The sequence below is a fragment of the Tamandua tetradactyla genome, chromosome 2 (genome assembly GCF_023851605.1).
Source record: "Tamandua tetradactyla isolate mTamTet1 chromosome 2, mTamTet1.pri, whole genome shotgun sequence".
NCBI classification, from domain to species: domain Eukaryota; kingdom Metazoa; phylum Chordata; class Mammalia; order Pilosa; family Myrmecophagidae; genus Tamandua; species Tamandua tetradactyla.
The window spans coordinates 84,712,145-84,784,233 of NC_135328.1; the positions used below are offsets into that span (position 1 = coordinate 84,712,145).

Below are 72,089 nucleotides of genomic sequence, written 5' to 3' on the forward strand. Positions count from 1 at the left end.
TGACAATAAAGATTGCCTGCATGTGTTTGAAAAAAGAAGTGAGTTCTCTGGCCCTGGGGATGTTCAAGTAGGTATTGATGAGGGATGTGGGGTAGAAGAGAGGCATCAGGAGACTGTTAAGGCTCATCCAAGACAAGGTAGACTAGCACTGTCTTGCTTCTGCGTTAATTTGTTATGTAAAAATATTACCCATTGACCTTAAAATCCCTCTATAAACATAAATAAGAGAAAGAGAGACTTACCTAGGATATAAATCCTGCCTAGCATGGATTTTCTACTGTACCTGAAGTCATCAGACTCTCCAAGTGGAGTAGGCTGTTCTCAATTCCATGTGCTGCAGGATCTTATTCTCAATATCTAGTATTAATCAAAGTTATAGGTATTTTTATTTCCTTTTGAATTTACACTGATTCTGCTCAATAAATCCATCTCTTCAGAACAGGTAACAGATAAATGCTGTGTTAACAAGGGTTCCAATGATGAACCTAGAACAATTTATTTATTTGCAACATCTTAAATAGTTCTCACAGTAAATGATCCAGGATCAAAACACAATTTAATGCTGGTGAATAAGATTTAGGCAGAGATAACTTAATTAGGCTGTATCTCTGTTAATAATGAAATAGTGAATAGAATAAACCTTCCTAAACATGCTTTTGAAATTTTGCAATGATACATTTTACTGACTTTGTAGTAATCAGCAATATCTCTTTCCTCATTAGACCACCGTTCTTATTTAGCAACTATTCCACTTTACTGAATTTGCCTGTCTATCTTTATTCCTCCTTAGATTATAAACTCCATGTGTGTAAGAACCATGTGTTTCCACCATCAGGGAATACAAATATTTTAGAAATTTTTTGTTGTATTGACTGTGGTTCAGGTGGTACTTAAAACTGGGAGAAAAGGAGGCATTGCTACTGGTTACAAAATGCATTTTTTAAACTGATGACTGTAAGTAGAGTTTTTTTAACAACCATTTTGACAGTAGAGAAGAGGGATTTAAAGTTCAACAGCTCTTCAAACAAGTTGCCATCAAGTAGTAAGCATCTGAAGATGACAGAAAACTCTGACTAAGCCATTAGAATTGCTAAAGACATAAGCAAAAATGCTGGAAACTTCTTACCTTGTGGAAATTAAAATACCCAGTTTCAAATGATGACTGAGCTCCCTCTAATCTAGTGTGCTGGGAGGAGATGACAGACATGCTTGACCAGTCTATGTAATATGGAGCATGTCACTCTGCTAAGGGTGCTGTGTGCTTTTCAGCAAGATACAACTTTCAGGGTTTCCTTCCTGAGTGGAGTCTTCTAGTGGTGTCCCTTTCCTTTTGGGAGCCCCCATGTATTCACGTTATTCATCAAGTTTGTTTATGAAGTTATGAGGGAGGAGTTTGGTTCCATATGAATAGCAGTAGAACATGGTTTGTGAAAACTGTGAGCACTTGGCCTAAATCCTAATGCACTGTTTCTCCTATAATTTATCCACAATTCCTTTTTGTCTGTAAAACTTTCTCTTTTCACAGTAAAAATGCACAGAATCAGAGCAGAGAAAGACTTCAGTAGAGGCAATGTATTAGAAAAGTAACACAAGGTAACATGTGCATGGGTTTCAGGAGTTAGGAGGCAGACATCGTAGGGGACCATTATTCTGCACACCACAATCTGCTCTCTGGTCCCCAAAGATTTTCATCTCACATGACCAATATATTCACCCTATCTCAGCATCTCCAAAAGTCTCCACACATTGCAGCATCAACTCTAAGTCCAAAAATTTCATTGGCTCGAGCCATCTAAATCAGGTCTAGGAGATATCTGGGTACAATGCATTCTGGGGCACCATTCCTTTCCATCTGTGGACCTATGAAACTCAAAGAACAAGTTTTCTGCTTCCAAAATACAATTGTGGGCAGGCATAGGAGAACAGTTAAAGGCATTCTCATTTAAAAGAGGAGAAAAGGAAAAGAAACGCAGCCACTAGTCCCAAACAATTTTGAAATCCAGTAGGAAAAATTCCATTAGGTTTCAAGGCCTGAGAATCATCATCTGTGGTTCCCTGTGAAACTCTCGCTGTCCTCTGGACTCATGATCTGCCCCCCTTGGGCTTGGAGGCTCCATCCTTTTTCAAGCTGAGCAGCTTTATCAGCCTGTTTCCTGCTGGTAGCACTTTGGGAATCTAACAGCTTTCCTTCTGTCCCTTTCAGTGCAATCTGGCAGTGCTTCTGCTAGTATGAAACATTCAAGAACCTTGTGGCTGTCCTGTCTATGTCACAGGGATTCACTCCGCTAGACAAGAAGCTCCTCCATCAGTCTTTCCTAGAGGATCCCATCTCTATTTTTGGCTTCTGCTGAGATGGCTGAGAAGACGTGTGAGGCATGTGCTTAATCTCTTCAAAGAGAGTTTCTGTGGCAGAGTATTCTAACCTGTTGATCCTCCTGAGGCATTAGTAAAAAGGTCATCCAACCACAGCCTTGCTTTCTCTCCAGAGCATGCTTTCCTCATGGTGGATCTCCTGATGTTGGCATCTTTTGCAATCTGAATGGACTGAAAATTTCCCAATTCATCCAGTCCTGGTTACTTTTTGGTTAAGTTCTTCCTTCAATTTCTCTCTTTCCTCTTGCATCATACTACAAACAGCCAGAAGAAGCCAAGCTATATCTTCAACATGTTACTTGGCAATCTCATCTAAATATTCAAGTTAATTGCTTAGACGTCTGCTTTCCACATAACTGTAGGACCCAGCTAAATTTTCTTCCAGTTTACAATCTTTTCTTTCAGAGCTTTCACCAATAATGCATTTAATGTCCTTTCTAACAGCAGTTTATAATGACTTAGACAGTATTAGTTTTCTCTACTATGGGCTTCACTTCCTTCTCAGTTTTCTGTAGTAGAGTCATTGACATCCAGATTTCTAGTAACAGTGTGTTTAAGTTTTTTCTATTAGGTTTCAAAACACTGCTCCAGCCCATTACTCAAATTCAAAGCCACATTCACATTTTTATTTGTTGCAGCAGAACCTCACTTCCAGGAACTAAAATCTGTATAAATGTCTTACTGATGCTCTCCCAGCAGACTTATAGTCGGTTGTACTACAAAATTACTACAATTAGTACAAACTGAGTGGCTCATAATAATATAAATTTATTATCTTACAGATTAGAAATTCAAAATTGGCATTTTGGGCTAAAACGAAGGTGTCAGCAGGGCTGCTTCCTTAAGGAAGTTCTAGGGTAGATCTGTTTCCTTGTTTTTTTCAGCTTCTTAAGGCCACTTGCATTTCATGACTCATGCCCACTTTCATCTCTAAAGCCAGCAATGTAATATCTTTAAATCTCTCCTTCCCTCCTTCTTTCCTCCTCCTCCTCTCTCTCTTATCCTGATACTCCTGTCTCCTTCTTTTTTGTTTTGTTAGAGAAGTTGTAGGTTTATAGAAAGACCATGCAGAAAATACAGGGTTCTCATGTGTCTATCCCCATTTTTTTTTTAACATTTTGCATTAGTATGGTACCTTTGTTTACAACTGATGAGACATCATTATTACAATTGTACTATTAACTATATACTCCATAATTTACATTAGGTTCCACTATCTGTGTTGTGCAGTCCTATGGCATTTTTTTTTCTTTTTTAAATTTTTGTACTAGCAACATTTACATCACCTAAAATTTACCCTTTTAAACACGTTCAGATATATAATTCAGTGTTGATAATTACATTCACAATGTTGTGTTACCATCATCATTAAACATTAGCAAATCTTTTCTCTCACCCCAAACAAAAACTCTGCACCAATTAAGAATTAACTCCCCGTTCCCTGCCCTCGCCCTGTCTCTAGTAACCTGCATTTTAGTTTCTGACTCTGAATTTGCTTGCTCTAATTCTTTCATATCAGCGAGATCCTATAATATTTGTCCTTTTGTGTCTGGCTTATTGCAAGAACCTTTGTGATTACATTGGGCTCATCCAGATGATCCATAATAGTGCTTGCATCTCAAGATCCTTAATCACACCTTCAAAGACCCTTTTACCATTTAAGGTAATATAGTTCCAAGTTCTGGGGATTAACACATAGGCATTATTCTGCCTACCAGAGGTGCCTACTGGACAAGTGAGTTCTTAGAGGGCAGGATTCACACCTTTCTCATCTTTGCATCACCAGAACCTAGCGTGGTTACAGCCTGGCACATGGAAGTCAGTCAGCAATTATTTAAAAATTGCTTTAGTCAAAAACTATTTATTGTCAAAAATATTTATTATGACAGACGCTGATCTAGGTGCTAGAGTTGTAGGGCGATGAACAAAACAAATATCTTGTTCTCATAGACCTAGCATTCCAGTGTAGGGAGCCTGGGAAGTACATGCACAAAAATGTGCATTAGATGGTGATCAGGGCTCTGAAGAAAAATAAGCCATGGTGGAAAGGACAGAGAGTGTCAGGGCAACTCGGAAAGAAGGTCTCTCAGAAAAGGTGACATCTGATTGGAGACCAAGAAGAACTGGGAAATCAAGACTTATGTACATCTGAGAGATGCACATTCCAGGAAGAGGAAATGTTAAGGGCAGAAACTCTGAAATATGAACATGCTTAGATTTTGAGACTTTTGAGGTATGACAAGGATGTAAGGCTGTACAATAAGAGAGTGACAGAATAGTACAGGATGAAGTCAGGCTAACAGAAAGGTGACAGATTACATTGGATTTTGTAGTTGATGGTAAGGATATGAGTTATTTTCTGAAGGAGATGGTTATCCATTACAGGGTTTAAACAGAGGCTGACAAAATCGGACTAGTATATTGAAAGACTACTCTGACTGTTATGCTGAGTACTCACTGTGGGAAAGTAAGGGTGGAAACAAGGAGACAAGATAGGATCATAGCAATAGCCCCAGAGAGAAGTGATGGTGACCTGGATTAGAGTGGTAGCCGTGGTGAGAATCTGTAGCACTGTGAACTATTTCTAAAGTGGAGGGGCAGGCCGCAGTGACTCAGCAGGCAGAATTCTTGCCTGCTATGCCAGAGACTCGGGTTTGAGTTCTGGTACCTTCCCATGCAGAAAATGAATAAATAAATAAAGTGAAACTCTCAGGAATTGTAGAATAGATTGGGTATGCAGTGCATAATCAAGAAAAACATCAAGAATTGGCCTGAGAATTGAAGAGTATAGGCACCATCTATTGAAATGGAGAAGACTGCAAAAGAAAAGCAAGAATTCAGTTTTGGATATGTTTCAATTGAGATGCCTATCTGACATCAAGTGGAGATGCTATGGGGGCAGATGATATGAGAAACGGGAGCCCATGGGATTGACCTAGGATGGAGATAAATATTTAGGAATCAATAACATATAGATAGGGCAGGCAACAGTGACTCAGTGGCAGAGTTCTCGCCTGCCATGTTGGAGACCCAGTTCAATTCTTGGTTCCTGCCCACGAAAAAATAGCACATAGATGACATTTAAACTAGTGAAACTGGATAAAATCCCCAAGGGGAGCCATTTTAGATGTGAAGTTGTGCCAAAATTCAGTCCAGGGGCACTCTTGCATTTGGATGTCAGGAATATGAGAAGAAACCAGCAGCGGAATCTGAGAATGAGAAGGCAGTGTGGAATGAGGGGACCCGAAAGGGGGTGGTGTCCTAGAAACCAAGTGAAGGCAGTACTTCAAGAAGGAAGGAGTGATCAAATGTGTCAACTGTTGCTGCTATGTCGAGTAACATGAGGACCACACAATTATCATTTATTTTGGCATCACAGAGATGATTATGTTTTTAAATTGGAGATACAAATATCTGATTAAAGTTATCTGGGTGGGGGGGCACTCCAAGTGCCTTTATAATTCACCAGTGACAAGGAATCTCTGTTGCATTACTAAATGCTGACAAATGCTTAAAACTTTATGTTATACAATTTGGGGTTGACTACTAGAACAAATCTTAGAGTTTCATTGAAGTTTAGTAAAGGCTTCTCAATTGGTCATCAAGATTTCCTCTATTTACAAACACTAAAAATGTTTGCACTGGCTATAATTTGTCTAAATTTCTTACTTCAAATTGTTTTCCTCCCATTAAAAAATAGACAAGTCCATAAAAATGGATTAATGTAATTGAGGAAAATTCCATTTTCTCTGGAAAACTACAACTTAGCTCAGTCAAAATAGTTTGAAGGGCATTTTTTCTTTAACTTTTACCCCAGTTCTTTGGTGCTGACAGAGATCAAATATCAATCAAATGCTCCAGGTCAAAGAACAGTTATGGGAATTCTTTAGCTGGAAGTGAGACACTGATGTGTTCCTTCTCTTGAGACCAAGGATATGCTAGAAATGAATGTTGTTTAACTGTATTTTGCACTGCTCTTAGGAAAGTCAACTATTGAAACACTATTGGCTTATGTGTGACTCTACATATTTAAATCATAGAACCTGTATTTACTATCTTTTGCAAAGAAAAATGGAATATGGAACATACAACAAACAGAAATTCTTAAAGCTAATAAACATTTTCAAGTATTCTGCCAATATTCATTAGTTTCCTTAAAATATACTGTATAGGTGACATCTATCCCCCAACCTCTCCCAACATATGGATTTTCTTTCCCTTTTTACATGTAAAATCCAGATTTGAAATTTGTAGAGGACATGGAATAGACAAAAGGTAGGGGAGGCTGTTTAGAAAAGAAGGGTATAAAAGATGGTACCAGTTTGAATTCACAGTGTAAGTTCACTACCTGAATCTTTGATCTGAGAAATCATTTTTCATATGCAAGCCCCATACTAGGCAAATTTGGGGTTTGGAGAATTTAGAATTTCCCTATACTCTTGCCATCTGCCCATGCCTCTCTTGTTGGGATGTTCTCCTTACAATGACAACAGTGATATTTGCTAACATATTTCATTAGCCTCTGTTTGAAATTCATCAGTCCTGGTTCTAAGATGTTTTCTCTTCTAGATCATAATGCAGGCTCTTGGATTTTAATCTGGTAAACAATCTGTGGCAACTCCAGCCAAAAAACAAACAAAATAACCAATAAACCATTCTTTACTAATTAAGTTGAAAGTAAAAGTAAGCAGAAAGTGGAAAACATGTTAGGAACATTGTGTGGCCAACTCCTTACTTCACCTAGAGGCATAAAACTGCCTCCAGACATATGATCCCAAGAAGGGACTCAAACGCAAAAGCTGGCTTACTATTTTCTTTTGTCATGGTCTTAAATTTGCTTTCTCATCGACATTTAATTATTCAGTTCCAAATAGGTACTAAAGGGGCTTTTGATTTTGCTACTGTTATGAATCAGATAGACATAAATTGAAATCCCAGCCTCAGCACTTATTTGGGAGATTTGACCCAGTTACCTACTTTTTAAGGGCCTTTGTTCTCTCAACCATAAAAAGGTGATCACATCATGAGACTGTTCTGATGAAGATTAAATCAAACAATTTTTGGAAAGGACTAATGCAAAATATAGGCCTTGGTATGTTTTAATTGGCAATTAATATGTGTCCTGGAAACAATTAATTTGGAAAATGTGTAAGAAGTTAGTCATAAGAAAGGAAATATTGGGCTCACTCCTTGAATATATGGACATTTGTGAGTTACCAATAGGAAACCTTTTTGATTCATATTTTAAATTGTTTAGTGCACAAGCTAATATCATGGCAAAGAAAGTTTGAAATCTTAATTAAAAATTCCATCATTAGGAATAATTAAATAAAAAGAAACATAGAGGATTAATACCATGTCAAAACTAATGTTAATTCAGTACATGAATTATAATAATTTTGAATGTCATTTCAGAAAATTAAGAAATTATTAATTTATCTTGGGGTAAAAGAATATCATATTGTACTTCAAAAATGAATGAGACTGGTCCTTTACTATTTAGACATCTGTCCATCCATCCATCCATCCATCCATCCATATGTATGTATGTGTACATACATCTTATCAGAATTACAAGACAAGTAAATATCAGCAAAATCTTAACATACAATTAAATTTATGACATCTTCACTTTTAACCACTTTTGTATCTAATCTCAATTATTCTTTGAAATTTTGGAAAGTCATATGTATTTTCACACAAACTGCAGACAAAATGCTAATTTACAGAGTGAGCTCAGGGCTGAGATGAACATATTTTTTACAGTATAATTGGAAACCTCCAAATGACTTTTATGCTAGAAATGGTTGACTAACAGTAGTGTTTATTATACCCAAGGAACTTGTGTCCTAGAAATGATCCCTAAATTTCTTCCAAGTGTTTGTTCAACCTAATATGCAGGCAGTAATATACCTCAATATCTCCTAGAGGAGTAAACTTAATTATTTAAGAACACAAGCTACAAAATGAATTATCAGACTTTGGTTTATTGTAAAAGTTAGCAAAGTTTTTCTTGTAATCCCTGACCCCTTGCTCTGAAAACAAAAGCAAAAAATGAATTATTGCTTATTCTTTCCCCCTACTTTACTTGTGCCACTGTAAAAGAAGGGAGAAAAATCATTTTAATAAATAAAAATAGGGATGTAAGAGAGAAAAAGAAAACAGTTCAGATGAGAATTACTAGGACCAACAGAAATACCATTAAGCAATTTCAAAATAAGCTTCTTTAAAAAAAATCACACCAAAAATATAGCAGCAGAGAAGAAGGATAAATACAAGTAAATTGCACACCAGTCCCTGCAAAAAACTGGTAATTAGCCAAAGCAGTAGTACTCAGAATCCAGTTTAGGATGCTTGTGCAGTTCCTGTGAATCTTCTATTATGGAGCTGTCACTGAACTGGTCCAAGTCAGAAGGGGTTTGATGGCCTGGGACATCATCTGCCAGGGTGTCCAGATAGCTGCCCACGGAAATGCCATCCAGCCCATCACTGCCATTGTGTAGACTATTGTAGCTGCCACGTAAGGAGGTGCTCTGACTCTCCAGTAAACTGCACAGGCTGCCACTGAGACTGCTGCCTCGGCTGGTAATGGTGGCCTTTTCTTCAATCATCCACTTGATGGACTCAATGTTCTCATTGATGACAAGCAACTGGCGCATGAGCTTGACATCTGTGGCTCTGAGGTTAACCTGTAGAGGAAAGACATGGCAGTCAGTCAACATACTTGAAAGACCCACAATTCATCTGGATCCTGCCTGCTGAAGTCCACTATTTAAAATTCATAGAATAAAATATAAGTGCACTTGATCTCTGAATCTTTTTGAAAGTCTCTGACTGATGGAACCAACCATAATCAAAGAGCTCACTTCCTGTCAGATGCATTAGGCTTTAAAAGGGGTGATAAATCTCCCACTGCATCCCTGGCCCTAGCCAAGCTGCCTGGAAATACATTAAATGTCAAGTTTTCTACTAAAAAATTATTCTTTCCCTGACCTGATTAATAGTTTATGCACCTTCACTTGGAAATACCTATGTGGATGCTGAGAGGTGGGGAGAAGTGGAAGATGTAGAAATTAAGGAATCAAAATCATTAGCATTAGCATCATAGAAGCTACTATTTATTGACTGTTTATGTGTCAGGTATCATTATAAAAGCTCAACAGTTGTTAAAATCTAAAACAGTTCTATACTATAGACATAATATTTTTAGCCCCATTTTACATATGAGCAAACTGAAATCTGCAGAAAATAATTAAGTCTACAGCCACTGTGCTTTTTATGACTATGGGAACCTAACGATGAATTATGCTTTTAGTTTAAAAAAAAAATAACCAAATTGATCTATTATTCTTTTTTTGATCTAACATTCCTTGAGTTCAAAAGGGTGCTGATACACTAGGCTGATTTAATTTACAGCCTAGTAAACATGTACAGATATTTCTGTAAATATGATTATTTGCTTTAGTTATGTCAGGGGCTTCCAATCAAAATTGGATATGAGACTGTGGGGAGATCTCAGAACTTCTCTGTAAGTGTCCTGTAGTCATGCGGTCCTTCTGATAACTCTAAGTTACCTCCAAGAAATCTGCCTCCACAGACACAATATAGAATCTCTTTGTAGATCCTGCAGTTCAATGAGAACATTTGCTGACATCCAGGTGGTGGTTACGGAGTGGGCAAGAACTCTCATGATTGCCCCAGTTATTTATAATTGAATAGATATGAACCTTATAAATACTTTAGTCCCTGGACTGGCAGTGATGTTTGACCACTAGAGTTCCTAGATACACTTATTATGGTTTGAAAACGGATTCCTCTCCCTTCCATTGGAGTCTTAACCCAAGAGACAGGGCCACACTAATTCTCTCTTTAAAATCCAAGGTCACTTCAGATTTGTGGGTTTTTAGAATTATCAAAGGCACTCAGTTTTCAATGACTAGAACTAAAGACTCAAAGGGGCCTATTGTCTTCAAAAGTATGTATCATATTGTAAAAATATTTCCTGGTTGGGAGTTAATCCATAACTGAATGGGAACTTTATGATGAACAAACATTTGGCAAGATGGAATTTCTACTAATGACTCCAGTAGATGTAAGATTGGAGGTTTCAAAATTATAAAAATGTAAAGATAAAAAGCATAAAGTTTAACTTTAAAGCCCTTAGATTTATTAGGATATTAAAACAACTTGGATGGCTTCCTTATTGTCTCTGGAAAAAAACACCAAAAATAAATTGCAAAGAGGGTGACTGAAAATCATTTCTCTCTGAGGAGGAATACTTGAATAGAAGGATGTAAATTCAGTAAGTCTTCTTAAATAAGATGCTTCTCTCGTGTGGCCTCATCTCAGTGACCTTGCAATGACTTTGTGTGAGGTAGGAGACTTTCTGGCCCTCATTAAGTCCGAACTCTCCCACACACCCCACAAACCATCAAGATACTCAGACTCTTCAAGTTACAAGTAACTGAACAAATAGATATAAATCATGAACAATTTGCCTAGGCCCACTGAGAAGAAGCCTAGAACATCATTATGAGCCAAATTCTTGCAAAATTTTTTGGTTGGGTTATCTGTAGCTGATAAAATCCACTATGCCCTTTGAAAGCATTGTGCAATTATCAATGTGACCATTTGCCAGCAGCTCCCCAAATGAACCACAGCTGAATTTGCTCACATTCCCACCCAGTCCCATGAAGATACTTCTGCCCCTACCCAGAAAGCGTGTTCCCTTCTAATTCTTCTCACGTGAAATCCTTTACTCTTTTCCTCTCCAAATCCTCCACATTCTTCAAGTCCTACATCACCCATCAAGCACTACTTACTGACCCCAGTCTCCCCTGGTCCACTTAACTCTGGCCCACTTAACTCCTAAGTTACTTTCAGCTTGTATATTGTGATATATCTTAGGTCTGTATTGTCTTGTATTGCTACCTATTGTGGAGCCTTTAACTTTTTCTTCTTCTGAGCTGTAAGTTCCTTAAAGAAGCCACATTATACATTTCTTCCGTACCTTATTAGAAATAGTCATAGTTTTGGGATCAGTGAAAAATTCAACTCTCAAGATAGTAATAATACAAGTTCTCTGCAACTGCAAAATTTGAGGGTTAAAACACCCATAGAATAAATTTTTTGTGTGCAACTTTTGTCTGCATTACCCAGTGGCTGCGTCAATGAAATTTATTCAACTGTATTGAGCAATAAGAATAAAAGGGGAGTAGATGTATGAAGTAAACAAAGCTTCCTTTGACCATGAAATGATTCATTTAAATTGAAAGAAAAAATTCTTTTTTTTCTGAAAGCAAAACATTCACAGGCCATTGAACCACTGTTGGGGGTAAAAAAAATGATGAAATCAAGTCAGTTCGTGCCTGCTGATCTGGCTGATAATGATTACAGATTTGACGGTGTCTAACCCTGTGTCATCCCAGTGTCAGAGTAAACAGCTTCCCTCTGTGGGAGCGCCGGGCCAGCCAGTTCACACGGCTGCCAGTCCACACTGGGAGCAGGGGACCAAAACTCCAAGCAGACGGTACAGAGGGCGTCCGGTGGCGTGGTTTCCTCACTCTGCTTTCTCCTAGAACTAAAGAGTAGTTATGCTACCGATGAACCTTGAAAGTATGAGCAATCCATCAAAGAACTAAATTACAATGTTGCTTCTGTCTCTAGTAGCTGCCCCACCCTTACTCACTCCTATTCATTTCTTTCAGTCTTTATGAAGTCCAACCACCAATTAAGAAGAGATTAACTTTGTCCCAGCTTGAAAGTAATACTTTAATAAGGTCCACAGACTTTTCTCCATGGATACTGGAGAGTTGGAAGACCCTCCCTCATGGTGTCCCCTCCTTGGTGATGTCCTTCCTGATCGGTCATGGTATCCAATCCCCATGTCTAGTATTATGCTGCATTTTCATATTTTTGTTTCCTCTATGATATTTTTGACTAGTTGAAATCATGTTGCTCATTTGTTTACTTATTATTTACTGTCTTCCCATGAACATATTAGTGCCACAGAATGCAGGGGACTTGGTCCATTTTGGTCACCACTCTATGCCCAAGACCTAGAAGGGCACTTGGCACATAGTAGGTGCTCAGTTACTATTGGGTAAATGCCCGAATTGCCAACTTTACTTCAGACTGAACTCTTCATCAGGAACACCTCTCCTTTGAGCTTTGCTTTAGATCAGTGAAATGTCCCTTGAGAGGAAAGGATGAGATAATTTCAGCATTGATGCATTCCCAGAGATAATTCCATTTCCATTCATTCACAGAATTCACACACTGAGTAACTGGTGCAAGGTTATTCCTATCTTGAATTTACAGATTACGAGATACTATCTCTAAAAGGAAGTGGACTTCAAGGTGTGAGTCACACTCTAAACACTGCTCTGTTCAGAGGTGATAACTCAGCACTAGCACAGCACAGGTGTTCTGTAAACACATGGTGGAATGAAGTGAACAAAGGGAACAAACAAGACATTTTCCAAAAGAAGTGTGGTTTGAACTGACTGATTGAAAGAGATATGGATGACTTTCTCTTTTCTTCTTCCCTTCCATTCTGGTCCTGCAGTTATTGTTGTGTGGTTCATCTTCATACCTGACCTAAGTGTCTCATGCTTCAGGAGTGTGGCATACCAAAGCCTTTTTCCTTTTAGGTAATATACTGAAATTTTTTGCCTTTGCTTTTTGGCAGATGATGAACTGAGGCTATAGTAGACTTTGAAATGAGGTGAAAGAGAAAATATTCTAAATAATAAAACTTTTCCAGATCTACATTTTCTTCCACAATTTGTTTCATATTGAAAGAATATGAAGGTTTTTATTCAGTATAATGAAACTCAAGAAGGAGAGAATATGATGGAATTTTCAATTAATCAGGGAGTTACTAAGTTTCTCTGGTGTTGTATGAGGAACACGGTACAGAGTTCCGGTCTGCCACTGCCCCCATCTACCCATATGACCTTTGGACAAAGTGGCCCAGCACTCAGGCCTTCAGTCTCCTTATACATAAAGAGGAATCATGCAGTTTGTTCTGCATTCCAGTGGACCATAGGACTCAGTAAAGCAGTTCTGTGAACAAAGACTAATTTCCACCCAATAACGAAAATTCAGTCCAAATGCGGAAACCATCTATCTCTGTATCTGCTTTTGTATTGAGGTTTCACTAAAAATGTTATTTGGAAATAAGATACTATAGATCAGATAATCTCATGCTTTCCTTTCATTTCAACATATTCTCTGATTCATTGTCATCCCTGTGACCATTTGATTACTAAATTGTTTCTGCTAAGAGAGAATTTTGCAGGCCACAAGAGAAAGAGTATAATCAATTTTGCTGCTCAGTAGCTCCAGCAAGATTTAGCTGGTGGAAACTCATTGCGAAAGCCAGAAGTTTGAGCTCTACATGAATTTTAATTACTTTATCAGAAATTGTGTGGTGATAATAATTTTTGCTCTCATCAGTGGGTTTAAATAAAAAATCATATTGTGCTCTGCTCTAAAACAAATGTGAATACCAACTTTAACACACCTACATAGGTCCTGAAATGTTCACATGAGCTGTTGAATTTATTTTCCAAATAGGGTCCTTTTTTCACTATATCTTGTCATAATGGAAGTTTGAAGAACAATATGTACTCTTATCTCTCAGAAAGTTCTCCCTCAATATTTTTACCTTTTATTTATGGCCATCTACCAAACAGATAAAAGCAGGCCATCTCCTACTTATGCATTCCTATTGCAAAATACACATGCTCCATAAGATAAGTCCCAAATGTCCAGCAAGCTGAAATATGAATTAGATGGGGGAAAAAGTTCTTTGTAAGTGCAAAACCATGTATGTACATGAGGGAAGGGGGAAAGAAGGAAAATAGATTAGAGTTACCCATCACTGTACTGCTTTTTCTCTACTCTCTAATTAGGAAAAAAAAATCAGCTTTGTTCAGATGTGTAACCAGTTGAAGAGAATTTAATTCTGGCAAGCCCTTTTAGCCATATTTATTTCCGAAATAAATAAATATACCTAAAAAAATGTAAGGGCACACACATGTACTAAATTGAAGAACTTTCATAAAGTTGCTTGGCATACTGTTTTTCCAGCAGTTTTCGTGTTCCCCTTGCATAACCTCCTTGAGTCCAAATTTACCACATTCTCAATTTGATTATCACAGAAAAATTTTGGCCTACCCATTCTTAAATTTCAGGGAGCTTTATTAATAGCCTTATTAATAAAGCACTCCTCTGTTTTCCCGGAGAATCCATTAGGATATTATAGTCTCTCTGCAGTCCGAGAAGACATTGTACATTTCCACAGTCTGCTTTTGGTTTGTAACATTGCAGGAGCAAAGTCGGCGGTCATTTACAAGTCAGTGCTGTTAGGCCAAAGCTTTCCCCACTTTCTCAGCCAATTCAAAATTTACAACAAAATTTGCTTCATAATTGAGCAACAGAAGATGCCATTTTTTAATCAGTCAGCTTTGTCTTTCTCCATTTATGTTGTTTATATGTGAAATGAAACAATAACTAAAACAATAACCAAAACTAAGAGTTCACTCTTTTCCCAAAACCTTATAGAAGAGTAATTTCCCCAAAGACTAAATTACTTACATAAAAACACTGTCATCAGCACAGCTGACGGATTGATGTTGTTTTGAAAAATTAGAAAGCTGCATCTGGTTTATTTGAAAAGGGACACACGTGACTTCCCTGAATCTTAACCATAAATTCCTGCCACCAGGCTTGCTTGCAAGTTCCATACGGTTTCTGCTAGTGAGTTCTGGGATGCCTAAAGTAGAACGTGCAGATTTTCCAGTCTCATTCCATCAGGCTCCAATTGATACTTAGATGCCTATGATGTCAGTTTCTTTTCCATGTTCTAATACAGTGAAAATTGTTTCCCTGAGTGCTTTTAACATACATATGCAAAATATAGTTTTGGCTTATGCAAGAGTCTATAAATCTCCTGAACCAAATTTAACAAAATATGGGACTTCCCTCAAGAATGCCCACAGTACTTACCCTGGGCCTGTAGCAGAGAGGCTTACATACATAAACCAGACAAGAAGGGTTCCTGTTAATTTATAAAGTTTTTGCATGTGCATTTTTCCAATTTAGAACAGAAAACAGTATTTTTACATGAAGACTAGGATTTGGGAATGTGCCCTCTGGGATGTTTAGTGGCTGTGCTGACACACGAGGGTGCAGGGTGCTATGCTGGTGAACATTTAACAAACTGCTCCCTTAGGAAAATATTTGTGTGTATGTGCTTAATATAAATGGTAATGATAAAAAGGTGTGCAATTCACAAATAATAAAAAAAAATACCATACCTTTTACTGTAAACTTTCTATAACCAATTGATTCTCACAGAATGCTTTTTTTTTTTTATGAACTCATATCCACAGCAGTACAACCATGGCTTCACTATAAATAGAGTTGGTCCCAATCTGCTTTTTTCCCAAGAAATGTAATTAAATCTGATTTTAGATCTACTGGTAAACTATTTCTTGTTCTTGTACAAATTATGTTCATTAAACTGAAAGTTCTTTCAGCTTCAGTTCCAGTTATAGTGGAATTTTGCTAGTTCTTCAGTGATGTGAGCAACTTCTATGCTGGATTGCATAATAGTTTTTAAATACTTGAATATTTCCTCATATTTTTTTGTGCTATTGACAATGTAACAACTAAAGAAATACACATTTTAAAATTTAATCTGCATTAACATTTTCTCCATGACTTTCTTAAATTTAGAAAATCAACAAAATAAAAAATCAAATTCTGATTTATTCCAATTTCTGTTGTGTAAATACTCCTACAATGGCCAATGTCAAGCTGCCAATGTGATGTCACACGTGATGTCACATACCTGGAGTTGGTAAGAGTACAGCTGTAGCACAACTTTATCTCGTATTTTCTCCGTTGAGGTAAGAGGGATATAAAAAACTTCAAGAAGATAAATGATCATAAAATGTAGTAAAACAATTAGGAGGTTATGAGTTTTGAGTATTTATTACTTTTAAAAATACTAACAAATTTAAAAATACTAACAAATAGCTCACAAAATTCCCTGAAATTTAAGAGGACATACACCCCGTAGGAGTTGGCTCCAGCACACAACTGAAAGTAAAATATAAAATAAGCAGTTCAGAGAACTTTCATTTTCGCCTTTTAGGATTTTTGTTTTTCAATATTATTATTAAAAGCCAAATGCAATGTTATCTTTTCCACTAATCAGAATTTGAAGTATGTGTAAAATATTTATGTCAAAGTTATTAATGTCTTCTATGGAAATATTTCAAATAGTAAATATTGATTAGTCTTCCTGCATCGCTGAGACATGAAATATAATGGGAAAGGGCATATTTTCAAGTTACCTGAAACTTTTTGAACTACAACAGTTTCTTGATGGGAATGTCTCTGACATATGCAGTATCTTCTCTATTTGGGTACACAGAACACAGAAAAGGGTCATATTATAAATGATAGGCTTTATAATGCAGAGATATTCAGCAATTCCCTTAAGGGCTAGTGAGACAGTAGGATTGTAGTCCCATTTTACTTATGGTCCCAGACACAAATAGCCGCCTCCACACACACAAAATTTAGCCTTTTCTTTTGGTCATTTCTTCTTGCTGTCAGGCTATCTGTTATTCACAGTCCTTAAGCACCTTCCTTCTTCCTTATTCCCACAATTTTAGTTCTAATCTTAATATATGCAGCCCAGGAGTGCTTCAGAAATCTTAATTTTTTTTCCAACTTGTTGGTAAAGAAGAACTGAATTGCAAGGACAACTTTTCTTTCCCATCCATGAAAGTGGTTTATTACTCTAAAGGAGAAATAGCAGATGATATGTTTGGTATTCAGTGGTAACAGCTAGTACATTAAATGGAGATCATTTGTAAAGAATACTTTCTAAAATTTGAGGCTCAAAGAAGTGGAGTATAAACCAAGAAAACAAGCCAAACTTAGATAATAACATACAGATGTAATTTGAAAAGTTCAAAATACACTCTATTTTAATGACATCATTGACTTTTCAATTTTGACAAATTTACTTTATTGTAATTTTAATTTCAGAATTCCTTATTTAATTTGAAGATTCCCTTTAATTTGCCTTTATGGGGAAAAGGGATAAGGAGGCTAGGATGGGAAAAAGTTTATATTTATCAAGTGCTTCTTAGGAACCAATTTTTTTTCCCTATGTCAATTTATTTTCTTTAGAAATTTCGAGTTCCCTGGAGAATGATTGCTTTGCATAAAGGGATATTAAGGCACTGGTATTTTATTATAAACATTCATTGTGACTTATTTTATCATTTTAATAATTTGGCAATTTTTGAAATGTTTGGTTTATGAAGATCAATTTTGATTTGTTTTGTTTTTCAAATGATGCCTAAATATTGACTAAATAGTTTCGTGCAGTAACTTTGGGTGGAACTCTCCAGAGGACATTAATCGGGTGTAGTGATCTAACAGCCTGAAGGGTGGCCAATGAAAAACACTCACATCCAACATCCAATAAATCTAATGATTTATTCAGTCTTATTTTTAAAAATTAGCTTTAGGAACACTAACTTGTAATACAACTATCTGCCATTTATCGAAGGCCTCCTATGTGTAATGAATTGATCGAGATGTCTTAGATATTACTATATGTAATTATTTTAATGTGATTGTCACAGCAAATATGTGATGAAACTGATTATTATTCTCATTATGCAGAAGGAAGGAAAATGAGGCTTAGAGAGGTAAGGTATGAGCCTAAATTCTCATAGTTTTTAAGTTACAGAGCTAGAATTGGACTGAAGCTTAACTAACTACACAGTCTCTACTCTCTCTCCTAAGCTGCACTGCCCAGAAAAGGCATTTTTCCCCCATAGTATGAGAAATAGCCAGTCTCTTCCAAGGCTTACTGGTAACACATCAGCTTCACATAGACAACTGTTCTTTTCAGTCTTGTTTTTAAAAGAATGGTTGTTCAGAAGAGTAGTGGGATATGGTGGAATAGCAGTAAAAGGAATGACTAAGAAGCACGAAAAGGCTGTTAACACTTACCGAGAAATTCTATGTACATGGCATTCTGTTGGACCATGGCAGAATATAGAGATGACACTGACTGGCATCCCAACTGAAGAACTTTACTATATACAGATGACTATAGTATAATTCTCCAGTTGTCACTGAAGAGCCTTTAGATGAATGAGTCTTAAAACTCTCTTTTTTCCCTAGCCTTACCAAGAGAGATAAATGGTAAATTTATACAACCTACTTTTTCTAAAAATTTCCAAAATTCCTTGAGAATATCTATCTATTCTCAATATAGATACATCTAATATCCATATAAAATATAGAAATTTAAAATATAGAGTTTTTAAAAATTATTTAATATTTAGAAATGAAACAAAGATTGTATATCTCTTCAATGATATACTGAACCAAAATCCAGGAGACTCACTGATGGATTATATAGAGAAATACACCTTTGTGTGACCTGATATTTACTACTGATTTGGCCCACATTTAAGAAGTTACAAGTTAACTTACTAGATTTGTGTCTGGAAGAGGTGTAAATGATTTTTGTACAATACAGAAAAGATAAATCTTTTGGTTAGTTTTATCGTCCTGTTGGACATTAAACAGTTTTGTCTGTAACTTACAAAATGGTTTCATATACCTTTGCTGGAAAAAAAAAATATATATATATATATATGTATATACACATATAACCTGTTCTCCTTTGAAACAGATTTACCTCTTGCTGGTTCCCTCATCAAGTAAGTTAAATCAGTCTTTAACATGTGCTTGCTCTGTATTTGTATGAATCATGATTTCACTTTTGAAAATTATAGTTTGACAGATTTGGACTTTGCCTTTGAGACACGCAAGTGAGCTCACCTTTTGGAGGCAATTACACACATTGTCCAAGAAATGGCTTCTGGAGTGAATCACAAGAAGCAATAAAATTTTACCTTCGCTGGTCTCTGTTTTCTTCTTCTGACTTAGTGTCTTTGTTTCTTTTGTTGTCTGACTCTTGGCCCAGTCTATCTGTTCTTTAAATGGCTATTGAGCCCCACGGCTGGTCTTGATTATGTGGTTGCAAGAACCTCTGTGTGTAAGACATGTATGTAAAGCAGCCGCGTCCTGGGACTGGTGGGGACTCAACAACTAGGTCAAACAAGGCCACATTGTCTATGGATCATTCCCCATTGGGGCTAATTACAGTTGCTAATCTGGTTTTATGTTGGGCCACTTGACTATCTCTATTAGGATGATGGAGATCAATTCTGTGTTGGGTCAGAGAGGACAGAGAATACGGTTAATTGATCTATATTGTTTGCTGTGCTGTTTGCTCAAATCAACGAAGAAAATTTTCCATTTCCACTGGACTGGAGAATAACCTTTTGAGATCTGAATCAATGAGTTGCATGTTCCATATTTTCTAGTGTCCTGTGCAGGGGATTGTAGAACTGAAGCTGCAAGTCCTGCATGTGACGTTTTAATTGAGAAAAATCTTTATGGGTCATTGATAAGAGAATGAAATATTTTCCTACTTCTAAAGAGTCTCAATTAGATTATAAAGTCACTCTTAAATTGAAGAAGTCTTGTCTAATTAGTTTATAGAGACTAAATTACTTGCATAAATTTAATATTCCCAGGATTCTGAGAAAACAAACTGCACTCTAATGCACTTAGAAAAGACTAATGTTGGTCTTTTCAGGAAAAAAAAAAGCATTTCTCACAGAAAGTACTACTCAGAATCATTTTTACATATGAATCAATGCAAGCCTTTAGATAAATTGGATTAGTTTTGGTAATTTTACTTTATAAAAAGTTGAATGTCTTTTCCTTGTTTTTATCAGAATAGAGAATATAAGTAATTTAACTTTTAAGATCTGGATTTCTCATGAAGAGACTAATCTTAACTTCAATTTCTTACACTAATTATAAGCGAAACTAACATTTCTTCCATATAATGTTTGATTAAGAAAATATAAAATTATGCATTTCAACTATATTAACTTATAAATTCAACTGTAATTTTGTCCTCTACTGTGTCAATTTATGCATAATTTATAAAATTTTAAATTTATTAATTTTAAGACCTTTTATCAATACTAAACCAATAAATTAAAATCTATGGATATCTGTATAATTTCAAACAAAGGTAGAATTTTGAAATATTGGTCATTACTTTTTTTTTTTTTTTCGCACGGGCAGGCACCAGGAAATGAACCCGGGTCTCCAGCATGGAAGGTGAGAACTCTGCCTGGTGAGCCACTGTGGCCTGCCCTGGTAAGATTTTTATAAAAATCCTACAGCCATCTTCTATTTTATGTGGCCATAAAATGACTATACCTTTGGGTCATTTTAATGAACGTGGTGATTTAGCCTTCTACAAAGTTGTGAAAGAGATGCTTTTGGCTGTGGGGTTCTTATAAGATATTTGTGCAAGCTTTGCTGAGTTGCTTGTATGTAACAGTCAGTGACCATACACCAACTTTCCAGTTCCTCTCTGAAAGATTGGTGAGTTTGGTTAAAAATTATGGTTTATGTGGGTGGTTGAATCTACACGAGCAATGACCATGGCAAAGAACTATATCTAAAATGTCTTTTTGCTTATGAAAAAGGAGAATAGTTTTGTTCTCCAGTAAAATGTCTGTTCCAAAATGTGCAAGAAGATGATGAAGAATAGAACTTGGACTGACACAGAAAACTGAATAAGTATACAAAAGGAACTTCATTCACCTTGGATTATAATATTGCAAATAATGAGTCTGAAAAGAAGCAATCTTATGTTTTAAAAATGTTAGTGAAATTTTCTCAGTTTTGATGGACTTTTGAAAAAGATCATTTTAAAAAAATGCTTGTAAACAATTTACTGCCAAATATTATACTAATGCAAAACTAGCATGTCTTACTTTCTCTGTTGAAATAAATATTTATTATAGAAGAATTCAGTTTGCTTTTACAAGAGATATAAAAGATTATTCTTCTGTTTAATCCAACCAGACAGCACAGATTCTTTGTCTAACTTGAATAATTTCCTGTGCTTTCTGCTGACCATGGCATGCTTTGCTTCTTAAAAAAAAAGCAAAGATTCCTTAAAATTGTGTGGTTTTCTCAATTCAAACTATGACCATTCATTGTTTCCAGGCACACATATTAGTGATTCAATAAGTACCCAAATGTTCTTTGATAACACTTTTAATTTTGCCTTCCCCAAAGAAGACCCTATATTTAGGAGGAAAAGATTGAGGTGTCTTTTACACCCAAGCTATCTTTAGGGTTTCCTAGGATGAACCCCTTATAAAAAAACCGCTAGAAAACAGCCACAGACAATATGTAAATGGATGGCCAAGTCCGCATTTTACAAAATGTGGTGGGCTGAATTTGGGCTGCAGGCTTATGTATAATGTTAGAAAAAAGACACTTCTGGGGGATGTATTCCAGTGTGTCTCTCCTCACGGCCCACTTGACTTCACCCCCTCCACCTTTTCCATCCGAAGTTTTCCTCAGTTAATGGGTTAAATAAATCTTTAACATATGCTTGTTTTAAATTGGTATGTCATTATTTTTTATTTTTTTAAAAAATGTACTTTGACGCAGTCAAATCAGAGCCTCAGACACAAATCTTATTAGAAGTGGCACAACGTAGATGGGCCCAGTACAGGAGAGACAATGGAAAGACAATGCAAAGGACGTTAAAAATGTGACTCTATCATGACAAGTTTCAGTTAAATTTTCATCTCTAGGCCTTCAAGTCTTTTTTACCTTTATATAATCACTTCATATTGTTACCAGACAAACGTGGTAGATTTTTTTGCCCATGTGCTCAAAATGACCAATTGCTGACACCCCGGGACTTCAGAGAAAAAGCTTATTCTGCTAGGCAAGAAGCAGGAGCTCAGCTGACCTGAGATCAGATGGCCGATTGGTCCCAAACTGTCTCTCTGAACTGCAGTAATTCTGATACCTTTAGGCATTAAAAAAATGGGCATGTTTTAGGATGATGAGCACAGTGGCCCTAGATGATGTAATTAGAAGTGATTTAATTATTGGACATGTGTAAACTGATTACATGCTCAGTCACAGAATATATGTAAGAAAATGGTGGCCTTGGTATGATGATGGGCATGATTTTTAGTATTATAATGACATATAGGAGACGTTTAGTTGAAGTCTAAGCTTCTGGGCATGTCAGATGGCCCCATTTTGGGAAGACCCAGTTTCGGTTATTAGAATAACTTTGAACTTGGGGTAGGTTAGTTCTGGGCTGACCCAAGACTCTTTATTAATCAACATTAGGGCTCTCTTTAGTAATTGCAAGACTCTAAAGTTGAAAAACCGGATAAAATGGGTACAAGTGAAGGTTAGTCACAAGTTTGTTTGTTTTTTATTGTGAAATATATACATAAAAGCAATACATTTCAAAGTACATTTAAACACATAGTTATAGGATAGATTTCAAAGTTTGGAATGGGTTACAGTTACACAATTTCAGGTTTTTCTTCTAGGTGCTCCAAGACTCTGGAGACTAAAAAGAAATGTCAAAATAATAATCCAGTAGGTAACACTCATTGATTCTAACTTCTTTGTTAAATAACTTCTTCTCCTTTGATCCCTCTCCCAATCTTTAGGGATATTTCGGTTATGCCCCTTCTAACTTTTTTCATGTTGAAAAGGGTTTCGATAATATGGGAATCACAAGATTTTTACAATCACAAGGGCACAAGATAAAGGCTATACAATCATTATCAGAGATCAAGGCAGCTGGATTACAATCTAAAGATTTCAAGTATTTACCTCTACTGTAATCTACTAGAAAGTAAAAAGGTATATCTATACAATAATACATTAATTGCAATCATTCCTTCTATCTTAACTTCTCGGTTATAGTATCTTCTGTTTATTAGGGAAAAAGTCCCCTATATTACATAAGGGAATATTCAAACACTGAATTCAGTGCTTCAAATGGGACTAAATGAACTTTCTCTTTTCAATGTGAACCAAGGTGAGATCCATGAGGCAGGAAAGAATTTTTTCTCTACTTCCACTGAATTTATATATTTTATCTTAAAAACTGATTATCTGTGATTCAGCACATGCCAAGTATTATAATGACACAGTACTCATAATCCTGCTCAGCCATTTACATTTTATTTTCCACAAATAACTTCATAACATCTCTGGCACTACAGAGCATCACTGACTAAGTTTATATATTTCTATCTTCGGTCTTTCAGAAATCCAAGTGTTCAAACTGTCCTCTTGCATCCCTACTATTATGAAGATTATTAATGTTTGACCTATTTAAAATGAAATTAGTTACATTAATATAATATAATTTTATATTATATAATATATAATATAAAATATTATATTCATCTTTCCAGTTTAGTATTATCATAGAATTTCATTCAATAATGCAGATAATTTCACATGGTCATGAGTGCATTTGCTCTCTTTTGAAGGTGATGCTCTTTGTCATGTTTTTATCTGCACTGACCCATTTCTAAAAAAATAATATACAAAGAAATTTAATCAGAGGTGTTGGATGATTTGTCATTTATACTAATGATGACATGTGACCCAACTACCCATTGATGGCATAGGTTAGAGTGAACAGAAAGGAAACCCAAAACTTCAGTTTTAGTTTTGGTTCTGGCAGTAACTTAATCTGAGACATACAGCAAGTCACCTTCCCATGCCCCTGTTTTCCTGCTGTTAGATATGATACTGGAGATTACCTTTAAAGTTCCTTCTAGCCCTAAGATGACATGATTCTCTATAAAATCATAACTCTTAGTTAACAGAGTGCTAAGTTTCATTGCCAATGCCTAAGACTGCATTGAGATTTACACATGAACTCACGAACATGGAAAATAAAAGTGGAAACTTAATTGTAGAAAGTTGTTTAAGATATGGAAGAAGTAAACACATTGTTGACAATGAATTACAAAGATGAATGGCAAATACAATGTTTTATCCTGCCTAGCACTGCTAGCATCCTAACATAGTACATGGTATAACAATAAAGCCTGTTGACCAAAGAAACAGATGAGAGAGGTACGTGGTAATACAACAAAGAATAAGTATGGATTAACCTTTCCAGGGAAAAGAAGACATCTGCCAGTTGAGTAACAACAGAGAATAAGATGAATTTTGATCCACCGAGATGGGTATAGGTGGATTATGATTAGGAGGACATTAAAATTTGAACTTGGAATGAGGAAAAGAAGCCAAGTCCCAGAGACGTAAAAGATTGTTTGTGCTCAGAAAGTGGTAAGACAACAGTAAGGACTGGAGATGTAGAATGAGATGGGAGATGAAGTTGGAAAGGTAATTTGGAGCCATATCATGGAGAGTATAAAGGGTTGAGCAAGGACAGTGCTGAGAAATGGTGTTACAGCCCATTCAATAGAAATGCTCACCGAAGTGCCCTAAACAGAGCTGGGTCACAGCATTAGCTCGTTGCTAAGCTCTGCTTACTGCGTTTTTTGCTGCCCTCAACAGTGCCTAAGAGAGTTTCACTAATATCTCTGGCCTATTCCTTAGTGTGGGTCACAAATGTCCTAACCACAAATGATATTAAAGAAAAAATAATTTGGTTGTATAGGGAAATCAGATAAGGACTACTGCTTAGGTTGATACTAGGCTCAACTTTAGCATGCAGATATCTAAGGGAGAGTTAACCCTTCCTGGGCTCATCTTGCTAAACTGTAAGCAACCTCTTATTTCATTGGCATGCATCCTGGGAATTAAAAAATAGTTCATCTGTATATGTGAAGCACGGATGTTTTCTATTATTCGATCAGAGGCAAAGATGGGAGCAAAGTGCTTTTCAAGTACATGATACAGAAAGTCCCAAAGGGCTGAACGTCAAATTCTTATTCTGATCTCCCACTTCCTCCCCATAATTGCTGTCCTATTGTTCTGAAAATTCTCATGATAAATATGTTCTTCTTCTTGAGTTTTGAATGATCGACCATATTTGGGGATATTCTTCATTTTCTCTGAAGTCTGTGTTTATGCTGACTTTTTTTTTTTAATGAACACAAAAGCAGTTTGCCACAGGAAATTTTGAGTTAAAAAAAGAAATTGTTTTTAATTTCAATTCCTAAATGCACTTTATGTTCTAAATTAGTTCCTTTTAAAATGCTCTTAAAGGAAGATTTCTTTTAAAAATTATAACCTTATAGCATTTTCATGAAGTCGATGCAGTAAAAAAAAAATATATATATATATATATAAAACTTCTTAAAATGATGCATGATTTGAGAATCAAGGTTCCCTTTAGAAGAAAATAAATAACCTGGTGCTCCATTCAGAGGCCCAAGGATACCATCCCAAGATCTATTTCCAGTAACATCTAATTCACTACTTCACCATGAGGAAATTTCTTTTTCTTAAGCACCTTTAAAATACTTAAGCACCTTTAAAAATAATATACTGATGTGGCTTCAGAGAAATGCAGCTCAACTCACTTAGATACAGCTCGTGGAGTTGATTAGATGTTCCTGGAGAAAAGATGGCATGTAGTATTACATTATGGTTATTTTAATTAGGAGACCACATTCTCAGTTTGTACAACTTACAGGGAAAATATTTGTATACCAAGGATGAGATTTTTGATCCCTATCATTACACAAAAGCCCTAAATGTTTTCAATCGCCTCTGCACTGTAAGCATAAAAATTAACTTTATGCTTATTTCAAATTAAAGGAAGTAGTTATTAGAGAACTTGGTTTCTGTTGGAGCAAGTCAAGAGAGATCACTATCCAGACACTATTTCTTTGCCATTGGGGAAATTACGAAGATATCAGATGTTCAGATGATTTTGACAGATTCTTGCTCAGCTATTGATTATACCACTTTACAGAAAGAGTCTTCCGAGAAATATTTTCTAACTTCAACAAGGGAACAATAGATGATTTTTCCTCCTTTTTGACTCATTAAATCTGGACATTTCTTTGTTAAATTTTAAGTTTCAAGCACAGGCAGTGTAAGAAAATGGCATCCCAGATAGTTTGATACCCTAGAAAGAACATAAGCTATAGTATCTCAAAAGGTTGGGTTTAAAAATGCATTTCTTCCTGGGTTTGCTTCCTGGTGCCTGCCCATGCAAAAAAAAAAAAAAAAGAAGATGCATTTCTTCCAATAATTAGATCTTTGGTTTTGGTCATTTGGACATGTTATTTAACATTTTTTCTATGCCAATTTTATGGTTGGCAGAACTGCATGAGATAATGTATACATATAGCACAGTGCCTGTTCTAATGGTGCTTAATAAAAGTTAGTTACCATCTTTATTTTTAAAATGACATGAGCTTTATAATGCCTGCCACATTTGACACTACTGAAATTCAGTGCAATTAAGCAAGTCAGTGAAACTGACTGAATTTGTTTCCTATAAAAATCTGGTTGTACCAGATTTATGTTAAGTTTTAGTTTAGAATCTGCACAATACACATTACCTAAGTAATTTTTATTTTCATTTTCACAGACAATGCTATTTAAATCTCTAAACATCTAGTATACTGATATTATAAATATTTCATGTAAGAATTATATGTCTATATTGAAAAACTGGGTCAATAAATGCATAGGTGATTTTTTCCCATGCAACAATGAAAATATACCCTAAAGACAGGTATAAAAACCATACCTAACAGAAACTAAAAGAAACCATAGTTAATAATCCAATCAGACTAACATGTTCTATGAGACATGCAAATCTAAGTCTTAATGACTTGTCCCAAATTACACATCACCCCTAAGTGTGAGAAACAGGACTAATGGGTTGATCTCTTGTTCCCAATATACTGATATTTCCACAATATTAAAAAATTGAGAAAAATTTTTATTATGGTCTGATCAGTATCATTTTAGCCTTTAAATTTCCATCACCACTTTCTGAAGACAGTTTAGACGTGGATAAAAATGAATCCTCTTTTTCAAGAAAGAAAAAAATATCTGCAACTTGGATTAAATAGGCAATGACTGCACAAGCATTCATGAACAATTCTACCTTGTTATATCTGATGTTCATATTTACTATGATGTAAATTCAGCAGATATTTTGCAATCAAAGTTCAAGCCTCACATTTTGCTGATTTGAAATGGAGTCATGGATGTGTTACAATTAACTCAAAGTCAAACATTGATTCAAAAAAAGGTGGCTGGGAATGCAAATACACTTCTGATTTCTATTCTTAGCCTCTTCTATCGCCTATATCTGAAATTTTGTGCTGCCAGATTAGATGGTTTGCAAATAACTACTTTCCTGCACTAAAAATTAGCATAAATTCAATGTTAATCCATCACTTCCATTTTGAAGGACCACAAATGAGGGTGCTAAAAGCAGATGCCTGGCATATGGCAACATATGGGTCACTGCATTTAAAAAGAGCTACTGGGAATAGGATGGTTCACCCTTCTTAGTTATTATCATGAAAGGTGAAAGGATGGAGAAGGAAACAAATCAGGGCAATGCAGCCTTCATTGTGCTAATTTTCTTAATAATTTTTAAATGTCCTATTAAAATGTAGGCCTTCTTGTTTGCTTATATGTTTCGCATCATAGTATAGTCCATAATCAGGTAGAAAAATTAATGATGAAAACAACCAAGGAACTCTGGGTGGGATCCTATAATACCCACTGGCAAAACATGGCTGCTGATGGCAAGAATTATTGGAGCAGACGGCACATGATGAATTCATTAGGACATGTCCAGACACCCAACTTCACAATAATACCAAGTTTTACTGTTCTTGCTTGGATGATGCCCTATCTTAACATTACACTGAACATTTCAGCTACGAAGCGTTTATAATTTTGTATTATTATTACACACGCCTTTTATTATAAATTGGATATAAGAATGATGCTTATGATAAAACTTTGACTCAATATCTATAAATCACTGCAGAGATACCCTAAAAAGGTATCTTGCCCAGTGAACTAACATGTAAATTACTCTACATTTTTAAAAGAATATTCCATTATCTGTTTGAAGTTGTTTCCATAAATGCAATTAATAAACTCAGAAGATACAAAAGAAAAAAAAATTTATAAATGCCATACTAAATAATGGCAGGATTTGGGGGGGGAACAGATATAATTATCCTATAACTAGCAAAAATGATGCCAAATCACATGATTCCTATTGGGCGTGAATTTTCTAAATACAGCTCTGTTTAGATTGATTTGATATGTTCCTATTAAAGTAAATATGTAACTCTTACTCAAATAAAATCATTAGAGAATTTTCCGTAGTTAAAAAACACCCAGAAGCTTAACTTAAATTATAATACAGGAAAGATAAAATCACACCAATGAAACCTCAAACTGTCACTCAAACTACCACTAGAATTTGAAATCATTTCCTAACTAATTAAAATCCTTGGGGAGGCAGTTTTTTAAAAAATGTAACCTTTGTTATGCCTAGGTTCCTCTCAATATAGTAAGAAAACCTGGTTTTTCCTTCTTCACTCTCTAACCTTTGATTCAGAAATGGAATTTTTGCAACCAACCAAAACTTGGCATCAGTGCCTCCTAACACTTTATATGTATGTGCTGGGTTTTTAAGACAGAGGGCATGATTCCATTGTCAAGCTTCAATTCCAGTCTGGAATTGCAATTATTAGTAATCACAACTCAGGAAGTAGAGTAAGAAGCAGCATGAGGGGACCTATTGAATTCAGAGAAATAGTTTCCATAAGTAATACTGTCTGGTAGGTGGCAGAAGTAGGGAATGCCTGGGTAATAATGCACTTCAGAGGCTGCATAGGTCTTTGTTGTTGAAAATGTATCCGTTGTTGTGCTTTTTCTTATTATTTCTGTTTTGTAATATCACACAGAAATTAACTAATCATAGTTGACTTCCACAGTGACAGCTGAGAAGCCCAGCGATAATTATACCATAAATAGTAACAGCTAGCCTTTAATAAGGCACTAGTATTTCATAGACACTTTTTCTTTCCTAATCCTCATAAAACTGTAAATGGTGGATATTATTATCTTGAATTGACAACTCAAACAGGATCAGCAACAGTCCAAAATCAGGCAACTAAAAACTGATAGAGCTGGGGCTCAGAACTGGGTCTGTCTGGCTCCAAAGCCCAAATCCTATACCTACTTACTTTTCTCCTACACAAGAGCTCAGAAGACATGGAACCCCTGCCTGCCCTTTCTTGAAAAATCTGCTAGAATATTGTCTGAAAAGAATGAAGAAATCAAGACATGGAATATTATGTTGTAAAAGGAATGGTATTTATCTCCTAAGCTTGGGAACTATTAAGGAAATACCCTAAATGTTCCTCAGCAATCAACAGTGCGTGCTTTCTTATGACTAGTTCAAAAGTACAACATACCTTAAGTATCCCATAATATAAAATACAAGGAAGCTGTTTTGCTCTCAAGAAGAGAATTGTAAGGAAAAATATAAATAGGCAAAAATAAAATGAAACTTTTATTATATAACTTTCCTAAAAAGTAACAACTACAGTTGGTCCTTATCACCAATTGAACCATATTTAAATTTCTTAGCTTGGCATTCAGTATTTTCCATTAACTGAGATTATTTTACCTTTTCTATCTTGTTTTCATTAACTCATTCTACTTCAGTCATTCTCATTATAGTTTCCTATACAAACCATGCTTATCATTACCCCAAATATGCCCATGCTATTATCTCTACCTACTGTTACCCTCCTCTCTAATTTCTTCCTTGAAGGTCACTTTCTACATAACCTTATTCATTCATTCTTCTAATGCTGAGCTTCTACACTCTGCAAAGTTCTAGAGATGAAAGTTAGGCATGGTTCTAGTTAGGAGAAATTTATAGCCTAGTGAGGGATAGAAAAAAGTGGACAAAAGAGAAAATACAAAATGAGCAGTGGTATGACCTGAGGGGTAGCAAGTTAGCATTACTTAGAAGTGTAGGATCGGGGTTGGAGAGGAAGGAATGGTTCCGACAAAAGAACATCGTGAATAAATTTCCAGAGGCAAGAGTGCATACCACACCACACATCTGAGGAACTGAGGTGGGGGTGAGGTGGTACTTAATATGTAAATGACTAATCTGGGCAGCTTTATATGGCTGTAATATAATTTTGTTTCTTATAAAATTACATTTTATTATATATCATGGACCTTTGGGATTGGACTATATTTTTCAGTACCATGGAGATTGAATATGTCTATTGTTTTAGTAATAACATCATGTCATGCCTTACCTACCTGACTGATTTAAAAATAACCTGAAATCCATGTCTTCACTTCATTTCTATTCCTTCCGGGTTTTATCACAGGAATGGGGATGTAGGCAATATCAAAACATTTGTGTTGTATTTGCTTGATGGCTATAATAGAAACATTTCTAGAAACAGAAATGGGGAATAGTATACAGGTAGATATTTACACAGTTAAATGGTGAGCATTTCTATTGTTATTTGTGGTCTTACAAAGGGTGAGGTTGGGAGTCAGCATAGATTTACATTATTAGTCTTTCATTAGAACAGACAAGATTTTTGGCTGGAGCAAATTTAATTTCATATGTAAGGTCACATAGATGGCAAATAGAACTTTGTTAGACTCATTACCAAGTGTATGAATGAACTTTTTTTTATTTAAAAAAAAAAAAGCACAATTGAGCAGAGCCAAATTCTGTTTGCATGAAGGCACTGGGGGAATTTCAGGTTAAGCTTTTCAAGATATTTGATTTTGCAGACACAAAATCAACTCAATGATGGAAAAAAAAAAGTTACAGCATATTTCTCCTTTAAAAATTGGGTGAAATTCAAATAGAATCAATTTGTCTTAAGACAGAAAGCAAACAAAAGTGACCCAGCACTTAATGTTATGAAATTACTGAGTTCCCAGTAATGATGACTGGACTTTGGAACTACAGTGTAAATGGAAATACATTTCCTTTATTTACATTGGCCACTCCAAGGTACCCTAAACAACCAGTTTTGGAAAGTGGGAAAGCTGTCCTGGTCTTTATCTCCTATGAATAACTCAGCCTCTATCTCTATTTCCAAGTCAGCAATGTGGGTATTTAATAATGCTTGTAGGAGACTTAATTAATGGTTAGTGGCTCGAGTAAAATGGTGCTACAGATTCTAACAATAATGATTTCAACCTACTTGCTCATTAATGCCAATAAGGTGAGACGGTTTTGCTGTGATTATTTAAAGGCCTCTGACATGAAAAGTAGCATCCATTTGTGAGTTGAGCCTTGTTTTTTTTTTTTATTTACTGAGTGGTAATGACATATTCTGAACTCAGTGATTAAATCAGAATGTTTGGGCAGTTCCTTTTTGTGCTGGCCCCACCATTCAAAGAATGTTGGTTTCCAAGTCTAATGCCAAATGAAGTTTTGGTTCAGTATATAGATAGCTTTGGATCCTGATTTGTAAGAACAACATCTGAAACAGCCTTTTCATTGTATCTTTAAAACTGTTCTTTAAACTTACAGCATATGACACAATACCTGATGACCATCAAGAGCTTCTCAAAATACGAATCTTGTCATGTAAGAATCCATATAAGATTTTGGCTTCAGTACAGAAGAAACAATGAATGTCTTCACTGAATGAGCTTCCTACATTCTGTAAAATTAGTCTCTTTTAACTCCACTTGAAATGTAAATTAAGCATTGTCGGAAGGAAGAGGACTAAAAAACGCACAACCATTGAGTAACTAATCTAGTTAAAAATAATCCCTAGCAAGAGACACAGGATGTGCACAAAATGCTCATCAAGGTTTTGGACAACAGAAATGTATGCGATAAGAATCACCTTGATTATGGGATAGCCAAAATAATTTCATATCAGCATAGATAGCTGGGAAAATAGTTATTTTTACATTAAGCATTTTGGTGGGGAAGATCCAGATTTCATATTCCTATGGTACAAAATTACTCTGAATCAGAATGCATATTGGTAAGCCATGGTGGTCGTTCCTATAATTTTTCAAACTACTGAAACATGGTGATTTGGAAGGAAGTGAGAAATGTCAAGTTCTTATTTAAGTTCGGTCCTTATTAGAACAGCATGCAATCCTAGTTAATTAGCATGAATGCAATGCCTATCAAATTAGTCCTTCTCATATTCTAATTAATTTTTCCATAGTGGCAGAAACACACTTAGAGACAACCACAAACTCTTAGTTGTCCTGGCTTTCTTCTCACTTATTTCTTTTGGCACTTCCAAACTAATTTTTAAAACCTTCTAAATAAGGACTAATTGGAACAAGTACCACATTATAAAACAAAAACAAACTAAATTAGGCTGCCAAATTCAATGTTTATTTACTTTCAACCCAAATCGCATAGACTATACCATATATCAATATGCATAGTATATAATACTATAAATAAATAGTGTTCTTTTTTCTTTTTACTTCTTTCCTTTCACCTTGAAACCTCACTCCAAAGTAGGAAAATAGGATGGCAAAAACTAAAATGTGCATTTTCTTTGCCATTTATGGGAGAATAAAAACAATCACCATTCATTTCCATCCTCTGCCAGCAACCCTGGGAAGAATGGTTCCTGAAACTGAAAATATCTGAGGAAATAGTAGTTCCTACAACCAAGAAGGAATTTTGCAGCACCACTGTGAAGCAGTCACAAAAATTGTTGTTCTTGAGGTCCATCGTCACAGTAACAGAATAGAAAGATATTTTCGATGTCTTTCCTTAACTAGGAACCTCAGTTTGAGAAGGCAACTGGAAGTGGCTACTGTGAGGCAGAGGAGGTCGGGGTTCTGTTTTCTATTCCTAAAAGGAAATGTTACTAATGCACGTCAAATAAAAAGATGAAAAACAGGACTAAGGTGTACTGAAATTGACAAATTAAATTCTCAGTCTGTTAGCCATGTGCCAGGAATTACAGAAATATAAGCACTAATTAGTCACAGCTTTGCCCTGTATGTGATTTTTCACAAAGGAGAGAGAGTGAACAAGGTTCTTAACCAACTTAGAATATACAACCTAACATTTTGGCACAGAAGTAAGATGAAAAATGAAGTCAGGTATACAGAATTATGTCAAACTTTCACCCTATGGAAACTGTTAAACCCCCTCGACATAAATATTTTAAAACAATAACATGCCTTTACTGCAAAAAGATTTGTGTAAATGCATAGTGTTTACTCTGTCAGTAAGTCATTAAGTTTTATAGTACGACTAAGATCACTGATCTGTTTAAGTGATAAAATTCAGTTATACTTGATCATTTTTGTGCCTCATTTCTTTGCAATACAATTTTATCATCAAATTTTAATATGATGGAAAACTAGAGTATTGTTTTAGATTTTTGGCTATGATTCTTGCATAATTCTTAAAAGAGCTTTTGTCTGTAGTTTCAGCTCAGTTATTTCTAATCCATTTCTGTTCTTTGAGCAAGGGGTAATTTTCTCTCCAAAAATCTATATGAATATCTGAGTCTTAATATTTTCTATTCACCTATTTCTGGCAAGAGGCATAAGGTTCCCATTAACTCATGTGAGGAGACTGTGGATGGCTTTCTAAATATTTCTAAGAGTGTTCATCATCTCCACCAACTTCTTAGGGTGGGGCTGTCCATGATTAGCATTAACCATTAGGACTGAAATTCTTAGGAGTCATTTGGTTATTAATTCACCTTACTCTACAGAGAGGAGATTCCAGAGTCGAAGTAGCTAATTCTCAGTTGGGCACTAATCATCCAAGGTGTTGCTTCTGCATAGGGATGCTTAATACAAAATTGAGTGATTTAAATGTACTATGCATACGAAAACAAGTTATCTCACATATTCCCACACCCCCTTCTATGAGAAACAATAAAAAAAGAAAAGAAAAAATTTAGTCCTATTTTTCTGCAAATGTCAAAGAGTTATGCTAAATCAAATGGGAAGGGCAAAACAACAACAACAAAACAAAAACCTAATGCTTAATAAGTTCTTAATATTTGGCAGGCAGAATCCCAGCTACTTTACAAATATCAATCTCATTATCTGTTTAAAGTCTTATAGCTAATAACACCCCGAGTGTGATTCTTTGAATTCAGGTCTACCATATTCCAAAACCCATGCTACTGGATTTTTATTAGACACACACATATATAATACATTTTTATTATTGAAATATAATATATAATTAGTGCAGTGAATTAAAAAAAAATAAAAGAGCTCAACAGAAAAAAAAACACCCCTACTCCAAACCATACTAATGACAGCCACTGTGGACATTATAGGATGTTTCATTACAGCCTTTTGTTCTATGCATGTAGATATCCACAGCACTCTTTTCCATAAATAATTTTACAACACAATTTTAATAACTACACACATTTCCATCATAAACACATAAATAACCTACCTACTATTTTGGTCATCTATTTCATTATTTTCCATTATATATAATACCAAATATATATACATCTATTATTTTGGTACAAATGCATTATTAATACCTTAAGATACATTTCTATAATATTACTGGCACCAGAAATACTGGGTCAAGGAGTAACTTTTTTTTTTACTGTAGTATCAAGTTTTCCTCTAAATGGGCTTTCCAACATGCACTTCCAACAGCAGTGCCGAAGTATGCCCGTTTTGTCCTGTCTTTGCCAATGCAGAGCAATGTCATTCTTTTATCATTTTGCAAGAAAGCTTTTTTTAGTCATATGCATGCAAATGTACTAGCAACTCATTGAGCTTTATATTTTATACCTGATAGCACTTCCATCATAGTTTATAAACACATAGCTTACAGACACAGAAGCCAAAGCATTCCTTTTTCACACTGTGAATAACTGTGGAGTTCAATGTTTTGATGAACAATTGGAACTGCCAGTTAATAAATATGATGAGTAGAGGTATTTGGATATGAATAGGCTGTCTTAGAAGCCAGTTAAGTCACCATTACCGAAGAACCTAGATAAAAGGATGGATGAAAATTGGCAAGGATGCGAGTGGGGGATTGGACTAGAGGTTCTCTAAGGTTTCTTCCCGTGCTAAGTTTTATGATGCTCCTTTCTATTTCTAAAGATTATTGACTGTACCTCTTTGCCTCATCCACTGTAATATTTTAAATGGAATGACTCTGTGGTGCTGTCCTTTGCAGTACTTAAGGCTGTACTTTGAAGCAAGTGCATATATATGTGTGAATATATATATATATATATATATATATATATATATAATACATATATAACAAAAAGATCAATAGCAGAGTATTTGCTGAATCTAGAAAAATAGCTTCATCACGAATTCCTAAGAATCTCAATGTGAATATTACATACGCATATACATAGATTTGGTTATAGCTAAACTGTAAAAGAAGCCACAGATATACTTTCATATGTTCAGAAAAAATTTAGGAGTATACATAAAATACTATTCATAATATATATATCTAGGGAGTGAAAAATTGGGAAAAGAAAGTAGATTGTTTTTATTTTCCACTTTAGATCCTTTCATACTGTTTGCATATTTTAGTAACAGCATGTACCATTTTAATAATAATTATTTTTAAATTATTTGAAAACAAGAGAAAACCTGGAAATGACGCTAACTTCATTCACATTTGTAAAAAGCCAATCGGAGCTACTTATGATTAACTTATCAGCAGAACTACATGTAGTTCTCTGCATTGGGCAGCTTTGAACATTGAACATTAATACCAAGAAGTGGGGACTTTCTGCCTCAATTTTGGTCTCAGATTATGCTTGGTTGGCACCAAAACAACAAATTGATGTAGTCAAGTCTGTCCATTGCAAAAAAAATCAGGAAAACTCTCAGAATAACAGCCTGTGCTGGAGATCCCCGAGTTGTAACAGACACATTTTGCTGTATGGGATGGTGGTGCCAAAATCTTTGAGTTTACTGAGATGGGTATTAACATAGCAACAACTTTGTTCTGCACACCAAATATTGACAATCAGAAGACTTCATTCTAGTTGATTTCAGGTGTCCTGATTCAAAATATGCAGAAAAAGGCCATTCCATAATTTCAATTCCAAACAGATAATCCTAATAATTCCTTCCTTACTTTTTACCTAGTATAAAATTAGCCAATTATTCAGGTGATGTTTTTTAATACTTATAAATTATCCTACAAAAGCAAGGAGTAGCTAAAAGTAGAGGGGTGCATGCAAGTGAATACAGTATGCTTCTTAGATATTAGGAAAACAATTATGCCCTGAAAATCTGAAATCAATCCATAAAGCACCAAAGCTCCAGAATGAAAACTCAGCACTTAAAGGCAACTCCTGCTTGATGGGATTACCACCACCCTGAAGAGAAAATGTTGACTAGAATGCAAGCTGAATTGTCATGGAAACAGTGTCAAACCCAAACAGCACAGGTGGGGCCTGCCATGCACCTGCTGAAGGACACAATGAGCCTGAAGGTGCCGAGAGATGGTCAGACTCGTTTCCCACCTCACAGCCCTGATTTCAGGTTTCCCCAATATTCCAGCTGCCCATGAAATGGGCCTTAAGAGAGGGTTCACCAGTCTGCAGTATATTATTATTCTAGTTTTACACATCATTCTCTGATAAATCCATTTGAGGGACACTAATTATTTCTTCAATTGAAGAATCAAATGTCCTAATTATACCTGATTTCTGTAAATGGAATCTGTTTTGTAATCATGAACATCCCAAAGTCTGAACAAATCTAAGACGTTTTCAGCCATGAAGACTGAAGGCACATTAAATTCCATGGTTACTATCCTGTTTTTTCATGTGACATGTATTACCTTGTGCCAAACTGGCCATTTAGTTCAACTTTTAAAGGTTTTATTGATATTATTATCAGAAAAATATTAATAAGACGATTATGTTAAAACCATATATGACTGAAAGAGAAGTACATTCCAATTTGAAGACCACAAATGTTTCTTCAAATGAAGAATGAAGTGCTCTGATTAAAATCAGATATGTCTGAACATAATCTGTTCTCTAAAATAATTATTAAATGTCTGGATAATCACTTAATGTAAAAAAGTAAATCAACTAACTTTATTTTTAAATTAGTAACCAGTTGAGTTTCGTATAGAAGTGACAGAATAAGAATGTTGACTAAAGATTTCTTAGGCACTATCAGAAATCTGTTTATATTACCTAATACTCCTGTGCTAAGTAAAAAAATGGAATAAGGATGGTGTCTACCTAATAAGTGGGAGGAATGATAATGAAATGGCACAATACATGAAAATTGCTTATTACTTATTGGCATATTATAATCACTCAATAGATGTTACATAATGGTTATCGGTTGAATTGTGTCCCCCAAAAAGACATGTTCAGATCTGTAGTCCCAGGCCTGTGAACGTGACTTTATTTAGAAATAAAGTCTTTGAAGATGCTCTTAGTTGAGGCCAAACGGGTATCAGGATAGGCCCTAATCCAGTATGATCGGTGTCCTTATAAGAAAGGGAGAACTGGACATAGACAGACCATACTGGAGAATGCCATGTGTTAACTGAAGCAGAGATGAAAGTCCAAGGATTGGTGACAAAACCCAGTATAGATTTTGGACATCTAGCAACCAGAACTGTGAGACAGCAATTTCTGTTGTTTTCAGTTATCCAGTTTGTGCTGCTGTTATTGCAGCCACAGAAAACCAAGCCACTAATCTAAGATTATTACATAAAATAAGGAAAATTAAATCCAAACACACCAAAATATGTATGCGCATGTGTGCATATATATACTTACACAGGCATAGAAAAGGACCTGTGAAGACATGCATCAAATAGTCAGCAGCAGTTTCTTTTAGTGTCTAGAAAAAGATGGTAAGGTGGGATATGGTAGTTTTTGAAGAGAGATTTAGAATTTTTTCTTTACAATATATGTCTGTATGTTTGGACATTTTTAAATGAAAAAGTATTTCATTTTTAAAAAAGAAAACAAGTTATTTTTAAAGGAATAGTAAAAGATCCATTGGTAGACATGTGAAGAAATGACAGTAAAAATGTTCATCATGCATATTTCATGGTGCATGGATATGGTATTGTTTCAGAGTAAATATAGATCCAGCATATAGCCAGGCATGCAGTGGTTCTTGTTTGAATGACTAGCTGGGAATCACAGGTCCTTCACTTACAGTAATTTAGTCAAGGACTTCTCTGCAACCCATACTTTCCTTATCTGTAAAATGGAGATACTAATAGCCTCATATAAAAATCCATCATACTGTCGTCCCACTTTAAAAAAAGTGATTCATGTTTTATTCTGAAACCTAAGATTCAGAGACTTTTGAAACATACATTTGAAAATATAATTTCTTTCTCCTTTGAATTCTACCTCTTCACTTTACACTGAGGCACAATTTGGAGTGATGTGTTTTGAACACATACATATCTGAGAAATCCTACCATGCTGCTGAGTCACTGATATCATTTTAGAAAAATAGGATATTTAAGCTCCTGTTAGGATAGTAATTTGAAAGTACTCGTGGAAAACACATAACATGGTGTCAAGATTCCCAATTTCTAGTCTTTTCCAGTGAGTTATCTAAGGTCTCAAGCTTTATCCTGAACACAGAATCACTTGAGGAACTAAAATGCTACCAATGGTAAGTTGTTGAAACTCCTAAATCTTGACTGCTAAAGGCTCCACTATAAAATTCTGAGCTGCACACTTATCAGGGCAGGGAATCCTCACTAGCTGCTCCTGTGAGGTGGAAGGGAGTATTTAGGGAGACTCTGGGGATAACAGGAAAAGGGGAAGACTGTGATTTCTGGGCACTGGTTGGTGGTGACATTTGGATATGTTGGTCCATATCTTGAGTATTCCCAAGTCAGAGACTGTCTTTAGTGCTTTGTTCCTTCTTGGAAGGTTGATGGAAAATAAGCATACAGCTTACTGTGTTTAATGTTTTGAAATTCTGGAAGAATACATATATATGTTTTATCCTATATGTCAGTATGACAATCAACATATTCTAAAGCATTAATAATTATAGCATAGGATGGTGTTAGAGTAACTTAATGGTAGAATTCTCACCTACCCTTTGATTCTCAAAGCCTGCACATGCCAAAAAAAAAAAAGCATAGTTATTAAAAGTCAAAATTCTGATCTCACCTTGCCTCATCCCCTTACTATCTAAATATTCTTGAGCCTCAGCTCAATCCTTATCAATAATGTGGTTGATGGAATTACATTTAGCTAAAAGGTTGTGCTGAGTTGTTTGTATATAACCTAGTCATTCCCAGAAACTTCTAGTATTTATGTGACATCTGAGAGTCAGAATTAGAGCTCTGAAGCTATGAAAGTCAGCACTCCCCCATACAGAAACTTTGCTTAAAAAGTTGAAAAAGGGATGAGACTTGGACTACAGAATTGCATGAAACTGATCTGGATAGGATTGGGGTAGCCCAGAATACAGGGGAAAGGATGATAGCATCCGTATCTCAAAACTTCAACTTCTGTGTTATACCAAAAGGAGAGATGTTCAGTTTATGCAAAATTGATACTTTGGGTAGTACGTTACCTAATTTAACTTGTATGGTCAGTTTTGTTGAACATCATAAGTATATGGAATCTTGAATAGGCATAAGGTCTTGTTGGTTTCTTCAGGTTACTGTGATTCCCTGATATATCTCAGAATTTTGAGGTAGTGAATAAAGAAATACTTGAAAAGTCCCCTTGGGGGACTGGGGAGAAAGGAGGAAATATTAAATTGACCCCTTTTTGGGAATATCTGATATTCTCACAAGCAGTGGGGACAACCAAATCAATAGACTGAGTCCTTGATGAAACTTATTCCTGCAAAGAAGAAGCTAAGCCTATTTAAAATTATGCCTAAGAGTCACCCTCAGAGAACATATTTTGTTGCTCAGATGTGGCCTCTCTCTAAACCAACACAGCAGGTGAACTCACTGTCCTCCTCACTATATGGGACATGACTCTCAGGTGGAAATCTCCCTGGCAACATGGGATTGAGAAAGTCTTCTTGACCAAAAGGGAGAAGAGAGAAATGAGACAAAGTTAAGTTTCAGTGGCTGAGAGATTTCAAACAGTCAAGAGCTTTTCCTGGAGGTCATTCTTATGCATTATACAGATATTCCTTTTTAGTTTATGGTGTATTGGAGTGGCTGGAGGGAAGCTCCTGAAACCGTTGAGCTGTGTTCTAGTAGCCTCGATTCTTGAAGGTAATTGTATAATGATATAATTTTTACAACATGACTGTGTGATTATGAAACCTTGTGTATGATGCTACTTTTATCCAGGTATGGACAGATGAATAAAAAAAATAGGTATAATAAATAAATAAATAATAGGGGGGTATGGGGTAAAATAAATTGGGTAGATTGAAATACTCATGGTCAATGAGATGCAGGGGTAAGGAGTATGGGATGTATGAGTTTTTTTCTTTTTCTTCTTTTACTGGAGTGATGCAAATGTCCCAGAAAAGATCATGGTGATGAATATACAACTATGTGATGATATTGTGAGGCATTGATTGTATCCCATGTATGAACTGTATATGTATAAAGATTTGTCCAAAAAAATATTTAAAAAAAAGATTGTGAAAGGTTTCAGTGGGATAATGGATGTGAAATACTTAACAGTACCTTGCATATAATAGGTCTCACTATAAATTGCCAAGTACTAATTTTAAGTTTGTCATACTTCCTGGTCTACCAGGCATCAGGTTCTACAATTCTTTAATATATGCTTCAATCTCAGTAGTGTGCTCAGCACAAAGTAATTTAATAAACACCAAATCTAAAACAAAAGTCAAGCTTTCCAGTTATATGAAAGCTGGTAAATTTATATATATGCATATTTTTTCCATTTTGCATAGAAATGTTGTCTCTATGGATGATTTGAAGATGTGGGAGGTGCTATGACAGTGTCAGTCTAATAGAGAAGGCCCCTAGACTTTTGTGATGGCTAACTTCATGTGTCCAGTTGGTTAGGTTATGTTGTCCAGTTGTTTGGTCATGCACTGGCCTGCTGGTTACTGTGAGGGTATTTCATAGACAGGGATTTGTATCTATAATTAGCACATTGTCTACAATTAACAAAGGAGATTGCCCTCAGGAATGGTGGGAGTCTCTGCATGCAATTATTTGGAGGTCTTAAAAACCACAACTGAGGGTTTTACAGTCGGAGGAATTTCTGCCTCAAATTCAGTGCTGGCTCTTGACAGAATTTCCAGCTAGCCAGCTTCCCCTGAGGTATTTGGACTAAGGACTTCCATATCACCTTTATAGGAGTTTCTAGTTTTCAGCCTGTCCTATGGGGTCCAGACTTACTAGCTCCCATGTTCCAAAGCCACATTGCCCATAGAGGGCTATAAGCGTTGAATTCTTAAGAATGCCTCAATAGAGATGATTTTATCCTGAGCTCCAGAATGGTTAAATAACTTGCCTAATGTCACACACCAGTGAGTGAAAGAATCAAGACTAAAAGGGAGGACCAATGGGAGCTGGGCAGGCCCTCCTGCCAGAAATACAGGTTCCACAGGGGCAGGGGGCTGGGTCTTGGCAGCCTGCTGTGCCCTGTTGATTTGTACCCCAACCTGCTCCAGACTTGACTGGAAACTCAGCTCATCTGGTTCCAGAGCCTGTGAAATTTCCACTAAACCAGAGCCACAACTTGAGTAGTGAATGAACAACCATTAAAGAAAAACATATAAAGGAATATCTTTTAAAAAAAAAAACAAAGAAAAGGAACAAATTCTCACAGACTCTGAGTCTCCAGCCAAGAGCCCCAGTTTCAGAAATAATGTCTCCAAAACTAATGTCTTAATAAACGTTTGTGGTGTCTCAAGGTCAAGTTAGTATGGCTGTGCAACTTGAATGGAATAGAAGGAAATTGTTTAGGGTCAGAAAGTACTCCTCACCTGTGTCAGTCATTCCAACATACATTCATAGAAGGCTGGGCTCATCATTATTTGGAAATGTCACTGATATCAAGTTATTTAGAAATCCTCTAAATTTTATCTGTTTCTCAAAAAGCAACATTACTCCTTATGTCTGTACCAGCTGCCAATGCGTTACCTACTAGTATAAGTAAACATCTTTCAACAAGATTTATTTATTAGATTAAGTAAATATGATAGCATTCCATATGTAAAATGACAGAAGTCGTCATTGGTAGGAACAGAACTACTCATTTCCTTGATGACTTCATCCTTAATATTAAGCTCTTAATTTGCATAGTAATCAGCACTCTTACTTCCCTCTACAAGACAAACTTCCTCTGAGAAATCTCAGTTTTATCTACTGGCCTCAATGTTTCCTTATCATCTCCACTGTATACTCCACTCTGCTATACACACCCACTTCTTTGCTGGTTTGTAATCTTACACTGGCCAAATTATATTCACATCTTATCTTTCAGCTGTCTTGTGGACTCATTAGGGCTGGTGCCTTCCACTTTACGTCTTCTCAATTATATGCTTATGTGTTTTCCTTCATTCTTGTCTGATTTAGGGAAAATAAATAGGTTCGAACTCCAGAGAAATCTCCTAGTCTATTTTGAAGTATAGCAAATGATGAAGTTAATTTTGTAAATTATTATCACTTTTTGAGTGAATTTAAAATAACTTTTGTTTTGCTTTTATAATAAAAGTAGGCAAGTCATTTACCACAGGGGAAATGCATGGAAAACATCAGTAAGTAAAGGCATCTAAATTACCGAGATGAAATCTACCAACCTAAAGACTTTCAATATTTTGATATATATATATATATTTCTAGTGTTGTTTATAAATTAATGTGTATATGTGTGTTTGTGTTTAGGCCTGGGTATTGCCCAGAAAAATCATTAAGGCAAGGGTATTTGAATGCTTGAATAGTAAGCAAGGATAGGAATTGGCTTGAGGACATTTATATTTCACTAAATATAGCTACAATGCCAAGTATTATAAAAAACTTGGAATTCAGGACACAGTATTTTCAAGCCTGTTTGGTAAAACATCCCTACATAACACAGAATCAACCAGAATCCAGAATGTGGTATTCAAAAGTACTCCATTCCAAAGTATACTTTGATTTTCTGAACAGTAATTATCTAGAGAGGAAAACTTGAGTGACTCCAGTAGGCCTTTTGAAACTCCAGATTCATATTTTTCGATGATTGCCTTCATAATCTTATGCATGTCAAACTTCTTCCAGAGTAAATTGATGAAAATAATTTTCTCTTTCAAACATATTGAGATAGCTCACATTTTTTGAATAGCTTACAATAGAAAAGTACAGTATAAAGTTTATTAAAACGTGTCAAATACAGATTATTTATACTTATTAGAAAAAAGGTTTTGCATACCATATCTATAACCAATAAATAAAATGTCATTCTCAGGAAATTTTTGGCAAAGAGTTTTTTTGTAGACCACAGGGTGAAAATTCCACATACAGGACATGGCCTCTGAAGACTGACTTTTTAAAGAAACGATTTTTGTCTGTATTCCCAAGATGGAGAAGTGGTCTGGCATATAGTGGGACCTCAATAAACGTTTGTTGATTATTAAATGAATAAGTATCTGAAACAGCCCCTAACATATACCCTGAGGGCCTCTTTTTGTGGGTCCCTTAGCACTTTAGGGGGAGCTGAGTATCACAGATTTATAAGATCTGTGCTACATTTTGAAGGGAAAATTGTTGAGATCCAGGCTCAAATGAGGGAAAGGCACAGAATCTGAAATCATGTGATATGAGTTCAAGTTGTGATTCTGTTAGTTCTGCAACCTTTGCCTGGTTTCTGAACCCTATCTAAGCCTCAGTGATTTCATTGGCAAAATGTGGGTAAAAATGCTTCCTCTTTCTCAATTTGATGTTAGGCTCGAATGATAAGACAGATATTAAAACACTATGAATGTAAAGGAGAGAACAGATATTATTGTACAGAATACGTGCAAGAAAATTGACACCTATTTCCAATTTCATCATAAATTTCTTATATGAATCTTTGCATTTGCTTAATTCATTGTCAAATTTCCTCAACACTAAAGTCAAAATAAAAATCTTCACATTGGAAAAATTTACTTTCTCCACTAAAACATCCTGATAGTTGCCATGAATCGAGATTGGCTTAATGAGCCAAATACATGCCGGCAAATTTCCTTATCCAGTATTTTCCCTTAAACCCACTCTTTATAGGATGTGGTGATATTTAGTTGCTTATAAGATTTCAGCATTCAGACATTTGGTCATGGAATTTTTTCCCCTCCACAATATCTTTAACTTGTCTCCTTTACAACTGGGTTTCAAACTTGTCTCCTTTACAACTGGGTTTCAAGGATGTCTAAAAGCAGTGATAGCAGCAATCACAGGTAAGACTGAGGGAAATCATCCATAAAAGTATAAAAGGGGAAGAGAGAAACAATGATGCAATAATTTGTATGCAACAAACCTTAAATGTTGAGATTACCTCCCTGCAAGTCTATGCTGTACTGTGTCAAGGGTACACATATCCATTCTAACAGGAAAATTAGGGAGGCTTAACTCCTAGAGGTCTCTTAGCTGTGCATGGCTAAGGAGGTTATTAGGAAGGATTTCTGAGGGTGGAGGTAAAGCCTGATAATTTTGGATCATCTAAGAAGAAAACCTGCAAACAACTCAAAATAATGAGCATGAAATATGGATTATGTATAACATCAAAGAGGTTGACACAGTGTCCTTAGCATAGGTCAGAAGAGAACATGAAAATCACAATTAAGAGGTCATAGCCTGCTTTAGTTCTCTAACTTCTATATATGGGAATGCTCAGAGGAGACAGGAAGAACTACAGAATTGCATCTGTTCAATGTTTATAACAAAACTGCCAAGTCTATATAAAAACAAATCTGTTGCTTTGCATTTGTGCTGAAGCCGGGGTTTTTAGCATCCACAAGAGTTCTCTGTAAAGTGCGGGAAACAATCTCATTGGCAGAGGGATATACCTGTTTTCAATCCCCTCCCTCTTAACTCCCACAGCTAGTGTTATCATTTTCTCAGTGGAAACCTTTGTTAGGGTACAAAGTTTAACATGTAAACATCTGTTCTGACATAAAATTATCCCAAATCTCTAGATTCCAATACATAGAAAATATAATGAATAGTTAGTTTAGCAATTTGCCACTGTTGATGTTGCTGGGTTTTTTTTTCCTTTTAATTAATATGTCAGTCATCATATATAGCTATTCTGGTTTGAGGAAACAGATTTTTGTCAACTCTTTGAAATTTTAATTAAGAATAATAGATAAGCCTAGAAAGTATCTTTAGTTGTAAAGACCAGATATTTTTCTGTATCCTATAGAATTCTTCAACATGCTTGGCTTGAGATATTACAAATAATAACTTTACAACTGGGCACAACGGATTTGAGAGCCCTTAATGGACAGGAACCTTGACTTTTTATTTTATATTTTTAGCAACCAGTTCATTACCAGGATATAGAATATGCTTAACAAATACTTGTTGGATGACTAAAATGTATAGCCAGTGTATGTGTGTGCATTCAGAAAGTGAAAAATGAATACAGTAATAAAATAATTTGTACAACACATGGTATGTGTATGTATAAATGGATTCTTGCTCTCAACATCTGGAACATTCCATGCAGGAGGAAAATGGATATTTGAAAGGTAAATAATAAAGTCCTTATGAAGAACAACCTTAACAGTCTTGTTACAGGTTTTTACAGTGATATCCTTGAGTCTTTGTTGTAGAGTAGGATGAAAATTCCAGACATAGGACATGGCCTCTGAAGACTGAAATTTTGCACCAATATGTTTTCCAAGATTATTTTATGCAATGGAACTTATTCTCTCCAGCCTTCCCGCAGCTAGGTAAACATCTCTAGTTATTTCTTTTTAATGTAAGTACTTATGTATCTGTTTATTTATGTAGACTAGCCTCATCATCCTCTGGGTCACTTATGCCCACTATTTCAACTTTCTTTTCCCAGCTGCTGTTTTGTGGTTATTTCCTTCAAAGGTTTTAGGAAGAGATCATTTCCTCCAACCAGCTCGTTGTACAAATAAACTGAGGTCTACAGAGGCAAGGGGACTAGCCTAAAAGCTCATGGCAAGTAAATAAGTGTCTCCGTCTAAGTACATCCGGGAAAACAATGATTCTCAGACCCTGTAAGTGTCCCATTGTCCTATTCTTAAACTAAGGTTAGCAAACAGCAGGAAAACAATTGCAGATTGAGGACTGAGGGGGAGTCATTAACAAATCCAAGCGTCTGGGGATCACCTGTTCGCCTGGCTCAAAACAGTGAAACAAGCTATTCTTAACAACATCAGGGACATATGGGCCATTGTTTTCAGAACCAGCTGTGGAGAATCAACTCAAGAGTGGCCTCGGAACAGCTGCGGCTGCTGCACTAAGGGGGCGGGGTGAAGGGAGGGTCTGTTAGAAGCCGAGTGAGGAAGCAGAGCCACAGGGCCCGGGCCGCGCCACCTCCCGGCAAACCAGGAAGTATCTTCGCTGGTAGTGCAATGAACCGGGCCACCTTGTGAACCTACTGGAAGTGTGAACGGCGCGCAGCAGGCCCCATACGGGTGCAGTAATTGCAAACCGTCTGCGGGCTAGTGACCGAGTGGGTGAGGGCTGGCCGCTGAGTCGTCAGAGCTGGACGCAGCCTGACCACGCTATCAGAAAGTACACAGAGCAGAGCAGGCTCTGCTGTCGTAACAAACCGTGACCAAGCGAAGTGCGGGGTAAATAAACAGCTGCCTCCAGACGTGCGCCCCCTGCGCGCTCCTCTATCTAGCTTTTCCCACGCACCCAGCACTCATCTCTTAGCTCTGCAGCCTGCCACCGTCTCCCCTGAGCCCCATCCTCCTATCTCCCCATCTTTTATCCCGGACCCTTACTCCCGCGGCTGGTGCCCCACACTCACCATCTCTTGCCTGAGGAGGTGAAGCTTAGTTTCCAGCCTCTCCAGGGTGCTAGAGTGGCTTCTTCGAGGAGAGCCAGAGGTTGGGGAGGAAGAAGAGGAGGACGACAATGAGGGAGGAAAACTGCAGCAGCAGCTGCTGCTACTGCAGCCGCCGCCGCCGCCGCTGCAGCTCCCCCGGCAGGGGTCCGGGTCCCTTTCGCGGAGAACCGGCTCCTCCCCACGGAGCGAGCGCACTAGGCTCTCGGGCACTTTGCGCCCCAGCTTCAGCTCGACGTCTCTGAGGTCTGGTAGCGGGCCGTCTTCCATGACTTTTCTAGAACGGTGTCAATGGTCATAAAACGCTGCAGACGAGAGGCAGCAGCGGCCTCAAAGGCTGCCGCAGGATCAGCAGACCCCTCCCGACGCCCAGGTCTCTAGCCTCGGCTGATAGAGGGCACAGTCCTCTCCATACCCGCCTGTGCGACACCAGTCCTGAAATCCGCACAGGACGCAGCGAGTCGCAGCCGCAGCAACCTGAGCGCCGTGACTCCTCCGATACTTGCCAAGACTATCGAGATCTCCTTTCTCTTCCTTTTTGGCCACCCTACTGCAAAGTTGAGTTCATTGATATGGCAGAGAAAGGAAAACGGCAAGTAATATAGACCAAAATAAAAGGCAGGTATATCAAATAAATTTTAGCTTTCTGGGGGGGAAAAATTCATATTATAAAACTGTCCGTTCGCATCCATGCTCCGTTCACTGACTGCCCGTCTGGTACCACGAGACAACAAAATAATGATGTGGTCACACTCCTGTGTCGTTTCATTTTCCAGCCGTGTGTTTCCAAGCTTTCTGCATATCCTGGATTGTCAGAAATAATCTTTGGTCAGTGAAAGAAGAGGTCGACCATGTGCATGGGCGCATGAAAAAGAGATATTTAGCATAGCAGGAGTTTAACGGCTTCCTTGAAGGAGCAGAACTTCCCTTCCTCTCTTTTAGGCTGTTTGATCCAAGTCATTGTGTTCCTCAGAGCCTCAGAAACTTTAAACTCCGCTGGCAGGTGGACCAAACCAGGGCCAACCCTTGTACCGTATATCACTGCCGAGAAGAGCAACAGAAATTTTTCCGACCTTGGCATTAGTTAGCAGAGCTTCAGCGTCCTGCTTTGGAGGTGGAGTACCTAAGACCGGTATTAGATTTTCTGTTTTCCTGGGCGAAATCGCCAGGTAGTTACAACCTTTTAAACAGTTTTTTAAAAATTAGATGCAGAAGAATGACTTTAAACTTGTTGTCATTTCCCATCCCCCATCTTCCTAAAAGGAAAGAATGTAGCTTTAGAAGCCTTTCATATATATATATATGCTAATAAAAAGCGAGAAACAATTTCACCAAAAGTTCAATGAAAATGTACAACCAAATTTGTCTTATCAAATGTCGTAGGGTGTCATAGCAAGCGGAAGTGAAGAATTAAGTAGACAGATTAGTTTACAGGACTCCTGAGATGGCACTGGCATTTTAAAAGGGGACAGTAGCTGAGATACTTTTGCTTTTATTATGGAAGAAAAAAGATTGAGCATAAGAAGTGAAAAACTTTTCTTCTGTGAAAATTTATCTAAAGTTATTCAATTATTTAGAAGAAACCCAAAGTAGGCCATCTATTGGTCAGATATCCTTCTACCAAAAAAAAAAAAAAAATTTCTATGAGCTACATGGATCATAGATTTGCATCAGCATAGAGTGAGTTGGAGGATACTATTTTCAATCCTGTAAGTGACGTGTTGGTTCCTATTGGACTATTCTGAAGTATGGACCCTTCTGTGTCTTGGTCAAATATATATTTGTGTTCTTGGTCCTTCCTCAGCCTCACTGTTAGAGAAGACACTTAGGTTTTACGCTTGTGGGCACATAGGCAGATACATTCCAGTGCTTGTTTTAATCATAGCCTCAGCTAGGAAACTGCCTAAGGGTGGGAAGTGTAGGCCTTGTGAGTTACATAATTCATGTCTGGAAGAGAGTTGCTGTTGTTCTTTGTCAATATCCCCCAAATTTGCGTATTTAAACAAACAAACTCAAACAAATTGAAAAAAACAATTGTAAATTAAGTGGCTCACATCAAGGTTGGAGACACCATGTGTGAAATCAAAGGAGAACAAACCTAAATGTCAGCTCGCTGATAAAACTACATGTTTAGTCCTAAATTTGAAACGCCACAAGATTATTAGATGAGAATTTCATGGTGACATGTAATTATGACAGGCTTGCCTTTCATTAAGAGTAGTTTATTTGTTTATTTTTAATTATAAAAGCTTTACAACATTCAGCACAGTGATGGCTGAGAAGTACAGTTTATACATATGCTAGGTAGCTTGAACTTTGTCAATAAGAAAGTTTATTGTCAAATTATCTTTAATGTAAATGTACAAAAATGGAACACCTCCTATTTTGTGAGACTCAGTAAAATTAGTATTTGAAACTGAAGATAAGAACTCTAAAAATAAGACCCTTTTTTTGCTGCTCTACTAAGTCTACAGAAAACAACTCCTCTGATAGTAAAAACCATGACCTATATGTAAAGTAATACTTTTTCTTAAGTGCAATATAAAACAAAACTTTTCAGAAAAACTTAATTATAATGTACCTTTTAAAATTTCTAAATTCAATGCTTTATGACATATTAGCTTAAAATAGACAGTTTGATTGCCAGTTAGCTAATTAAAAAATATTAGAATCACAAAACTTTGATTTGATCTATTATAGATTACATTAATTCTGCCAGTAGGGAGATACATCCCAGTGCTTATTTTGATCTTATATGAGCTTTATTTGATCTTATCTTTCTTCCAAATATTCAACAATAAGATTACACCTTTGGGTATGATAGTTTAGTTTTATTTTCAAAATTCTTCCATGATTCAAAAAATGCATGAGGTTTTAAAAAACAATGCTAAATGTTAGTCTTAAATGTTAATTACATGCTGTGATTTTGAGAATTAGTTAACAAGACCTTGCAGTAATGAGTCCAGGATGGGGTCTTGGGGTGGGAGTGAGGTCAGTAACAAGTAGGAAAGGTAACACAAGGAGACTGGGGAAAGAAAGAGGGAAAAACTCTTTAGGGTAACTTTTTATATTTTGCTGAGCCCCTCACTCTTTGCAGCACTCCCTCCCTGTCCTTACCCTTTTGTCCATCTGCAGCATCTCTAGTTTCTTTGATTAATAGCATCTGCCAGTTTCCCCAAGTCTAATATACTGAAACGTAAAATTGTAAACAGTTATTATATTGTTTGTTTCTGTGGTTTAATTTTTAAGCCCAGATTATTTTATGCTTACTTTTATGAATGCCTTTCGGATGAGCTAGATATGTCTTTTTTTTCTAATTAGAATGCATGAGGAATATAAGAATGGATGTCAAACAATGGAGAACTTTGGAGACTGGGTTTCTTCCCAGTTAGTTTGTGTTCACAGATTAAAAGGAAAGGGAGCCACTTATTTATCATTTAAAAACCTAGTGGTTAGTTAAATAGGAGCACGTTGGGCTCAGATGACAGTTTTTAAAAGAATGTTTAAGTCACAGAAACTGATGTGATGCACGCTTTACACAATCCACGCTCAGAACACTTCCTGGTATGATACAGGACTTAACAATAAAAGACTTCATGTGGTGTGGGTAATGCTACGCCTTAGTCTGCTGCTAGAATTGTGGTTAAAAGAAGAAACACCTTCCACCTTCTCTCCGGCACTGACTGAAAGTTTGCAGCCTTCCCAACTTTTGCTGGCACAGAGATCAAGGAACAGGGCAGAGTCACTAAAGTGAGTCTCCACTCCCCACAGTGCAGAATAATATCCAGCAGCCAATAGCCTCAAATTACACTTCAGAATTTTAGGAAGTAACCATTTAATGGGTATCAGATTATTTAAATCTTCATTTTAAATGCGTAAGGCTGCTGTGCCTATAAATATTTTTGTTCAGCTGATCATGTGCTTATCAAGATGTCATAGCAAAGCTTAATGTTGAGCCTATCCATATATGGTGATGTCATCCTATAGTTGCTAAAGCCACCAAGATTTTACCTTGCCTGTTTATAAAGTCATTGAACTCACCTATACTTTTATAGCTGGGCTGGGTGTGCTTTACAAGGTAAAATCTAGTTTATTTATTAACTTAAGCAATTTGTGCATATGTCTGCCCTATCTATCTATCTATCTATCTGTCTATCTATCTATCTATCATCTATCAACATTTCTCTTCTGGAGAAGCACATGCCCTTTAAATAATACTTTGATCAAAATCTATTTAATATTTATAAGTGCTAAACACTTCCCTGGGAGATTTATAGCTGATACTAAAAGTAGGTCACTAGCATCTAAGTCTCTCTTATCCCCCAGTTACAATCCCTGCCAAATCTCTCTGCCCTCATTATTTGTAAGACACATTTATTTGTGTTTTCTTGCTTTCCTGAGCCTGAATTCCTACTCAAAGGTGTAATGAGGGGCCCAGAAAAGATCTCTTCAGTGAAAGTGCTAACCTTGGCTCCTTGGTCTGCTTCTCTGGATTTATACCAGTTTGGCTTACAGAATGGATTTACAGGTTACTTCAATGGGGTTCTGGTAGTAAAAAAGTAATTCAACCCATTAATCTGTGAACATTCAGGAATGCTGTAGCCTATTTGGTTATATCCCACATTGGGAAGGAAATAACTGGGTAGTAGGGATTAAGCTATGAGACAATATTTTATGAAAGGGTCAAAAACAAAACCAGCGTGTAGGAACTCATTTGGTAGACTGCATAGCAGGGGTTAAATGTGTCTGTGTGTAGGTGTATTTGGTTGTGTGGGTGGGAGTGGAAGTTAAGAGGGGATGGGCCACAAAATATAACTTCAAGTGCAAGCAATTTTGCCTGTGGCCAATCTTGAATGTATAGTTTGTATATGTTAAAGTCTGCAAAAGTCTCTTGATCATGGAATCTGTAAACCTCAATCTGTATGAAGGATCTCTCAACTCAAAGAAAATTGCATTGTCTTAACTCAATGAACTTGCATTGTTTATTAATATTCATTTTCTAAATATAACTTGAGCATTTTAAATTGAATTATCTTTGGCTCTTGTTTGAGAACTTCAGTGGTATATAACAGATACAAAGTATATTCATTTCTTCAACAAGTCATTAACTCCAGATAGATTCCTAAGGCATTTTGGTCAGAGATTCGTTAAAACAAATGTTCAGTTGATACATAACCTGGCATTACATCATTCTGGATTGTGTATGAATAGGGATTAAAAAAAAAAAGATTTGCTAGTTTGCTGGAATGTAGCCTCTGTTTTATAGAACTCAAGTTTCCTGGTGTAATATAATATCTTTGCTTTGTATTATAGCACCATTCCTAATTATGTAAGTGTTCTTTGTTTAAAATAGTGCATAACGCCCAAACTATATTTGCCTAAGAAGTCTGGTATTGCACATTATTTTAAAAAGTACTGTTATATAGCTATAATGATATTGAAAAGAAGACATGGAAAGAAATTCAATGAAGTCACATTTCACTGTGTCCTTCATTCAATTTCCATATGTCCAACACCAAGGCCCTTTCTTCCCTTTTCATTCTGCTTTCCAACTGCACTTTCTAATGAGTTTTCCATTAAAATTTGTTTCCAATATCATTCAGAATTATGTTTCATTATGTTCTGCTTTTATTTGGATGAATGGAACAATATAAGAAAATTTTAAACTAGATGCATTAATTTTACAAATCCTTTTTTGTTCCCTTATACTATTGCTCTTTTCAACATTTTTTTCAAGTTTCTTCCTTATCCTCCCTCATTTCTATCCCATTTCTCCTTTATTCACCCCTCCATGTTGTTTTTCTTTCCCTTCTTTCTTTCCTCCTTCTCTTTCATCCTTCTCTTCCTTTCATATCTCTCCTTCCATCTTTTCTCTCTCTTTCGCTCCCTCCCTCCCTCTTTCCCCACCTCTTTTTGTTTTCTTATATCTCTTTTTTGTTGCTGTTGTTCCTATATTTAATGGAAATGATGAAGTCCTCACACTGGTTGAAGGCCAGTTAATGTTTCTTTTGAATGATGTTAGGTAACATCATTAAAATGAATACTTACTTTGTATTTCATTATATCTTCACTGTAACTCTAAGAAGTTGGCCTTCTTATTACCATGTTACAATGAGAAGTTTGATTAAGTTCAGCAATTTTCTCCTCACTAAACCCCTAGGAGCTCATTTATCTCAAAATAAACTCACCTCTGTCTGATTTCAGAGTCCATCACTTCATCATCATTGAATGCTTTCTCGCCTTTCTTAATAAAATTCCCCATGATTAGGGCCCCTTTTATCTAGTTGATTCTAGTTCTTTTTAGATCTGCTACTGTCACTTTTGGTATGTTCCAGCACTTCCAAGAGAGCGATATTTTCTTGCCACCCAACACCACTTTCTCCTTTTCCTGTCTAATCAGCCACACTCTTCTTGTGTTTGCTGAGGTTGCAGAGATGATCAGTTAAATGGGTAGAAGATGCTCTTATTCTGATTCTATAGTTAGGAAAACAGAGGCACTTGATTGACAGAAGACATCCCAGTTGATTTTAATATTTTTTTTTCAGAACATAAATCCTGTGTTCTCTACAGTTTTGCTATCTTCTATTCTTTTGAAAGTGGCTATGGGCATATAATATTCCTCTGCAGATCACAAAAGGAACAAATAAGCTATTTTTATATGGATGAGGCCAAAACTGTACACCTCTTTCTCTGATTTATAACTGATGTACGATTTGATAATTTCCAAGAATTTTAACAATTACCATTTTACTTATACTTGCAGTGTGGTAATTAGAAGAGGAAATAATGGGCCTTTTTAATATTTTAGGAAACATAAATACCCAGAGATGTTAAGTGACTTAATGAAAGCAATAATTCAACATTTTAAGTACCTTCTCCATACTTTGCACATGACTAGTGGTTTTGCTTATTTTATCTCTAATATGGGGCCCATTTCCACTGGCTTTTCAGTCTTTCTATATTTTTGTTTCTAAAATTTATAGTATATCTTTCTTTGACTTGCCCATTATGACACAAAATCATCATGTCCAATATCAAAGTTGTCATTTTTTCAAACCGACTATGTTCCATACTTCCTTGTTGTAATTCACGTCACCAGGATTAGTGAGCTCAGCCTCTCTCAGCATTTAGAAGTTTTGGAATATTTATTATATCTCTGTCTGTTTTATCTTACATTCAATTACTCATCAACCCCCTACTGACTTATTTAATATAAAAGGTTTTTCTATTGTGGTGAAATTCTTGTTATTCAGGTCTGTCACTCCATGATTCCATTATCATATTTGGGTCTAAACTTATTTTCTTTGTTTTATGTTTTCCTTCCTCATCTACTTTTAGCTGAGATAATGCTGTTCCTGAACTAATTTTTGTAAAAATGCTTTTAATCAACTTAAGAACCTACTCCTATGCCTCCAGCCAGAATTCTAAATTATTCATTCTAACTTTTATGGTATGGTTTCCTCCACAGCAAGAAACTTTCTTTTATCTATTCAACATATTGTTTCATGGTATTGTAAAGCAAATTCCTAGTTCCAGTTAGAATGACCTCCACACAATTTCACACACACACATGCACACATGCACGCACGCGCACGTGCAAGCACACGCACACACGTACTCTGCCAATTCAATCACTCTACCTTTGCTGATGCTGTGCTTCTTGCCTAGAATTTCTCATTTTCTTATATTTCATTCCGTTCTCCAATAGTCAGATTCAAACTCCCTCCATTCAATTTTCCCTCCCTTTCTGTTTTTCTTCCTTCCCAAGCTTTGCCATAGCTGCTAGTATCAGGCATTACGCTAGGGCAAAAAGGAGGAATACAAACCTGAAAAAGATGCAATCCTTGTACTCAAGGAACTCACAACCGAGTGAATCCAGCTTACCTGCAATATATAGACCTCACATAAGTACTACCTTTGTGGCTGCTCCATTATGTGAATTCATAATAATATTATGTGAATATGTTTTACTAATATTGTCATCAGTTTTCGGATAATCAAAGGAAAAAATAAGGAGTATTTCCACTGTGCAAAACAAAGCAAATGGCTCTGAATGTAGAAGAAGGAATGCTATAGGAACCCTGATCAAGAGACTTGTAATCAATTTGGAAGAGCAGGCTGTATATAAAAAGTTGAAGATAAATATAATGTTTTCCAAAGGTGTGGCTCAGATTAAAAAGTGGAAAATGGGGAAAGCTATGAGCAAGAATATTCATGGGAGGTTTCATATAAATGGGACTTCAGTTGACTTTGGGAAAAAATGTCAGACCAATATTAATAGCTAAGTGGGGTAAAGAGGTTTTATATCACTTGATTCTATATTATCTTCTAGTGTATTCTAATTATTTTATGTCTGTGGACTCTGTTTCACCAACTTCTTGGTAGACTCCTCCAGGTTGGTGCATGTCATACATTTGTTTCTATTTCTTACAGCATCAAGAAGTGTGCCAGGCCATAAAGGATTATCAGTTGATGTGTATAAGCATAAAACTATGCAGGTAAATGTTGTGAGCCTAATTTTATCACCGTTGAGTTACTGATTCTCCATAGAGCTCACCCAAGTTGTGCAATTTTTATTCAATGGTTAGAAAAAAATAATACATAATTGGATATGATAATCTATCAATTATCTCTAAGTAGAGCTGGAGGAAGCCTCTTCCATTTAGGAACCTTTGAACATGCTTGTAAAAGAGGCTATTTTCTAAATGCATCTATCAGCTTTCAAATGTTCATAGCATAGTTTTACCTTCTCACACTATATGAAGAGACATAGTAAAGGCTGACAGTATTGTTAGCATTATTTTGAGTTGTACTGTTTGCCCTCATTAAATATTTCTTAGGCAAAGATGTTCTCTAAACATCATTTTCTGAACCATGATCATGAATACAGCAGAAGGAATAGACAGGTCCAAATTGAATCATGTTTGAGAGCACCTGTGTTTTAATCAAGGCTCGCCTGTCTACAAATTATGGGTTGGTACAAGCTCCTTAACCTCTCTAAATTTAATCTTCATCATCTAAAATAAAACTAATAATACCTACCTCGTAGGACTGTTTGGAAAATACAATTTCAAAAAATTGCCCAACTACCTTATTTAAGAAAGGTGACTTCTTTCATATCAGAAATGTTTTTCCTTGAAAGAAAAGATGGTCGGGCATGAAACTCATGCCTCTCTCACTGGAAATGAGGAATTCTGTGTTAATTAAATTTTAAGAGAATGATCTGCAAAGTCTTACTACTGCAGTTTTTACATACTCTATAGGACAAGTGAGAAGATCTCAATTCTTTTTGAGAGATATTTGTGAAGTAGCTCAGCCCTAAGCATTATTCATTACTCCTTATTTTGATTATGTTTAGAAACATATGGAGTGAGTGGAACTTCTTTAAATGGCCAAGGCACACATTTTGAGGCCCCAGGAGATGTTTTCATGATTTAAGGTAGCAGAGCAAACAATGAGCATCAAAGATAGCTGCCAAAGGTCCCCAGAAACCATGGCGCGGACTCTCTTGTCATAGTAATCCATCCACTGTTGTGTTTTGTTTTATTTCAGTCTCACAAGCTCTGTGGTTTCCTTCCATTTGTGAGTGTGTGTGTGGGGGGGAGGTGTGTGTGCACATGTGTGCAAGACAGAAAGAGATGAGTACACAGTGAGTATTGCATTGTTGTCATTTTGACACATTACATCAGAGAGATTCTGTCCCATTTCACTGCCACAAGACAGGGACGTTGAACAATGGAAAATTAGATGTGAAAGTTTCCAATTATTGTGATTTATGCCTATTTTATCTTGTTTCAGATCAAATAGAGAATATTTGAGAGGTCAAATGGAGGATATGAGAAGGAAAAAAAATAACTTGTATTTAGGAAAATGAGTTTTGGGGAATGATTTTGTTTTCTTTAGATGTCAGTCACTACTATATATCTTAGTTCAAAAACTTCATCTAATGTTAATTTCTTTACTCAAAAAATACCTACCTAGTGATGACTTAAAATATAAAAAGGAAGTACTTTGAGGTGTAGGCACCTCAGGATAGAAAATTATTGTTAATTACTGGAGATATAGCAGTTATGGAGAAGTATGCAAAATAAATGTCATGATTTGCCTCTACTCCAAAAAAGAGACTGATATAAATTAGTTATTATCTATTTGCTTCAGAAATTTGGGTTAGGGCATATCATCCTTTCTATTTAAGGCTGGGAAAGAGTGTCCTAATAGATGTTTATTGAATGTTCAAAGTGTCATACACCTGAGCTAGCTTGCAAAAGGTGTTGATAAAATCGAATGAGCCTTTGTTTTCGTTTCCTAGGCTCTCCCACAAATATTATGAAATGGATTGGCTTAAACAGAGGGAATTTGTTACATCATTTTGAGGCCAGGCAAATGTCCTAATCAAAGTGATGCTTTCTTCCTGAGGACCAGCTGCCGTGATCTTTGCCTCCTCTGCCACATGGCAAGGCACGTGGTTGAGTTTCCTGGTCTCTTCCTTCTCTTCCATGTTCTGTTTCAGCTTCTTGCTTCCTTTGGCTTAATTTCCATCCAAATTTCACTCTCTTACGAAGGACTGCAATAATAAGATTTAGACCTATCCTGATTGAGGCGGGTCAAACCTTAACTGAAGTACCCTTATTAAAAGATCCTACCTATAATGATTTTACACCCACAGGGACAGATTAGGTTTAAGAACATGTTTTTCTGGGGTACATACAGCTAGAAACCATGTCAACCTTACTGTCTACATATGTAAACACCCATGTAATTCTTTAAGGCTTAGATTTCAGCCATAAAGCTATTCCTTGTATGATTACTACTACCTTCTAATTACTTGCTATATGCCAAGTACTTTATATACTTTGACCTTGTCTCAGTGTTCCAAAAATTATTACAGTACCATTTAACAGATGAGGACACCAAGTCCCAGAGATTCAAAGTAACTTACCTAAAGTCTATCCACTTCTGTTTGACTCTAAAACTTCTGTTTGACTCAACTATCACACAACTTTCCTCCACATTCTTGACTTATGGGTAAGTCATTTTGGAATAAAGACAAAGGGAAGGGCTCATATATATATACTTACATAATCTTTTCTACTTATATGCATTATACCTTGAGACCTTAAACCATAATTTACAGCAACATTCACAGAATATGTAGAATTGCATAAATGGAACTCATAACCATATTGGATGATTAAATGAAAGAGTGAGGGTTCAACAATGTAGAAACTAAAAATCAGGCAACTTATTAGTGAATTTGTTGCATAGAAAACTTGTAATACTCTCAGGTATTTTAAGATAAGTTCTGAAATGTTCTCTTATCTGGAAATAAGGCCTAAATAAGATGGCACTTCACGATGGCTTCCTTTACCAAAAGATGGTATTAGAGAAAGCTCCAGTATTTGGCAGTCTCTGTTATTTATGTGCAGACCTGAACTTATGGGGTAGAAATTGTATTTTGCAGATGAATGAATTTGAATATAATCTACTGTAGGAGCATCGTGTGTTGGAGAAAGTCGATTAGCTAGTAAGTTAACCTAATCATTTGCTGAGCACCCTCATTCAACATGGTTTTGCTGCCTGTTATTATCAGGAAGGAAGAGATTTTTTTTATTCATTAATTTGAATCAAAACAGAACAAAATGAAACAAAACTGTGTATGTATATGTGCAGGTGTGTGTGTGTGTGTGTGAGAGAGAGATAACTTACCTCGACTCCACCCCCAATATCCTCTACTAATTCTTGTGATTAGTAAATGAAGTAAATGTAAAGAAGTTAAATAAAGCAATATTTTTAGCCAAATAAATTTTGATAAATGAAGAGTTTAAGACCTAATTCAGGAAAAAGTAGTTGGGATCTGTGTCATTCATGATTCTGCCAGGTATTTCTCCCAGAAACAGAAAAAAACAATTCAACAAACCATTTCTATGCCTGTTTCAAAATAGGCCAAAAGTTTTGTAGTTTATGATAGAAAGGTCATCAGTTTTGTAGTTTATGATAGAAATTTTATGCTACAGTGGTATTCATGAATTTGTAGGTTTGTAAAAGCTACAGAATATGTCCCTCCCAACCGACAAGTGTCTACTGGTATGTTTCCAAAAACAAGCTATGTAGTGTACTAGTTTACAATATTAATAGGCATCATGTGAAAAGAAGAATTCAGTGGTCTAATAAATTTGGGAAAAGTTCTGCCAAATAGGGTTAGGTTTCTTTACTGTAGAGCACCTCAAAGCCTTTTATATGCTACAGTATATTTTAAATCTACAACAGCAGATATAGTTTGCAGCTTTTCCTAAACTTTTATAGCCACAGAACCCCCTTCTCTTAGAAACTTTTGTGGGTATATTGTTTTATATAAAGCATTTTGTGAACTGCTTTTCTACAGGTTAAGTAAAAACATATAATAAGCATATGTAATCAGTCATATAGCTATTTGTATGTGAAAGGGGTCTTGTCTCTGAACTCATTATTAGACTGTTAATATGACTGAAGAATAGTATGCATTTTCAAACTCTATTTATTTATTAATTATTATTTTATTATTTTTGGGTGCATGGTCCAGGAAACAAACTCAAACTTTTTATAGATCATTGGTACGTGATCGGTTGTTTTTGCTTTTTTCTACATGGGCAGGCACTGGGAAATGAACTTGAGTCTCCAGCATGGCAGGTGAGAGAACTCTGTCACTGAGCCACCGAGCCACCATTGCCCGTGGTCAGTTTTTATTCATGTAATTTCAGTAGGTAAATCATAGATGCATTTTAAGGAAAGGTGATAATTTTCTGCTACACATTTCTCTACCTGATTTTACAAGTATCTTGAAGCTCAGAGTATTGTAAACAAAAAGCAATGCAAATCATCCTATTCATTACCTCACACATACCCTCTAAATATAAAGAAAACAAAATACTTTTATGATTTTATAACCTTTACATTAACAGAAGGATTTTAAAATTTTATTTTTGGGATGCTTCTACCCAACTAACTCCTCTTTTCATGTGCCAGCATGCTAGAAAATCCAGAATTAAGGTTCTTTCTTTAAGGCAAAGAAGAAACTGTCTTGGCAGATTATTTTAAAATACAAATGTTCCCTTAAGGAGTATGACTTTAAGAGTTCTATATGAATTCATTTATCCTAATAATTTCCCTTCTTATACAAGAGACCAGGCAAGCCTGTGGACTCTGGCCAATTTAATAGTTTTAACTAAGGACTGAGAGTGCAAAAAATGGGAACAACAGGCGACTGAAGACAAATGTCCCACGTGTAATACTTTGATTTAAGACCAGTTCTGATATGCAGATTGTGGGTTCTTCAGCTGTTGTATGCATGAAAAAGTTATTGCATCTACAGTATTTCAAAAAGCAACTTTTCTTAGTGAATGTGATTGTCTTTAGACTTCATTAGCACCAACCCATTTTAAAAACATTTTTATTGTAAAATATAACATATACACAAAACAAAGAAAGGAAAAAGCAATAATTTTCAAAGCACACTTCAATAAGTAGTTACAGAACAGATTTCAGAGCTTGTCATGGGCTACCATTCCATCATCTCAGATTTTTCCTTCTGGCTGTTCCAAAACACTGAAGGCTAGAGGAATATTAATAGAGTAATTCAGCAGCCATACTCATTTGTTTACTCATACTCATTTGTCCCATTTTCTTTCCTATACCTCTTCCATCTCCTATAATCCTGCTCTCAATCTATATGGATCTTTGGGCAATGTCTGTTCTGACTTTTTCATGTTGAGAAGGGGTGTCCACACTAAAGGATAGGGGATGTAATTAATTGATAATTCTGGAGAGTCTTGTCTCTCTGACTTTCAGGATTTATCTGACCTAGGAACCCTCCAGGTATTATGAGTTTCAGGAAGTGCATGGAACCTTTATAGAGTCTCAGTTCAAGCCCTAGGTGTTCTTAAGAGTCAACAGGACTGATGTTGATTGGGGTTTAGCAAACCATGCCAATTAGCACTATCTAACTGAAGCTTGTATAAGAGCAGTCTCCAGAACAGCCTCCTGACTTCATCTGATTTCTTTTGGCCATTGATGCCTTATTTTATTACATGTCTTTTCCTGCTTTTGGTCAGGAAGGCATTGTCGATCCCATGGTACCAGGGCCAAGCTCACCCCACATTGGCAGGGAGATTTTCACCCTTGAATGGCTTGTACTGCATAGGGGGAAGGGATTTTCCTTGCAGAGTTGGACTTAGAGGAAGAGAGGCCACAATTGAGCAACAAAGAGGCTTCCTAGAAGCAACTTTTAGGCCTCATTATGGGTAGTCTTAGCTTCTTTCATACAGAAATAAGTTTCATAAAGGCAAGCCTCAAAGTCCAGGGCTTGGCCTGTTTTCTTTTGAGTCCCCAGTGGTTGTGAGGGTACTCAGGGTTTCACAGATGGGAGAGTTTACTAGTTACATATATATATGTATATATATGTATTTTCCCCTTCAGATCCTCAAAGGATCTACCAACAGTTTTAAATTATCAGCCCACCATAGTCTGAGATGTATTCTACTATTATATTAAGCTATAGAGAATTATAAGACCTTGTTCTTGTTCTGGACACCAGGAGTTTGAGTTGTTTAAATGAGCTATCCAGAGAGGTTGATTTAGATTGTGTTACAAAAAATTCAGGTTCTAGACATAATAAATCTCTCTACCTTTGATCTCAAACAGTAGCTGAAGGTCTAGAGTACATACACTATCATCTTTGACTCCACATTCTAATTTAGCTTAGACCCAGTCAGATTGGCTTTGTATTAAACTCTAATAGAGGCCTGATCTCTTTTTCAGTTATTTTAACTATTATTATATATAACTATGCTTTCAGGACTGCAGTCCTCCCATTTCTGGGTTCCAGGTATCACAGAGCTACTCAAAGTTCCAGGGAAATACCAGCTGATACACATATAGTTCAGTATCTCAGAATCCAGAAATACATCTACAACTTCAAACCAAATGTAGCTGCTAAAAATGGGGCACTCAGTCTAAGCTCCCATTTTCTTATAAATATTTTTTGAAGGAGACCTTAGCATATTTGTTCTTTTGCTTCTGGCTTATTTTGCACAACACATTGTCTCCAAGGTTTATTCAATTTGTTGTGTGCCCCTTGATGTCCCTCATTTTGGAAGCCACACTAGATTCCATCATATAAAGGTATCACCGTTCACCACTGTGCTTCTCAGTCATTGTATCCTTTGGCTCCCTCCATCTATTGGGCAACATGGATAATGTCCAAAGTAAACAAACCATGTCTTATAGTATCGTTGTTTGGTTGTACAATCAGCAGCACTCTCAATTTTAGACAGTTTTCATTGGTCCATAATGACAAAGAACTGGCAAACACAGTGTCACAAACTAACAAATCAAAACTGCCCCTTATCACTTGCCCCTGAGCCCCCAGATAGTTGTCCCTGGTAGTACTGTGGTTCTGTTGATGTCTTCCAGTTAACTATCGGCCATAGCATGCATTTTTGCACCCCTCCCCATACCCCTGTACTATGGACTCTTTGTCCACTCTCAAACCATTGAAATAGTTCATGCAATAACTGATTTATAACTGTCAATTTAATCAGTGGGATACATGGCACTATACATCCCCTTTCAATAATATTCACCTTCAATATGGCAATGTTACTTATAAACCCACTAATTAGTTACCTTTCACTTCTATCTGTTCCTTTACATTTAGATTCAACCCCTTTGGGTAGCCTTTCCTCTGTCTCTAGCTTTTGTGGACCTCAGGGTCTGCTATATTCTACAGTGTAACCTCTGAGATTACCTTTACCAGAGTCATAATAGCAGAATCACACAGTATCTGTCCTGTTGTGCCTGACTTATTTCACTCAGCTCTATGTCCTCAAGGTTCACCCACATTTTCATATGTTTCAGGAAATCATTTTGTCTTTCTGCTGCATAATATTACATCATATGTCTATACCACATTTTGTTTATCCATTTGTCTGTTCATGGGCCCTTGGATTGCTTCTATCTTTTGGTAATTGTGAATAGTGTCACTATCAACATCAGTGTGCAAATGTCTGTTCATTTCATGGGTGCATACTGAGTATTGGTATTGCCGAGTCAAAGGCAACTCAATATTTAGATTTCTGTCTTCCACATTCCCAACAAAAATGAATATGAATAAGTGTTCCTATTTCCCCACCATTCTCGCCAACATTTGTAGCTTTCTGTTTGTTTAATAGCAGCCATTCTTATAGGTGTGAGATGATATCTCATTGTCATCTTAATTTGCATTTCCCTTGTAGTTAATGAAAATGAGCATCTTTTCACGTGCTTTTTAGCCATCCGTATTGTTCTTAGAAAAGTGTCTATTCATATTTTCTGCCTATTTTATAATTGGGTTGTTTGTTCTTTTATTGTTGAGCTATATAATTGCTGTATGTATACAGGATATCAAGCCGTTTTCTGATATGTGGTTTCTACATATTTTCTCCCATTGAGTTGACTGGTTCTTCACATTTTTAAAAAAGTCCTTTAAGTTTCAGAAGCTCTTGATCTTAAGGAGTTCTATTTGTCTATTGTGCTTTAGGTGTAAAGTTTACAAAGCTACCTCATTACTAGATCTTGAAGATGTTTCCCTGCATTTTCTTCTAGAAGTTTTATGGTACTTATATTTATGGCTTTTACATTTAGGTCTTTAATCCATTTTGAATTAATTTTTTGTATAAGGTGTAAGGTAGGGGTCCTCTTTCATTCTTTTGGCTATTGATATCCAATTCTCCCATGCCCATTTATTGGCAAGACCATTCTGTTCCATTTCAGTGGATTTGGGGCCTTATTGAAGATCAAATATCCGTAAATTTGATGGTCTATCTCTGTAATCTTGATTATGTTCCATTGGTTGATACATCTGTCTGTGGGCCAGTACCATGCTGTTCTGACTACTGTGGCTTTATAGTAAGCTTTAAAGTCGGGAAGTGATCAACCTCCCACTTTGCTCTCTTTTTAGGATATCTTTAGCTATCCAGGGTCTTGTTCTCTTCCAAATAAATTTGATAACAAACTTTTCCAAGACTTCAAAGTAGGTTGTTGGGATTTTTATTGGTATTGCATTGAATCTGTAGATCAATTTGGGTAGAATTGACATCTTAATGACATTTAACCTTCCTATCCATGAGCATGGAGTGCCTTTCTATCTATTTAAGCCTTTTTTAAAATTTCTTTTTAGCATTTTTTCCCTGGTTAAGCTTATTCTAGATACCTGACTATTTTTGGGTGCTATTTTGAATGGAATTTTTTCCTTAATGGTCTCTTCAGATAGGTCGTTGCTTGTGTACAAAAACATTACTGGTTTTTGTACATTAATCTTGTATACCACAACTCTGCTGAATTTGTTTATTAGCTCAGGTAGCTTTGCCATAGATTTCTCAGGGTTTACTTAGTATCATGTTATCTGCAAATAATGAAAGTTTCACTTCTTCTTTTCCTGTTTGGATGCTTTTTATATCTTTTTCCTGTCTAATTGCTCCAGCTAGGACTTCTAGTACAATGTTGAATAATTTAGTGGTCTCATTCCTGATCTTAGGGAAATGCCTTCAGTCTCTCACCATTAAGTATGATGCTGGCTATTGGTTTTTCATACATGCTCTTTATGATATTGAGAAAGTTACCTTTAATTCCTAACTTTTAAAGTGTTTTTATCAGGAATGGATGCTGGATTTTGTTGAATGCTTTTTCAGCATCAGTCAATATGATCATTTGTTAATGTGCTGTATTACATTGATTGATTTTCTTGTGTTGAACAACCCTTGCATTCCTGGTATAAATCCCATTTGGTCATATTGTATAATTTTTTAAATGTGTCATTGGATTTGATTTGCTAGTATTTGTTAAGACTTTTGTATCTATGTTCATTAGGGAGACTGATTTGTAGTTTTCCTTTCTTGTAGTGTCTTTATCTGGTTTTGATACAAGAGTGATGTTAACTTCATAAAATGAGTTAGGTAGGATTCCTTTTCCTCAATTTTTTGGAAGAGTTTGAACAGAGTTGGTGTTAGCTCTTTTTGGAATGTTTGATAAAATTTACCTTTGAAACTGTCTGGTCCTGGGCTTTTCTTTGTGAAAATATTTTTGATTACTGATTTAATCTCTTTACTTGTAAATGATTTGTTGAGATCTATTTCTTCTTGAGTTAGTATAGGTAATTTGTGTGTTTCTCGGAATTTGTCCATTTCATCTAAGTTGGCTAGTTTATTGACATACAGTTGCTCACAATATTCTTTTACAATTTTTAAAATTTCTTCATGATCTGTGATAACAACCCCCTCTCATTTTTTATTTTGTTTATTTGCATCCTCTCTTTTTTTCCATTGTTAGTCTAGCTAGGGGTCCATCAATTTTATCAATTTTCTCAAAGAGTCAACTTTTGGTTTTGTTAATTCTTTCTATTGTTATATTGTTCTCCAGTTTGTTTATTTCAGCTTTAATCTTTGTTATTGCTCTTCTTTCATTTGCTTTGGGGTTAGTCTGGTGTTCTTTTCTAAATTCTGTAGGCAGACTATTAAATCCTCAAGTTTTCTCATTTTTGTTTTTTAAAGTAGACATTTGCTGCAATAAATTTCCCCCTCAGCACTGCCTTTGTTGCATCTCCTAAGTTTTGTTATGTTGTATTCTCATTATCATTCATCTCCAGATGTTTACCAATTTCTCTAGCAATTTCTTCCTTGATCCTATGATTTATTTAAAAGTGTGTTATTTAATCTCCATGTATTTGTGAAAGCTCTGGTTCTTTGGTGATTATTAATTTCCAGCTTCATTCCATTCTGGTCAGGGAAAGTACTTTAGATCATTTCAATTTTATTACATTTATAAAGGCTCAGTTTTTGTCCCAGTATATGATCTATCTTGGAGAATGTTTCATATGTGCTAGAGAAGAGTGTATATCCTGGTGTTTTGGGGTGTAATTATCTATATGTCTATAAGGTCTAATCATCCCATTGTTTAGATTTTCTCTTTCTTTGTTGATCCTCTGCCTGGTTGTTCCATTTATAGTGGAGAGTGTATATTGAAGTCTCCCACTATTACTGTTGAATCATTTATAGCCTTAAAAAATTTGTGTTTTAGTTTCCTCAACTGCTCAAGCAAATATAATCCAGTGGGTTTAAATAATGGAAGTATATTAGCTCACAGTTTTGAGGCTGAGAAACCCAATTGAGGTGATGCTTTCTTCCCCAGGACTGGCAGTCTAAGACTGACTACTGGTGATCCCTTTCTCTTTATCTGCTAAATTTTAGTATTTCTTGTAGGGTAGGCCTTTGTTGACTAGTTTTCTCAATCTTTGCTTGCCATTAAAGATTTTAATCTCTCCCTCAAGTTTGAAGGATAATATAGCTAGATAAAGAATTCTTGGCTGAAAGTCTTGCTCATTCAGGATCTTAAATATATCATACCACTGCTTTCTTGCCTCCATGGTACCTACTGAGTAGTCTGAAGTCAGTCTTATATGTTTTTCCCTTGTATGTAGTAGATCGCTTTCCTCTTGCTGCTTTCAGGATTTTCAGTTTCTCTTCAACATTCTACACTTAGATCATTATGTGTCTTGGAGTATGACTATTTGAATTTATTCTATTTGGAGTTCATTGGGCCTCTTTGATTTGCATATTTATGTTTTTTATAAGAGTTTGGAAGTTTTCCCTGATTATATCTTCAATAACTTTCCAGGTCCTTTAATCTTCTCTTCTCTTTCTGGGACACCAATCATTCTCGTATTTGTGTGCCTCTTGCTGTCTATCATTTCTCTAAGATCCAATTCCATTTTTTCCATCTTTCTTTTGTGTGCTCTAGTTCAAATGTTCCACCCTCTGGAACATAATCTGCTCTTATGTGTCTGCAGCATATTTCTAATTTGGTCTACTATATATCATTCATTTCTGTGAGATCTGCCATTTTTCTATTTAATCTTTCAAGTTCTTCTTTATATTCTTCTAGTGTCTTCCTGATACTCTTTATTTCTTTACAAATATCCTTGAGTTGTTCCATATTCTATGTCCCTTCTGGAATTTTGACTTGGTTGTTTGGCTAGGCCATTTATGCTTGCATCATCATGTGCTTTGTGATTTTCTGTCCTGTTTGGGGTATTTGATTATCTTAATATGTTTATTTTGCAAATTGGCTTCCTTCACTTATCTAAAGTTCTGAATTTACTTGGTTTTACATTGCAGGTTTCCTTTTGTACTTAGTTTTTCAGTTATTCCTCACCCAAATAAGGTCTGTATCTCATGTAGGGGATACAGTGCAACTTGAGGGTCTGTTAAAAGCTAGGCCAGGGAGTATGGCTATTTCAGTGGTAGAACAGCCACCCACCATGCAGGAGACCTGGTCTCAATTCCTGGCCTATGCATCAAAAAATAAATAAATAAATAAAAAAGAAAGAAAAGAAAAAATAAAATAAGACTATAATAAAAATATGAAGCAACAACAAAACATACATCAATAGTAGTAGGCCCCAGAGTCAGAAGGAACACCCCAAGATATTTTGGGAGTGAACTCAGACTGATGTTCACCAAAGGGAGAGAAAATTTAAGAAAAAAAAGAAATAAAATAGAATAATAAAAATAATATATAAAATAAGAAATAAAGAATCAAAAAAATATGAAATATATATAATAAAATAATAGAAAAACAGCTATATACAAATAGAAAAATATATTTTAAAAAGAAAGGAAAAAAGAAAGGAAAAATAAAAGGAATATTAGGAAAAAAATTAAAACCTAGGCAGACAGGGTAGTAGGCTTTCCTGCACTTACTCCTTCTCTCTAGCAGGTGGCAATCCAGAGGCTCTTTCTCCCACAGGCCCGCCCTATCTGTACTGCAGTGGTTCAAAGATGGAGCACATGGTGAGAGGATGGGTTGCTGCTCCCAGCCCATGGCAGACAGTCAGCTAGTCCTGGCCCTCATGACTGGGGAGCTGACCAGCACCCTGGGGATAAGCTGACCCGCAACATCCACTGCCCAATAAGCCCTTCAGGCCCTGTGCCTACGGAGCCAGCTATTCCTGGCAACCACCCAGGTGACTGGTCCCAGTGCCTGGAGGCCTGGCCCCATGCTGTGGACAATCAGGTCGGTCTCTGGGCTCCCACAGGCACTATCAACTATGAAGCTGCTCAGGGAGGTTTACCCAGCCAGCATCTGGGGCAGGCTAGAGAGAGAAGGAGCAATCGGTTTCCTCCCAGTCATTTTCTCCCAGTCCCCTATCATCTTCCATAGAGCAGGAATGAACTCATTCCACTCCACTCTGCCATCTTTCTGCAAGTCCCAGCACCACCTCATTTTGAAAGAAATTTCCTCTGAGTTATCTATGAACTTAGTTGATGAAAGGCTATCCAATGGGATGCTGATGTACTTTTCCTCTGATGAACTGGATTTGAGAAAGCAAGATATGTCCTATGTGTCACAGATAAATTTGTTCTTAAATTTAATCCATTCCTGTAGATGTGAACCCACTTTAAGAAGGACTTTTTGATAAGGTTACCTTAGTTAAATGTGGGCCAACACACTCAGGATGGATTTTATCACATTACTGGAGTTATTTATAAGCAGAATAAAATTTAGCAGATAAAGAGAAAGGGATCACCAGCAGCCAGTCTTGGACTGCCAGTCTTTGGGAAGAAAGCATCACCTCAATTGGGCTTCTCAGCCTCAAAACTGTGAGCTAATATACTTCCATTATTTAAACCCACTGGATTATATTTGCTTGAGCAGTTGAGGAAACTAAAACACAAATTTAAGGCATAGTCATGCAATAGTCCCGAGGCCAGGAGAGAAGTGCTCCATTCTGTTGTGTCAGAGAGTTCTAGAGTGTGAAACAGAAAAGGTGCTAACTAAGGAAACTTTAAAGATATCCATAAGAAGCACTAAGGGTACAGTTGCATGGGAGACCTTGTTGACAGGTTCTGATGACTTTATTCAATAGCCTTAATAGAACTGAAGTTGGAATGAAGAACAAGGACAGTTTGTTTGATATTTTATTAGTTCAATATGATTAAAGAAAAAGAAGCAAGTGAAAAAGTTAAGGATATTGGCAAGAGTGAGGTTGAAATAATGGACGATAGGTCCTAGTCTGGAAAGAGAAGGCTGAAAATAGGTAAATTTCCAGAACCACAGAATTTCAGGGTTTCCAGAAGAGAAATCAAAAGCCTACAAAAGAACTTTCTAGAAACCTCATGGAGAGTTGGATCCAGAAAAATAAAAAGGTGTCCTAGTTTATGCACTTACTGCCATTCTATGTTGCCTCTAAATATGAGTTTGTAAAAATCCTTGGATCACTGGTGACAAACAGTTAATGATTCTATGGAGCCACTCATAAAAAAGGTACATACGAATAGTTTCTCAACAATTTGTCTAAAATTTCAACAAATTCAAGATGGATCATAATCTTTTAATTCTGATCATGGCTTATTTAGTATTTTAAGGAAACAGATTCAGAAACAAGTTTAAAGTAAAAAATGTCATGGAAAGTAGAGTTTAGACATTACATCTCTGGATGATGAAGGGTGCTTAACTAATGTTCTTTAGACATAAAAAAAGAGATTATAATCCATTTCATTTTTAAATAAAAAAGTTTAATAAAATGTTCCCAGAAAAATCTACAAAAATAATTTGAGCTAACTGACAAGTATAAACTTCTTCCAAGATTCCACTATGGGGTTTGTTGAATATTTCTCTCTTTTTGTTTTTGAATCAATTTGAGGTTAATGTTTTAAACTTACTCTAGGCATAATTTGTAGTTTGCATAATTCAGCAATTATCTTTTTACCTGCATATAAGTAGCTGTCATAAAGACAGAATACTCTCCAAATAAGCAGCCCTTTTTCTTTGTGATAAGTAGAGTAGGAGTAGAACTCATCTGATATCCCCAATTTTAAACTGCCAAGGCTTGAATTATAATCATCCAGTGGAGTAAATAGATATATCATGATTCATATTAGGTTGGTGAGTTGGTTTTAACTGCCATTACATTTTTTTAATTGTGAAAAATAACATATATACAAAAAAAAAAAACAATGCATTTCAAAGCAGCAATTAGTTATTGAACAGACTTCAGAGTTTGGTACAGGTTACAGCTCCACAATAAGTTTTTTCTTCTAGCTACTCCAAGACATTGGAGACTAAAAGAAATATCAATGTAATGATTCAGTGGTCATACTGATTTGTTAAATCCTAACTTCTCTGTTATAACTCCAACTTCTCCTTTGATCTTTCTTCCAATCTTTAAAGGTATTTGGACTATGCCCATTCTAACTTTTTCATGTTGGGAATGGGCTGTTGATAATATGGGATGGGGGATGGAACTAGTTGATGTTCTGGAGAGGCTGTCCCCTCTGGGTTTCAGGACTTATCTGGCCTGAGATTCTGGGGTTGTAGGTTTCTGGAAAGTAACCATAGTGCATCAAACCTTTGTAGAATCTCAGATAGACCCCTAGGTGTTCTTTAGAGTTGGCAGGAATGGTTTTGGCTGGAGTTTGGTAAACCATGATAAATAGCAATACCTAACTGAAGCTTACATAAGAGTAGCCTCGAGATTAGCCTCTTGACTCTATTTAAACTCTTTCAGCCACTGCTACTTTATTCTGTTACAATTCTTTGCCCCCTCTTGGTCAGGAAGGGATTTGGTGATCCCACAGTGCCAGGGCCAGGCTCATCCCTGGGAGTCATATCCCATGTTGCCAGGGAGACTTTTACCCTGGGATGTCATGTCCCATATAGGGGGAAGGGTAATGATTTTACTTGCAGAGTTGGGCTTAGAGAGAGAGGCCACAGCTGAGCAATAAAAGAGGTCCTCTGGAAATAACTCTTAGGCATAACTGTAGGTAGGCTTTACTTCTCTACTACAGAAATAAGCTTCACATGAACAAGCCTCAAGATCAAGGGCTTGGCTTATCGACTTGGAAGTCCCTAATGTGTGAGATACTCTCAGGGCTTTCCCTTTTGCTAGTAAAGTATAATAATTCCATATTTTTTATTCCATTGCTCAAAGGGTTTTTCTGCTACTTTTAAGTTATCTGCTCATCATACTCTAGGATATATCTGAGCACTGTATTAAGCTACACAAAATTATAAGCCCTCATTCCCGTTGTGGGCAGTTTGTGTTTGGGTTGTTTAAATAATCTATACAGACAGATTGAATTAGATTATGTGCTACAGAAAATTTAGGTTTTGGACAAAATAAGCTTCTCTTCCTTTGCTCTCATAGAGTGGGGAAGTTCTAAAATATAGACAATGCCCTCTTTTCCTACATATTCTGCTTTACCTTGGTACCAAACCAGTTAGCTTTGTTCTTATTTCTAATTGAAGCCCAATGTCTTTTTCAATTTCTTAACAATTGTTGGATGCATAAGTGCCATTACATTTTAGATAAACATAATGTGGTATTCAGAAAAGTAAATATGATTTATAAAATGTATAAAATAATCATAATCTTGATAATGAAAAGTATTGCCTCTACCTCCTTCCACACATATTTTAAGTGTATTCAGGTGAACATAGATTCAAATAAATCAAATTAGAAATTCTACTTCTGAATAGATTTTTGGATATTTTTCATCAAAATAATAGAAAAATATATTTATATTGGAATTATGCAGCTTGAACAGCTTCATATTTAGAAGTAAGCAAGATCACATGAAAACAAAAGTAAAGAAAACTTGCAAAAGGCAGAAAAATTATGGTTGCAAATTATTGCTTTTTAAATTATATATTGCAGTTTGGATTTCAGAAAAGATGAAGTAAGCATATTCAATCCTTTCTCTACTACTGAATACAGCTAAAAACCTGGACAGAATACATAAACAGCTATTTGAGGACACTGAGAAGTCAGTGGTTGCAGAT

General features: G+C 36.1%; 1 protein-coding gene and 1 long non-coding RNA gene across 2 annotated transcripts; one reads left to right on the forward strand and one right to left on the reverse strand.

Annotated features, from left to right (window-relative positions):
- Positions 1–8,340: 8,340 nt before the first annotated feature.
- On the reverse strand, positions 8,341–48,228 carry LURAP1L (leucine rich adaptor protein 1 like). The gene is made up of 2 exons (XM_077148188.1): positions 47,205–48,228; positions 8,341–9,062 (listed from the first exon to the last, which is right to left on the reverse strand). The coding sequence occupies exons 1-2, from the start codon at positions 47,508–47,510 to the stop codon at positions 8,688–8,690; spliced, it is 681 nt and encodes a 226-aa protein (XP_077004303.1). The 5' UTR covers positions 47,511–48,228; the 3' UTR covers positions 8,341–8,687.
- On the forward strand, positions 16,248–33,464 carry LOC143673540 (uncharacterized). Its single transcript, XR_013170430.1, has 5 exons — positions 16,248–16,292; positions 20,587–20,622; positions 22,884–22,932; positions 31,850–31,906; positions 32,904–33,464. It is a non-coding gene; the product is annotated as an uncharacterized LOC143673540 (long non-coding RNA).
- Positions 48,229–72,089: the final 23,861 nt, after the last annotated feature.

Bases quoted from the DNA above. Each gene is read 5' to 3' on its own strand.
- LURAP1L (XM_077148188.1), bottom strand. From the start codon at position 47,510: ATGGAAGACGGCCCGCTACCAGACCTCAGAGACGTCGAGCTGAAGCTG. The intron at 9,063-47,204 runs GTGAGTGTGGGG...TTTCCTCTACAG, and splicing joins ACCTCCTCAGGCAAGAGATG to GTTAACCTCAGAGCCACAGA.